This window comes from Oncorhynchus tshawytscha, linkage group LG23 (genome assembly GCF_018296145.1).
Source record: "Oncorhynchus tshawytscha isolate Ot180627B linkage group LG23, Otsh_v2.0, whole genome shotgun sequence".
Classification (NCBI taxonomy): domain Eukaryota; kingdom Metazoa; phylum Chordata; class Actinopteri; order Salmoniformes; family Salmonidae; genus Oncorhynchus; species Oncorhynchus tshawytscha.
In genome coordinates this window covers 23,579,020-23,651,108 of record NC_056451.1, presented here as the reverse complement: position 1 = coordinate 23,651,108, position 72,089 = coordinate 23,579,020, and the positions used below count along the sequence as shown (strand labels likewise).

The window sequence follows — 72,089 nt, the reverse complement described above, 5'->3', positions numbered from 1 at the left end:
TTAAGAGGTGTGTGTGTGTCTGTTTGTGTGTGTGTGTGTTTGTGTTGTTTGTCTACATGCACCTCAGTTTGCTGGCCTGCCTGTTTGTTCATAGTTCATTATGCACCATTATATATTATATGTAATGTGTAATGAACACAATTTGTTCTGCTCAGTTGGTAATTTGTATGGATTGTATTAACTCTCTCTGCTCTTTGGATGTTCTCCAACCTCTATCCATCTCTACAACTCCCCTCATTATCTCCAAATCATTTCTATTCATTAACACTTTCATTGCCATCCCCCCATTTCTACCTTTCTATCCCCTCATTCGGTTCTCCTCTCCTCCTACCAACTCTTTTACTCCACCTCCGCCCTGTTTCTGCTTTCCTTCTCTTTTTCCCCCCTCTATCTCTCTCCCTTTGCCTTCCCTCTATTCCCCCTGTCTGTCTACTTTGCTTTTGTGACCCCCTATCTCTCCCTATGCTCCCCTTCCCGTCGTCTCTCTCCTCTGTCCTCTCAGGTGTCTGTCTGTCAGGAGATGCTCACCGAGTTCCGAAACGCTGTCTCCTGTAAGAAGAGTTCCCGTTCCCGTCGTCGCCGCCCCCTGGGCAACTCTGTGGCCCTCCGCCACCCCACCCGCATCGCCCTGGGGGCCCAGCGGCCACTCCGCCTCGTACGGGAGATGCGCCTCAGCAACGGCAAGCTCTACAGCGGCTCGGGACCCCTGACTGGTGGAGCAGGGGGGCCAGGAGGGGGTGTAGGGGCTGGTGGAGGTCCCTCAGACATGGGCCCCGGGCCTCAGCGACTCCTGGAGGACCCTCTGGGGGCCAACACCACCCCTCCTCACCCGCCCCAGCCACAGGCCGCCATGGCGCTCCCTCGCAGCTGCACGCACGTCAGGATCTGCCACGAGTGCAGGAGGATCCAGAGCCTGAGGTCAGGGATGGGGTCCACGAGGATCCCCCCCTCATCTGCACCCTTGCCCCGCCTGCCCCCTCCTCCTCCCCCCTCCTCCTCCAACACAGACAGCGAGGGGGGAGGTGGGTCCAGCCCCCGGCGGCTCCCCCACAGCACCCCTGCACCCTGCCTACCTATACCACCCCCACAGAGCAGCATCGACACAGACCTTCTGGGGAAGCAGGACTAAGACTGACGATCTAGGAGGGGCTGGAGGGTATATCGGGGCAAGTTAACGGTGACTTAACTGATGTTTTGAGCTGCTCAGTGACACTATTCTCTGACCCTCTGTACATTGGCCTCCAGGAGGGAACTACAGGGAGAGGAGGGAGAAAGAGAGAGAGAGAATTAGAGGGCTCAAAGACATTCTGAGACGTGTGATGAAGCAATGGAAAGGATATATTTGCACAGATACCAAAAGACACACCCATACAGAAGGAGAAAGATGGAGAGACTTCCTTTGCTCTCCAGTGCGCTGCCCAGCTGTTTCTGATGTTAGCCCAGTCTGTTCACAGAACCATGCTCCACTATGTTCTGGCTTTGTGATTTACTTGAAGATGGCTGCTCGGTTCTTATCTTGACTTACCAGTGGATCAATCAGGACTGAGCTACACTGGAAAAAGCAGCCAGGTAACGCACATCATTTGATGCCAGACCTACTGGTTTCTCTGTTGGTCTCTCTCTGTTCTCTCCGCTCTCTATCTCCATCTCTCTCTCTCTTTCCCTTTCCATGGTACCACAGACTCTCATCTAGAGCGTCCAGCTCTTCCTCTCTGGACGGTGACCACTGGAGGAGGAGTCCACATCGATCCTGGAGGACCTTTAATCTATGTAACATACAACAACAGAAGACTTTAAAACTGACTCAGAGAATTATATGATTTTCCAGATTTTTTTGTTGTTGTCTTTGTCGTTTGGTTATCATTGTTCTAAGTGGAAGTTACAGAAAAATAAAGACTATATATGTGACTAATGTGGTGGATCACGACACACTATGAAGAAAGGACTCCCCTGAGGTTTACTGTGTGGAGGAGGTGTTTTGTCCCTCTGTGGACCCCGTAGCTGCTTTTGAAATGACATTGAAGAAAGCAGATTTGGCTGGAAATGAGTTGCAACAAAGTCAGATATGCATAATATAATTGCTGTGTGTGTGTGTGTGTGTGTGTGTGTGTGTGTGTGTGTGTGTGTGTGTGTGTGTGTGTGTGTGTGTGTGTGTGTGTGTGTGTGTGTGTGTGTGTGTGTGCGCACACAGAGGTCTGTCCTTACAGTAAGTGAGAGAAACAAATGATCATACCATTTCAGTGTAAGTATATGATAATCAGAGGCTTTGCGATGTGAAATGACTTGTTATCCTGGAGAATACTTGCCAAGCCTTTTCTCCTCTTTACCTCTGTTCATAGCACAGAGAGAGAGGAAGAGGAGAGAGGAAGAGGAGAGAGATAAAAAGGAGAGAGCAATGGAGAGAGGAAGAAGAGAGAGATGAAGAGGAGCGGGAGAAAGAGAACAAATAGGAATGCAACAGTGAGGAACAGAGAGATAAAGGAGGACTGTATCAGAATGACAAATCCCTAATTGAACTTCTTCCATCATGAGATCTCTCCTGATCTGGTAATTCTGGGAAGCATCTTGCTGGGGGCTTGGCTCTGCTGCCGGGAGGCTGGGACTAAAGCTTCCCTGCTCTACATCACGTTGAACTGGCTGTCTGCAGCACAGACGCCTGCCAGAGCTCCACACAGAGCTCCACACCACCCTGAGCCCTCTCATTACAGCCTGTGGAGCTTTAGATCTGGTAATTATTCCCCTTTAATAACTAATAGCCACACAATGACTACGGAGGAGACTGAGGTCATGGTTTAATGTTATAAAAGTATGACTGGGAATAATGTTAGGGTTCAAGCCTCTCTGAGGATTTCTGCTGCCTCTCTCACATATACACCACAGATCATCTCACACACACACACACACACACACACACACACACACACACACACACACACACACACACACACACACACACACACACACACACACACACACACACACACACACACACACACACACACACACACACACACACACACACACACACACACACACACACACACACACACACATCTCTGTGTTCTTCTATTGAACCCACAGTGCAGCAGTGAGCCAGATACACACAGCTGCATAGGTCACCACATTGTCTGTGATCTCCCTCTAGTCTCAACTCAATGCTGTGAAACCACTGGATGGCTTTGTTCCAATACACTTCATTGGCCACCTTTCCTCATCTCCTTTCCTACACAACAATTGATCTTACAGGGATAGACAGGTGAAAGCACTGGTGCATCTCTAACCGGTCCTTTCACCTATCAGTGGTGAAGAAGGAAAGGAGATAAGAAAATGAAGACCTTTGAGTATTGGAACGCACAACAATGCCAGGGGGAGGGAAGGAGGGGTAGCCAAAGTGAATCAGAGGGCTGTCTGTGAGGGGAGAGAGTTTACTCAACAACAAAACACATTGTTTTTGTTTACTTTTCTGTTCTCTCTGTTATTTTTTCATATTTCTATACTAGTGCTAAATGGATTATTAAAAGAATGAAGTTGAATATTATGGATACAGTTGTATTAATATTATTGCTGTTACGTAACTAGGAGTGGTGGGTGTGGAGTCAGGCGCAGAGAGTAGAGGTTTAAGGAAAACCATATTTATTCCGGTGAGAAAAGGTCATGCCAAAACAACAGGCAAATAAATGACCGGCCCAAAACAGGACACACACAGTCCGGAAAAATACAAACAATTACCATCCACAAAACAGAACAGAGAAACAAGGCGGGCACAACAGGCTTAAATAGCCCTAAACCAAACCCCAAACGAGAAACAGGTGAAACCAATAAGACATAACCAACAGTAAAGGAAAAGGGAATCGGTGGCAGCAAGTAGACCGGTGATGACGACCGCCGAGCGTCGCCCGAGCAGGAAGGGGAGCCACCTTTGGTGGAAGTCGTGACAGTACCCCCCTCCGACGCGCGGCTCCTGCAGCGCGCCGACACCGACCTCAAGGGCGACCCGGAGGGCATGGCGCAGGTCGATCCGGATGGAGGCGATGGAAATCCCTCAGCAGTGATGGATCCAAGATGTCCCCCACCGGTACCCAGCACCTCTACTCCGGACTGTACCCCTCCCAGTCCACGAGGTACTGTATGCCCCTCACCTGGCGTATGCCAATCACCTGTCCAGAAGGTACTGTGTACGCTGGGGACCCCTCGATATCCAGAGGGGGCGGAGGGACCTCCGGCACCTCACCTTCCTGCAGGGGACTAGCTACTACCGGCCTGAGGAGAGACACATGAAACGAGGGGTTCATACAATAGTAAGAAGGGAGCTGTAACCTATAACACACCTCGCTTATCCTCCTCAGGATTTTAAATGGCACCACACACTGCGGCCCCAGCTTCCGGCAGGGCAGGCGTAGGGGCAGGTTTCGGGTCGAGAGTCAGACCCTGTCCCCCGGCGTGAACACAGGGGCCTCACTGCAGTGGAGGTCAGCGCTCCTCTTCTGCCGCCCACCAGCTTGTTTGAGTGATTCCTGCATGGCCCTCCAGGTCTCCTTTGAGCGCTGCACCCACTCCTCCACTGCAGGAGCTCTGGCTCTGATGCAATGGTGCCAGGATCAGCTGGTAGGCCAACACGCACTGAAAAGGCGACATGTTTGTGGAGGAGTGGCGGAGTGAGTTCTGAGCCACCTCCTCCCATGGGACGTACCACGCCCATTCTCCTGGCCAGTCCTGGCAATACTACCACACAAACCTACCCACATCCTGGTTCACTCTCTCCACCTGCCCATTATTCTCGGGGTGATAACCTGAGGTCAGGCTGACCGAGACCCCCAGAAGCTCCATAAACGCCCTTCAAACTCGACACGTGTACTTGGGACCCCGATCAGAAACTATGTCATCAGGCACCCCGTAGTGCCGGAAGACATGGGTAAACAGGGCCTCCGCAGTCTGTAGGGCCATAGGGAGCAACAGGAGGAGATGGCAGGACTTTTAAAACTGATCCACAACAACCAGGATCGTAGTGTTCCCCTGAGACGGGGGAAGATCATTGAGAAAATCCTCTCAATACTGGATGACCCGAAGAGGGTAGCGTATGAGCCCACCGAATCAATTGATCACAAACACCAAGCGGCACGTACTGAAGACCCGCTGGACACTGTGGAGGTCCAGGTTCCAATCGTAACGCCCGCTCGATGTCCGCGTCCACCTCCCATACCACCGGTGCCACCAGACATGAAGCTGAAAGGATGGGAGTAGGATCGATGGACCGATCCTCGGTGTCATAGAGACGGGACAGCGAGTTGGCCTTCGTGTTAAGGGACCCTGGCTATAGGAGATAGTGAACCTAAATCTGGTGAAAAACATGGCCCACCTTGCCTGACGAGGATTCAGTCTCCTCGCTGCCCGGATATACTCCAGATTACGGTGGTCAGTCCAGATGACGAAAGGGTGCTTAGCCCCCTCAAGCCAATGTCTCTACACCTTCAGAGCTTTTACCACAGCTAACAAGTCCCGGTCCCCCAGATCATAGTTTCACTCCATCGGACCGAGCTTCTTCGAAAAGAAAGCACAGGGGCGGAGCTTCGGTGGCGTGGCGGAGCTTCGGTGGCGTGCCCGAGCGCTGTGATAGCACGGCTCCAACCCCAGCCTCAGACGCGTCCACCTCCACTATGAACACCAAAGAGGGGTCCGGATGGGCCAGCACGGGAGCATCGGTAAACAGCGCCTTCAGACCATTGAAAGCTCTGTCCGCCTCTGCTGACCACCGTAAACGCGCCGGCCCCCCTCTCAGCAGTGAGGTAATGGGAGCTGCCACCCGGGATAAACCTCCGGTAGTAATTGGCTAACCCTAAAAACCTCTGCTTACCGTGGTCGGAATTGGCCAGTTACGCACGGCCTTATTGCGGTCACACTACATCACCACCCCCGAGGTGGCAATGCGATAACCCAGGAAGGAAACGGCTTGTTTGGAGAACACACATTTCTCAGCCTTGATGTACAGGTCATGCTCCAGCAGTCGCCCAAGTACCTTGCGCACCAGAGACACATGCGCGGTACGTGTGGCGGAATAAATCTATATATCATCGATATACACCACCACACCCTGCCCGTGCAGGTCCCTGAGAATCTTGTCTACAAAGGATTGAAAGACAGCTGGAGCATTCTTTAACCCATACGGCATTACGAGGTACTCATAATGGCCAGATATGGTACTAAATGCGGTTTTCCCCTCAACTCCCTCCCGGATACGCACCAGATTATATGCGCTCCTGAGGTCCAGTTTAGTGAAAAACCTTGCTCCGTGAAATGATTCTACCGCTGTAGCGATGAGAGGTAGCGGATAACTAAACCCCACTGTGATAGAATTGAGACCTCAATAATCAATGCACGGACGCAGACCTCCCTCCTTTTTTTTCACAAAAAAGAAACTTGAGGAGACGGGTGACGTGTAGAGCTGGATGTACCCCTGTCCCAGAGATTCAGTGACATATGTCTCCATAGCCACTCTCTCCTCCTGTGACAATGGGTACACGTGACTCCTGGGAAGTGCTGTGTTTACCTGGAGATTTATCGCGCAATCCCCTTGTCGATGAGGTGGTAATTTCTTCTTACAGAAGAGGGAATATGCACAGTGGAAACCTGGTCTGGACTCTCCACCGTTGTGGCACCAATGGAAACTCCTATACACCTACCTGAACACTCCTCTGACCACCCCTGGAGAGCCCCCTGTTTCCAAGAAATCATAGGATTGTGACTAGCCAGCCAGGGAACCCCCAGCACCACTGGAAACGCAGGTAAATAAATAAGGAATAGACTAATCCACTCCTCATGATCCCCCTGCGTTACCATGTCCAGTGGAACCGTGGCCTCCCTGACCAGCCCTGACCCTAACGGTCGGCTATCTAAGGAGTGCAAGAGGAAGGGTGGATCTATCGGCACCAGCGGAATCCCTAACCTACGAGCGAGTCCGCAATCCATAAAGTTCCCAGCTGCGCCTGAATCGACTAGCACCTTATGCTGGAGAGAGGGAGAAAACTCAGGGAAAGAGATTAGTAAAAACATGTGACCAACAGGGAGCTCTGGGTGAGTTTGGTGCTGACTCACCTGGGGTGACCGAGAAGTGCTCTGCCTGCCCTTTCGACTCCCAGACGAGCTCCTCCGGCACCGGTCGGCAGTGTGTCCTCAGCTGGTGAAGGAGGAGCCTCCTCCTCCGGTTCCCCTCGATGTGACCCCCCCTACTCCATAGGTATTGGAGCGGGAGGGCCGGGAGGTGGAACTAACAGGGCCCGTTCTGAACAACCCCAGGCAGCCAGCAGGTTGTCCAGTCGGATCGGCATGTCTATGAGCTCTCAGAGGGAGTCCTGACAAGCTAGCTCCCTGTGGACATCCTCCCGGAGGCTACACCAGTAGTGGTCCATCAGGGCCCTGTCATTCCACCCCGCTCCAGCGGCCAAGGTCCGAAACTCCAGCGCACCAAGCCCTGCGCGCTCCTCGTCTCCTGCCTAAGGTGGAACAGCCGTTCACCCGCCACTCGGCCCTCTGGAGGGTGGTCGAACACGGCCCGGAACCGGCAGGTGAACTCTGGGTAGTGGTCCCTGTGGAGTCTGGGCTATTCCAAACCGTGTTGGCCCATTCCAGGGCTCTGCCCGTTGATAGAGGTGAGAGGTGACAGGTACGTCCTCTCCATAGCAACCACCTGGTGTTAAAGCCTATAGACACACTAACTTGTTTGGAATAAAAAAAATATTCAAACTGTCCAAGCTGGCATGATGTATTGTTTCTTCCTGCAGTGTTAAAGTGTGTGTCTGTGCGCGCGTGCATGTGTACGTGGGCACTTGTGTAATTTGTCTGTGTGTGCACGAGTGTGTCTGACAATTTGTCTTGTATTGTATGTTTCTCAGTTTCAGGCTGAGCACCTAATTATTTTTGTGGTATCCATCTTAGCTGGGTCTTTCCACTGATAGTGTATTTTGGGTAGTTTAATAACTATTGATTTCACTACATTTTAACATTCTGTCATAAAGAGCACATGTTCAACTTCATAACAAACATGTTTTATCTCCAGAGGTTAAAAGAAGAAAAATGACCATTAAAGGTTACAATTATAGTAACAGGGTTGAATGTAACAGGTTTGACGATTTCATCTTAATCCAGCCAAGTTTGCTGTGTGCAACAGGGAGGGGAAACTGAATGTAAGTTTATCAAAACATTTGAACTTGTTTTGAAATGTGTATTTATTTACAGTATGATGAGAGTTTATAAGTCCAATGTAAATAGCATGTGCAGGAGAGGTAAGATTTTTTTTTTGAGAGGCTTGTAGGCACCTCCCTCTTTCAAATATTTATAAAAGATAACATACAAAAAAGTATCTAACATTTTTAAGACAGATTAGTGGTAAAATGACCGACATCTGTTCAATTACTTGAATTCCATTTAGTTACTTCTCTAGAGGGAAATCAAATCACTCACGAGAGAAATCAAGTCAAGATCTATGTGGGACGCTGGGTTGAAGGGAGTTGTAGTTTTCAGCAAATATTCACCCTTATTCAGCGCAGAAACTTGGTAATTAACTACAATGACCCTAATCCATTGCACCTGTTGTTTCCAGCTCAAACAAAGACTGTTGTCACTAGTTGCCACTGCCACAAAGTTATAAACCATACCTATTTCTACAATTTCTCTTCATAAAATGTGATTTTAAACCTAACCTTAACCACACTGCAAACCTTATGCCTAACCCTCACTTTATGACCAAAAAGCTCATTTTTGTTTTCATGAATTTGCACAATATAGCCAATTTTGACTTTGTTGCTGTGCTATCTCATGGAAACTCACAGAGACTTATACAGTTTTAATTAACTAGGCAAGTCAGGTAAGAACAAATTCTTATTTACAATGACGGCCTACCACCGGCCAAACCCGGACAACGATGGGCCGCCCTATGGGACTCCCAATCACCTCCAGATGTGACACAGCTTGGATTTATACCAGGGGTAGTACTAGTGACACCTCTTGCACTGAGATGCAGTGCCTTAGACCGCTGTGCCACTCGGGAGCCGTTAGATACACACCGATCACATGAGAGAGGAATGTACACAACACAATGACTAGAGGGATAGAGAAAGTTGGAGAAAGTATGCTTTATCTAATTTGAAGAACTAGTAAAATGATTTCAGCTCTGGAGCTGCTACTGCTTGAGCAGAAATGAGATGACTTTAAGGAATGAAAAACAATATAGTCATCAAATAAATACTAAGTAATATACACAACTGAAATATTTTATTATTTCATAGTAATTTTCATTGTAATGTTTCATGAACTGAAATAAAAGAGGCCAGAAATGTTCCATTCGCGCAAAAAGCATATTTATTTAAACTTTTTGAACCAATTTGTTTATATTCCTGTTAGTGAGCATTTCTCCTTACCAAGATAATCCATTTACCTGGCAGGTGTGGCATATCAATGTTGATTAAACAGTATAGTCATTACACAGGTGCACCTGATGCAGTTCTGTCACACAACACAATAGCACAGATGTCTCAAGTTTTGAGGGAGCGTGAAATTGGCATGCTGACTGCAGGAATGTCCACCAGAGCTGTTGCCAGAGAATTTAATGTTAATTTCTCTACCATAAGCTGCCTCCAATGTTGTTTTATAGAATTTGGCAGTACGTCCAACCGGCCTCACAACAGCAAACCACGTGTAACCACTTCAGCCCAGGACCACCACATCCAGATACATTTTGAATTTGGCGTTTACCATCATATCCCATAGAAACACTGAAACACATATTGAATAACATACAGTATTAATAGTTGGCAAAAAGACAGTCAAAAAACTAATAACGAGGAATAAAGTTTTGAAGTGTCTGTCCTATATCCAGACCCCATGACTTTTTCCACAGTTTGTTACATTACAGCCTTATTCTAAACTCGATTAATTACTGATTCCCCTCCTCAATCTACATACAATACCCCATAATGACAACGCAAAAACAGGTTTTTAGAAATGTTTGCATATATATATATATATATATATATATATATATTATGTATTTATATAAGTATTCAGAACCTTTGCTATGAGACTCGAAATTGAGCTCAGGACAGGTGCATCCTGATTCCATTGATCATCCCTGAGATGTTTCTATAACTTGATTGATAAATTCAATTGATTGGACTTGATTTGGAAAGGCACACACCTGTCTACATACAATTGAAGTCTGAAGATAACATACACTTAGGTTGGAGTCAATAAAACTCATTTTTCAACCACTCAAACTCAAACACACAAACTTCTTGTTTAACAAACTATAGTTTTGGCAAGTCGGTTAGGACATCTACTTTGTGCATGACACAAGTAATTTTTCCAACAATTGTTTACAGACAGGTTATTTGACTTATAACTCACTTCCAGTGGGCCAGAAGTTTACATGCACTAAGTTGACTGTGCCTTTAAACAGCTTGGAAAATTCCAGAAAATTATGTCATTTGAGTCAATTGGAGGTGTACCTGTGGATGTATTTCAAGGCCTACCTTCAAACTCAGTGCCTCTTTGCTTGACATCATGGGAAAATCAAAAGAAATAAGTCAAGACCTCAGGAAAAAACATTGTAGACCTCCACAAGCCTGGTTCATCCTTGGGAGAAATTTCCAAACGCCTGAAGGTACCACTTTAATCTGTACAAACAATAGTACGCAAGTATAAACACCATGGGACCACGCAGCCGTCATACCACTCAGGAAGGAGACGTGTTCTGTCTCCTAGATATGAACGTACTTTGGTGCGAAAAGTGCAAATCAATCCTAGAACAACAGCAAAGGACCTTGTGAAAATGCTGGAGGAATCAGGTACAAAAGTATCTATATCCACAGTAAAACAAGTCCTATATCGACATAACCTGAAAGGCCGCTCAGCAAGGAAGAAACCACTGCTCCAAAACCGCCATTAAAAAAGCCAGACTACGGTTTGCAACTGCACATGGGGACAAAGATCGTACTTTTTGGAGAAATGTCCTCTGGTCTGATGAAACAAAAATAGAAATGTTTGGCCTCCATGACCATCATTTTGTTTGGAGGAAAAAGGGGGAGGCTTGCAAGCCGAAGAACACAATCCCAACCGTGAAGCACGAGGGGGCAGCATCATGTTGTGGGGGTGCTTTGCTGCAGGAAGGACTAGTGCACTTCACAAAATAGATGGCATCATGAGGGAGGACAATTATGTGGATATAATGAAGCAACATGTCAAGACATCAGTCAGGATTTAAAGCTTGGTCGCAAATGGGTCTTCCAAATGGACAATGACCCCAAGCATACTTCCAAAGTTGTGGCAAAATGGCTTAAGTACAACAAAGTCAAGGTATTGGAGTGCCCCTCACAAAGCCCTGACCACAATCCTATAGAACATTTGTGCGCAGAACTGAAAGAGCGTGTGAGAGCAAGGGGTCCTACAAACCTGACTCAGTTACACCAGCTCTGTCAGGAGGAATGGGCCGAAATTCACCCAACTTATTGTGGGAAGCTTGTGGAAGGCTACCCAAAACAATTTAAAGGCAATGCTACCAAATACACATTGAGTGTATGTAAACTTCTGACCCACTGGAAATGTGATGAAAGAAATAAAAGCTGAAATAAATCATTCTCTCTACTATTATTCTGTTTCACATTCTTAAAATAAAGTGGTGATCCTATCTGACATAAGACAGGGAATTTTTACTCGGATTAAATGTCTGGAATTGTGAAAATCTGAGTTTAAATGTATTTGGCTAAGGTGTATGTAAACTTCCGACTTCAACTGTAAGTCCACTACAGTTGACACTGCATGTCAGAGCAAAAACCAAGCAATGAGCTCAAAGGAATTGTTCGAAATAGCTCTGAGATAAGAATGTGTCGAGGTACAGATCTGGGGAAGGGTAGCAAAACAAATCTGCAGCATTGAAGGTCACCAAGAACACAGTGGCCTCCAACAATCTTACATGGAAGAAGTTTGGAACCACCAAGACTATTCCTAGAGCTGGCTGCCCGGCCACACTGAGCAATCTGGGAAGAAGGGCCTTGGTCAGGGAGGTGACCAAGAACTCGATGGTCATTCTGACAGAGCTCCAGAGTTCCTCTGTGGCCATGGGAGAACCTTCCAGAAGGACAACCATCTCTGCACTGCACTGCACCAATCAGGCCTTTATGGTAGAGGGGCCAGACAGAAGACACTCCTCAGTTAAAGGCACATGACAGCCCACTTGGAGTTTGCCAAAAGGTACCTAAAGGACTCTCAGACCATAAGAAACAAGATTCTCTGGTCTGATGAAACCAAGATTGAACTCTTTGACCTGAATGCCAAGCGTCATATCTGGAGGAAACCTGGCACCATCATTAAAGTGAAGAATGGCGGTGGCAGCATCATGCTGTGGGGATGTTTTTCAGCGATAGAGACTGGGAGACTCGTCAGGATCGAGGAAAAGATGAACGGAGCTAAGTACAGAGAGATCCTTGATGAAAACCTGCTCCAGAGTGCTCAGAACCTCAGACTGGGGTCAAGGTTCACCTTCCAACAGGACAAAGACCCTAAGCACACAGCCAAGGCAACGCAGGAGTGTCTTCGGGATAAGTCTCTGAATGTTCTTGATTGGCCTAGCCAGAGCTCGGACTTGAGCCCGATCGAACATCTTTGGAGAGACCTGAAAATAGCTGTGCATCAACGCTCCCCATCCAACCTGACAGAGCTTATATTAAGAGGATCTGCAGAGAAGAATGGGAGAAATTCCCCAAATACAGGTGTGCCAAGCTTGTAGGTTCATACCATAGAAGTCTAGAGGCTGTCATCGCTGCCAAAGGTGCTTCAACAAAGTACTGATTAATAAAGGGTCTGAATACTTATGAAAATGTGATATTTCCATTTTTGCAAACATTTAAAAAAAAAAACTGTTTTTGCTTTCTCATTATAGGGTATTGTGTGTAGATTGATGAGAAGGGAAAAAAAACAATTTAATCAATGTTAGAATAAGGACTTAACAAAAAGTTAAGGGGTCTGAACATTTTCCGAATATTAGAAAGCTCAGTATTTGTTTGTTTTTGTTGACACCCCTTATTTTTGGTGGGCACAAAACTACCTCCATACTTCCACACATTCGTATGGGTCCTGTGACACGTGTGGTTGTCGTAGCAAAACAGAGAACACCATCGTGTTTGTGAGAGTCTCCCTTTCCATAGAGGGGTCATAATAGTTTTGTAGGCCTAACCGTTTGGACGCTACAGATGTTTCGTAAGAAGACCAATTTTCGGGATGTCTCATGGTCTGACAAACACCACTGTAACTCCAAATAACACTGTAACTAAGGCACCTTCGATCGCAGATGCAGAAAGCCAGCATAGGCAGATGCAGAAAGCCAACATAGGCAGATGCAGAAAGCCAGCATAGGCAGATGCAGAAAGCCAGCATAGGCAGATGCAGAAAGCCAGCATAGGCAGATGCAGAAAGCCAGCATAGGCGGATGTGGTGGATTGAGACGCAGCCTGATGGATTTTTAAGGGATTTTTTTAATTATGTTTCTTGGATTGACACACGGGTGCATCAACAGACTCTTAAGGATAAAGTAGTGAGACTACTTTCTGGAGGACAATGCCATGCTGACTCACATGCGTTAACAATTTGTGGGTTGGGCTAAGGCTTCAGAGGGTGTGAACTATGCTGAATCGGTGTAAACAAAGAAGAGCCCTCTAGGAGGTGTGAAAATCTCATAAAAATCAAAGGGAATTTTCTCTTACTTGTCTCCAATGTGGGACAACAAGTTTATCACCTTTTAAAGCAAAATAACTTTCCCATGTTTTCTCCAACTACAGTGTACAATATTATACTATTTTGAAGCTCAGTCCGTACTTTTATAAAACATTTAAAATAAGCAAATCACGTTTGACATACACTGAGTGTACAAAACATTAAGGACAACTTCTTAATATTGAGTTGCACCCTCCCATTTTACCCTCAGAACAGCCTCAATTCGTCGGGGCATGGACTCCACAAGGTGTCGAAAGCATTCCACAGGGATGCTGGCCCATGTTGACTCCAATGATTCCCACAGTTGTGTCAAGTTAGCTGGATGTCCTTTGGGTGGTGAACCATTCTTGATACACACGGGAAACTGTTGAGCGTGAAAAACCCAGCAGCATTGCAGTTCTTTATGCCAACGGTGTGCACCTGGCACCTACAGCCATACTCCATTCAAAGGCACTTAAATCTTGTGTATTTCCCATTCATCCTCTGAATGGCACACATACACAATCCATGTTTCAATTGTTTCATGGCTTAAACATCTTTATTTAACCTGTCTCCTCCCCATCATCTACACTGATTGAAGTGGATTTAATTAACAAGTGACATCAATAAGGGATCATAGCTTTAACCTCAATTCACTTGGTCATTGGAGGAGCTGTTGTCTTTAATGTTTTGTACACTCAGTGTAAGCCTCAATAGAGAAATCTGGACACAAATGTTCACAGACAAAATGTAACGATCAGTAACAATCATCATTCATTGTGATGTGACAACAGTATTCAAAAGGCACTCGCACATCTGAGCAATCTTTTTTGCAGGTGGATGGCAACAATTGAACAAGATGAAGGAAAAAGGAAACCGCACACTGCTCTTGATAGTATCACCGATATTTAATAAGCTTACGTATCGGCCACACGGCCTTTGTCAGAGCTCTTGTGATTCCAAAAAATGTGCACCCTTATGTAGACCTGGCCCCACCCACATCCATTCTACACATCGAAGGGGGTTGGAGGCAAAGGGAAAACAAATAAGTGCTACCAAATATAACAATATGCATTTCATAAATATTACAAAAGTGCATAAATAAGGCGTATCGCACATGTCTGTAAAATCTCAATGAGGACATAGTAAGTTTTCATTAGTCATAGGGTACATTGTTCGTAATACGTCAGAATAATCTACAAGAGACACATATTTCATGTTCAAATTCACAACATAACAAGCATTTCATCATTAAGACCTTTAGGAAATAATGTCTGGAGGGTGAAAATCCCAAAACATTCTCTTTTACTCAGAGTATTATTAATATCTCCCCTGTCTGATATCTTAACTTATTCTATGCCACAAAATCTAAAGGTAGAAATGTCATGCTTCAGGTCATTGAAATGTACAGCGACTGGATAATCCCTGTCGTTTCTCCTGATTGAACTTTTATGTTCACTAATTCTCTGTTTGAGAGAGCGGGTGGTTTTACCGAGATAACAAAAGCTCTGACGAAGGCCGTGTGGCCGATACGTAAGCTTATTAAATATCGGTGATACTATCAAGGGTGATGTGACAACAGTAAAAACACAACGCAGAATTTGGTATTTCTAAGATTTTTAAAAATATTGTATACTGTAGGTGTTGAATGATAAAATTCTGACATAAATCATTCTTAATATGCTAGCCCTACTCTGGGCAGACTTGAGAGAGGATAATGTCTATCATGTTCTTGATGATGATAGGAGGTGGGTGGAGGGCATGGGGGAGGTGGTGGGCAAGGGTCATCTCCCAGGCGTCTATCAGTACAACATCCAGACCCTTGAACATAGCCCTGAGCACCCCGTCCAGCTGCACTGAGAACCAGTCACTATTGTACAGGCTCACTTTCGGGTCCAGGGCCTGGAGGTTGGCCGAGCGCAACACCACCAGGGTCCCCGAAGCTCGGTCCAGAAGCCGCACCACCGCCCGCCGAATGTGGCGTAGTCGGCGAATGTATACCTGCACAGGGAAGGTGCTGAAATGGGACCATATGCTGATGAACACCACAGTATTTGACCCACCAGTTAGGCCATCCAGCTCATTAGCTACATAGCGCATCTCACTGGCGATGACAGTGTTGAAGCGGATTGGAGGACCGTGACAGCGGTATTTCAGCAGGATGTTGTGGGTGCTGTCCACTGCCATGAAGGGCCCCACATTCTTAGGACTGTAAAGGTTGAACTCCTTCAGGTCTGTCACAAAGAGGAAGGGAGAGTTGGGAGTTGGACAAACAGAGGAGAGCGTTAGAAAGCACAGTAGAGAGTGAAAGATGCCGCAAGACTCACCTGGTACTAAGGTGTTGAGGTACTCGAACCACTGTCTGACAGTAGAGTCTCCGTACATGTACACCACCTTGCCCTTCAGACACTGAGTGGCAGATGAGATGTTAAACTGGCGCATCACACCACCACCCAGAGCTCGCCATGACCCTTGGAAGTAATACCCGGAAGGAGTGATCCTGGTAGACTCTGTCTTCATGCTGCTTCTCTCCACGTCTGCTTTGTCTGAAAGAGAAAAGCAAGCATCTTGCACCAGCTAGCATCATCACTTTACAGGCAATAGAAGTGCTAGGGCTTTCCCACCTTACATTACTGTAGATACAGTAGTTGGCTCGAATACTGTCCTGCACACCCAGAAACTCTCCAGAGTTGAAGTAAACAGCCACACAGCAGAGCAGAGCAGTTAGTAGGCTGGTTAACTAGTGTTAAAAAGATATACACACAGTTGTACTGTGGTATCTCCTTGCTTGCCTACCTTTTTTTTCAGGCAGCACAATGACACTGTCAGACCCTGAAGGATGAATGGGAACTTTGATATTTACACCACTGAGAAAAAGTGGAGAAAGAATCATATTTCAATGTTAAATAAACTCAATGCAGCAAGCAATCTGATACATTGGAAACAAAGTCTGAGAAAACATTTCACACACTTTTAAACTCATTCACTTACATACTGTAAAACTCACTAACCTTTGAAAGAGCAAAGCCTCCTTGTTCACGAGCAGATGGTTCACATAGGGTCCCCTGGCGTGGTTGATCCGTGTGTCACAGCTCAGCTGCTTGGGCTTGTAGCAGTACCAGGGCTCCCCTGTGTGGGGGTCTGTGTAATTGCACAGCAGCTCCTGGTTTGTCGGCAGACACAGGTTACATACAGTTGTCTGGGACAGTTTTCCAGAGCGGAACAGACTCTGAAAGGGAATCCGGTCAGGCCGTTCCTCTCGTATCCGTCGTAGAACATGAATTGCCTCACTAGGATGGACCAGTGTCACCTCCACCTGTGCAGACCCCTGCCATAGTAACGGGAAAATGGCAGAGTAGGTCCCATTCCTGTGGTCCAGCACCTGTCCTGCAACGCCTGCCCCCAATGTGGAGGAATGCAGCCGGGCCAGCAAGAAGTCTCCACCATAGCTCTTGGGACGCCCCTGGAAGTCATGCATATGGACCAGAGCCTCCAACTGGTTCCCCACGTGCCACTCTCTCCTGCCCCCTGCTGGCAGGATCACAAAAAGGCTGTGTGCAGGGTCACTGGTCTGGTTCAGGGACATATTCACAGAATGGGGCTGAGGCTGTGGCCAGGCGATGGACTCTAGGAGGTCATGCTCCTCCAGAGCCTCCTCCGGTGAGGGCTCCTGGCTACAGTAGCTCTGGTTGTGGTCCAGAGGAGAAGGGCCCTCTGGGAGCAAAGCTGAGTGGATGTTGCTTTGATGCTGGTAGAACATTGACACTGCTTGGCAGTTGAGCTTCTGCTGAGTAAAGAGGAGAGGTCACTAACAGGCATGCTACACTGGACACTAACTTTTGTAGAGTGTGTGACGCTTCCATTAATTTGAATGAAACCTGGACATAAGCAGCATAGCTCTGTGAGAGGCTTGCGCTGTTCAGTGTAAAATGACTCTCTGGTACTATTTTCAAGAATTTGATGCATGACTCACACCCAAGAACACTTGATAAAGTTGGCTTGCATTCTGCTGATGCTGGCAAAATCTATGCATCAAGTGTAGCATCTAAAAACCTACAGTTTTCGTGACGCCCTAGCTGCTCTTAGCAACGTGGGTGTATTTACATACACTAGCTTTGCTTTCAATTGTATTGGGTTGTACAAAAACATTAAATCCATTTCCATTTCAACTTACTGTGCCGATGGGCAGGACTGTTGGTTATTATGAAGGCTGACTTTGAGAAAAAATATCTAAAGGATCGTATTACAGATTTTCCAAATATGTGTCTGTTGTCAACCGACTTCCTCTGCTTACCTCAGGTCAAAATAAAAGTCCTTCACGTGTGCCATATGTGGACAGAGAGGAAGTGGGACTACAACAGACCCACATTTGGAAAGTCTGTTTAATAATACGATTCGTCAAGAAATTTTGTCTCAAATTCCAAACTTCATAATGACCAACATTCCTGGCACCCAGCACAATAAGTTGAAATGGAATTGTATTTAACTTAAGGCAACGCAGAGGACTGTTTTTGTGCCACCCAATATAATTAAAAGCAACACTAGTGTATGTAAATACACCCACGTTGATAAGAGCAGCTAGAGACACCCCAGTGTAGCTCCCATGATGAGGGGGAGAGGGTGATAGAAGCAATGTGAGATTGGTTCGTATTAGGCCAGATGGATTTACCCTACCTCCAGAATGTTAATGTTGCTGAACAGGAAGAAGAGGCCTGACAGGGCCAGCAGGAAGAAGATACATATATATCTGGACAGGCTCCTCCACATGGTGTCCATTCTCTGTCAGTCAGCCTGATATTGACACAAAGAAGCTGGTAAGGGACAGATAATAATTGTATTTAATTCTGTTGAGCCATTTTCTTTGACCAAGTTAAATTGTAAAAAAAAGTTTTAAAATGTTACATTTTCTTTCTTATACCTCTCAGATATAGGACAGAAACAAAGACCTTTCTTCTGAAACTCGTCAGTCTATTCTTGTTCTGAGAAATGTGAACAACTCCCTTCACAGAGCAGTGCAAACAAGCTCTCATCAGAATAGAAAGAGGAGTGGGAGGTTTCAACCTTATCCTAAAATGTATTAAATTGTTTTTTTTCCTCATCAATCTACACACAATACCCCATAATGACAAAACAAAAACAAGTTTAGACATTTTTGCAAATGTATAAAAAAAAATGAAATATCATATTTACAGAAGTGCTCAGACCCTTTACTTTGTACTTTCTTGAAGAACCTTTGGCAGCGATTACAGCCTTGAGTCTTCTTGGGTATAATGCTACAAGCGTGGCACACCTGTATTTGGGGAGTTTCTCCCATTTTTCTCTGCAGGTCCTCTCAAGTTCTGTCAGGTTGGATGGGGAGAGTCGTAGCACAGCTATTTTCAGATCTCTCTAGAGATGTTTGATCAGGTTCAAGTCTAGGCTCTGCCTGTGCCACTCAAGGGTATTCATTGACTTGTCCCGAAGACACTCCTGCGTTGGCCTGGCTGTGTGCTTAGGGTCGTTGTCCTGTTGGAAGGTGAACCTTTGCCCCAGTCTGAGGTCCTGAGCGCTCTGGAGCAGGTTTTCATCAAGGATCTATCTGTTCATCTTTCCCTCGATCCTGACTAGTCTCCCAGTCCCTGCCGCTAACAAACATCCCCACAGCATGATGATGCAACCAAGATGCTTCACCATAAGGATGGTGTCAGGTTTCCTCCAGACGTGATGCTTGGCATTCAGGCAAAATAGTTCAATCTTGGTTTCATCAGACCAGAGAATCTTGTTTCTCATGGTCTGAGATTCCTTTAGGTGCCTTTTGGCAAATTGCAAGTGGACTGTCATGTGCCTTTAACTGAGGAGTGACTTCCATCTGGCCACTCTACCGTAAAGGCCTGATTAATGTAATGTCTTATTATCAACATAATGTTAAAACTTTCACTGCTATGCGGATGACACACAGCTGTACATTTCAATGAAACATGGAGAAGCCCCAAAATTGCCCTTGCTAGAAGCATGTGTTTCAGACATAAGGAAGTGGATGGCTGCAAACGTTTTACTTTTAAACTCGGACAAAACAGAGATGCTTGTTCTAGGTCCCAAGAAACAAAGAGATCTTCTGTTGAATCTGACAATTAATCTTAATGGTTGTACAGTCGTCTCAAATAAAACTGTGAAGGACCTCGGCGTTACTCTGGACCCTGATCTCTCTTTTGAAGAACATATCAAGACCATTTCAAGGACAGCTTTTTTCCATCTACGTAACATTGCAAAAATCAGAAACTTTGTCCAAAAATGATGCAGAAAAATTAATCCATGCTTTTGTCACTTCTAGGTTAGACTGCTGCAATGCTCTACTTTCCGGCTACCCGGATAAAGCACTAAATAAACTTCAGTTAGTACGAAATACGGCTGCTCGAATTCTGACTAGAACCAAAAAATTTGATCATATTACTCCAGTGCTAGCCTCTCTACACTGGCTTCCTGTCAAAGCAAGGGCTGATTTCAAGGTTTTACTGCTAACCTACAAAGCATTACATGGGCTTGCTCCTACCTATCTGTCTGATTTGGTCCTGCCGTACATACCTACACGTACGCTACGGTCACAAGACGCAGGCCTCCTAATTGTCCCTAGAATTTCTAAGCAAACAGCTGGAGGCAGGGCTTTCTCCTATAGAGCTCCATTTTTTATGGAACGGTCTGCCTACCCATGTCAGAGACGCAAACTCGGTCTCAACCTTTAAGTCCTTACTGAAGACTTATCTCTTCAGTGGGTCATATGATTGAGTGTAGTCTGGCCCAGGAGTGGGAGGGTGAACGGAAAGGCTCTGGAGCAACGAACCGCCCTTGCTGTCTCTGCCTGGCCAGTTCCCCTCTTCCCACTGGGATTCTCCTCCTCTAACCCTATTACAGGGGCTGAGTCACTGGCTTACTGGGGCTCTCTCTTGCCGTCCCCGGAAGGGGTGCGTCACCTGAGTGGGTTGATTCACTGATGTGGTCATCCTGTCTGGGATGGCGCCCCCGCTTGGGTTGTGCCATGGCGGAGTTCTTTGTGGGCTATACTCAGCCTTGTCTCAGGATGGTAAGTTGGTGGTTGAAGATATCCCTCTAGTGGTGTGGGGGCTGTGCTTTGGCAAAGTGGGTGGGGTTATATCCTTCCTGTTTGGCCCTGTCTGGGCGTGTCCTCGGATGGGGCCACAGTGTCTCCTGACCCCTCCTGTCTCAGCCTCCAGTATTTATGCTGCAGTAGTTAATGTGTCGGGGGGCTAGGGTCAGTTTGTTATATCTGGAGTACCTCTCCTGTCCTATTCGGTGTCCTGTGTGAATCTAAGTGTGCGTTCTCTAATTCTCTCTTCCTTTCTCTCTCTCGGAGGACCTGAGCCCTAGGACCATGCCCCAGGACTACCTGACATGATGACTCCTTGCTGTCCCCAGTCCACCTGACCGTGCTGCTGCTCCAGTTTCAACTCTTCTGCCTTATTATTATACGACCATGCTGGTCATTTATGAACATTTGAACATCTTGGCCATGTTCTGTTATAATCTCCACCCGGCACAGCCAGAAGAGGACTGGCCACCCCACATAGCCTGGTTCCTCTCTAGGTTTCTTCCTAGGTTTTGGCCTTTCTAGGGAGTTTTTCCTAGCCACTGTGCTTCTACACCTGCATTGCTTGCTGTTTGGGGTTTTAGGCTGGGTTTCTGTACAGCACTTTGAGATATCAGCTGATGTACGAAGGGCTATATAAATACATTTGATTTGATTTGATTTGATTGGTGGAGTGCTGCAGAGATGGTTGTCCTTCTGGAAGGTTCTCCCATAACCACAGAGGAACTCTGGAGCTCTGTCAGAATGACCATCAGGTTCTTGGTCACATCCTTGACCAAAGTTCAGTTTGGCCAGGCAGCCAGCTCCAATTTTGGTGGTTCCAAACTTCTTCCATTTAAGACTGATGGAGGCCACTGTCTACTTGACAGGAATGTGCCTCAACACAATCCTGTATCGGAGCTCAACAAACAATTCCTTTGACCTCATGGCTAGGTTTTTGGCTCTGACATGCCCTGTCAACTGTGGGACTTATATAGACAGGTGTGTGCCTTTAAAAATCATGTCCAATCACATGAATTTACAACAGGTTGACTCCAATCAAGTTGTAGAAACATTTCAAGGATGATCAATGGAAAGGAGGCACCTGAGCTCAATTTTGAGTCTCACATAAAGGGTCTGAATACTTATATAAGGTATTTCTGTTTTGTATGTTTAAAACATTTGCAAACATTTCTAAAAACCTCTTTTCACATGATGGGTTATTGTGTGTAGATTGATGAATAAAAAGAATGAGAGAAAGAGAGGGATAGAGGTGTCATGTCTGTGAGGTCTTTCTCTTCCAAATCCATATTGTGATGCAAATCTTTCCCCATTCAATACAATACATTCACTGAGGCAAACTCTGTGACCCATCTTTTCCCATTTAATGTAATGACAAACATCAACCCCGTGACACACATCTTTTTCCATCGACTGCAATGTACTGAGAAAAACGTTAACCCTGTGACACTCATCTTTTCCTATTGACTGCAATGTATTGCGAAAAACAGTGACATTTATGTTTTTTCAAAACAGTTTCAGAATGCCGCCATCAAGCTGATAATGGGCTGTCTCAGTCCACTGCATCCGCCCTTGTCATCCTTACACATCTGCTGTGGAAGATGGGAGAGCTACAGCAGTGTTTGTCAGACCAAGTATCTAAAATAACCTAAAATCGGTCTTCTCACGACAACGTCTGAATCGTGCGAACCGAAATCCATACTCGCACGAACACAATGGTGTTCTCTTGTTTTGCTCTATGACCACCACAAGCGTCACAGGACTTGTCTGAAGCCAGGACCGCAGATCTGCCAACGTCTGTCTGTAGCGTCCAAGCTGTTTGGGCTACACACTAATATTTGTATTTTTTATTTTATTTAACCTTTATTTGACTAGGCAAGTCAGTTAAGAACAAATTCTTATTTACAATGATGGCCTACCCCAGCCAAACCCTGGGCCGGATGATGCTGGGCCAATTGTGCGCCACCCTATTGGACTCCCAATCACAGTCGGTTGTGATACAGCCTGGAATCTAACCAGGGTCTGTAGTGACTCCTCTAGCACTGAGATGCAGTGCCTTAGACCGCTGCCCACTCGGTTGCCCTCCATCGAAAGTCGAGACTCTCACGAACATGTCTGTTTTTCTCTAGGATGCCCACAAGCCTCACAATTCTCCTCTGAAGGTAGCCTGGTACACCCTGATCTGTTTCACCCGTCTTTGTGCTTGTCTCCACCCCCCACCAGGTGTCTCCCATCTCTCCTTATAATCTCCTGTGTAATTATACCTGTGTTCTCTGTTTGTCTGTTGCCAGTTCGTTTTATTTGTCAAGCCTACCAGCGTTTTCCCCCTTGCTCCTGTTTTTTATTCCTGTTTACTAGTTTTCCATTCTGCCTGCCCTGACCCTGAGCCTGCCTGCCGTCCTGTACCTTGTCCCACCACACTGGATTACTGACTTCTGCCTGCCGTTGACCTGTCGTTTTGCCTGCCCCCTGTTCTAGTAATAAACTTTTGTTACTTTGACACTGTCTGCATCTGGGTCTTCCCTAAAACAGTACGAACTGGGCATGACCGACACAGCAGACTCAGACCAGCTCCACAATGCTGTCTCCCTGCCACCATTGGACGACACAAGGAGTTACTGCAATGTCTTAATGGAGGGACTCCATACCCTGGCAGAACGCCATGCCCAGGTATTCGAGACTTTGCTGGAGAAATTCTGCGGATTCCTCACTGGGCAGCGGGTCACAGCTGTAATCTCCCAGCCTACCCCAGTGTCCCAAGAACCCCTCTTACCTCCTCCGGAGCGCTACACTGGATATTCTGGAACCTGCCGGGCTTTTCTCTCCCAGTGCTCTCTCATTTTCAAGCTGCAGCCTTCTTCGTTCCCCTCGGACCGCTCAAAGATAGCGTCCATCATAACGCTGATGTCCGGGAGGGCACTCACCTGGGCTACGGCGGTGCAGGAGCAACTGTCCTTCGTCTTTCTCAATCTAGATTAGTTTGTGGCAGAAATTGTGAAGGTGTTTGATTCTCCGTTGTCCGGGAGAGAGGCTGCTTGTAAGCTGCTCCAGCTACGTCAAGACTCCCATAGTGTGGCAGACTACACAGTGGATTTTTGCACGTTGGCAGCTGAGTGTTTCTGGAACCCGGAAGCATTGTTGGACATGTTCCTTCACAGATTATCGGAGGTGGTCAAAGATGAGCTTGCAGCCCGGGAGCTGCCCATTGACCTGGACTCCCTCATAGCCTTAATCGTCCAGATTGATGGGCGGCTTCGAGATCGTAGGAAGGAGAGGGAATTTGTGCCCGGTTGCCTGCATTCACCCTCGATTCCCACCTCGCCTCCAAAGAATCCTGGAGACAGCTGACGTCTACAAGTCTGAGAGAACCCGACGTCACCCTTGGGAATCACCAAGGGCTGCCGACTCCTTCAATCTAGCTCTGGGCAGGGCTAGATTGACTCCGGCTGAGCCTTTACGCCAACTCCACACCCAGAGCTGTCTTTATTGTGGAGCTATGGGTCAGTTCCTGGATGGGAGACCAGATGCTGCTGGAAGTGGTGTTGGAGGGCCAGTAGGAGGCACTCTTTCTTCTGGTCTAAAAAAATATCCCAATGCCCCGGGGCAGTGTTTGGGGACACTGCCCTGTGTAGGGTTCCGTCTTTTGCATGGGGCGTTAAAACGGGTGTCCTGACTCTCTGAGGTCATTAAAGATCCCATGGCACTTATCGTAAGAGTAGGGGTGTTAACCCCGGTGTCCTGGCTAAATTCCAAATCTGGCCCTAAAACCATCACGGTCACCTAATAATTCCCCGTTTACAATTGGCTCATTCATCCCCCTCCTCTCCCCTGTAACTATTCCCCAGGTCGTTGCTGCAAATGAGAATGTGTTCTCAGTCAACTTACCTGGTAAAATAACAAATAAATAAAATGGGACATTTTGTAGCTACCTGCCCATTAAAAAACCAGGCTCATCAAGAAGGGGCGAGTACTCTGGTGGGCCTTATTCCTCTCCCCTTACTCGCACCCCTTTCCATGCCATCCTGCTGTAGGGGAACCAGTCAAAATCTTTCCATGTACTCATAAATTCTAGGGCCGATGTGAGTTTTTGGGACACTACCCTGGCATCCGAAATGGACCTCCCACTCAGTCTCTCTCCATTCCCATGGACGTTAGAGCGCTGGACAGGCGCTCTATAGAACGGGTCACTGACTATACCATTCTCATCAACCTACGAGTGTCAGGGAACCACAGCGAGGCAATCCAATTTATGCTGATTAAGACGCATCAGGTTCCCGAGGTATTGGGATTCTCTTGGCTCGAGCGGCACAATCCAAATCATAGACTGGACTGCTGGTGCTATTATGGGCTGGAGCCCGTTCTGCACGCTCATTGGTTCGTCGGGCCCGCCTGTCGTCCGGGTTCCAAACCCAGTCTAACGGCCAGTTAGAGCGAGCCAACCAAGACTTGGAAACGACTCTTCGCTGCCTGGTCTCCACCAACCCCACCACCTGGAGCCAGCAACTAGAGTGGGTCGAATACGCCCGCGACACCCTTCCTTGCTCTGCCATGGGTCTCTCACCCTTTGAGTGTTCCCTGGGCTATCAGCCCCCACTCTTCCCGGAGCAAGAGCAAGAGGTTGGCATACCTTCAGCCCAAGTGTTTGTCCACCGCTGTCATCGTACCTGGAAGAGAGCCCGATCGGCCCTTCTTAAGACCACCTCCAGGTATCGATGACAAGTGGACTGCCACCGGACCCCGACTCCCCTGCTATCGATGAAAGTGGAATGCCACCGGACCCCGGCTCCCCAGTATCATCTCGGGCAGAAGGTATGGCTGTCCTGCAAACTTTCTCCCCGGTTCATCCCCCCAGTTCATCTGCCATTTCCCCATCTCCAAGGTCATTAGCCCCTCTGCTGTTCATCTTCTGTTGTTCCGTACCCTCCGTATACATCCCACTTTTCATGTGTCAAAAATCAAACCCATGTCTCACAACCCTTTGTGTACATACCCCAACCAGAAGCCATGGATTACAGGCAACATTCACACTGAGCTAAAGGGTAGAGCGGCCGCTTTCAAGGAGTGGGACTCTAACCCAGAAGCTTATAAGAAATCCTGCTATACCCTCCGATGAACCATCAACCAGGCAAAGCGTCAATACAGGACTAAGATTGAATCGTACTACACCGGCTTCGATGCTCGTCGGATGTGGAAGGAATTGCAAAATATTACGGACGACAAAGAGAAGCACAGCCAAGAGCTGCCCAGTGACACAAGAATACCAAACGAGCTAAATAACTTCTATGCTCGCTTCGAGGCAAGTAATACTGAAACATGCATGAGAGCATCAGCTGTTCTGGACCACTGTGTGATCACGCTCTCCGCAGCTGATGTAAGACCTTTAAACAGGTCAACATTCACAAGGCCACAGGGCCAGACATATTACCAGGAGGTGTACTCCGAGCATGCGCTGACCAACTGGCAAGTTTCTTCACTGACATTTTCAACCTCTCCCTGTCTGAGTCTATAATACCAAAATGTCCCTGTGCCCAACAATACTGAGGTAACCTGCCTAAATGACTATCGACCCGTAGCACTAACGTCTGTAGCCATGAATTGCTTTGAAAGGCTGGTCATGGCTCACATCAACACCATTATCCCAGAAACACTAGACCCAGTCCAATTTGCATACGACCCCAACAGATCCACAGATGATGCCGTCTCTATTGCACTCTCTATGTGAGAATGCTATTCATTGACTACAGCTCAGCATTCAACACCATAGTTCCCTCAAAGCTCATCAATAAGCTAAGGACCCTGGGACTTAACACCTCCCTCTGCAACTGGATCCTGGACTTCCTGACGGGCCGCTCCCAGGTGGTAAGGGTAGGTAACAACACATCCGCCATGCTGATCCTCAACACGGGGGCCCCTCAGGGGTGCACGCTCAGTCCCCTCCTGTACTCCCTGTTCACTCATGACTGCACGGCCAGGCACGACTCCAACATCATCATTAAGTTTGCAGATGACAGTGGTAGGCCTGATCACCGACAACAAGGAGACAGCCTATGGGGAGGTCAGAGACCTGACCGTGTGGTGCCAGGACAACAACTTCTCCCTCGAGATGATTGTGGACTAAAGGAAAAGGAGGACTGATCACGCCCCCATTCTCACCGACGGGGCTGTAGTGGAGCTGGTTGAGAGCTTGAGAGCCAAGTTCCTTGGTGTCCACATCACCAACAAACTAACATGGTTCAAGCACACCAAGACAGCCATGAAGAAGGCAAGACAAAACCTATTCACCATCAGGACGCTGAAAAGATTTGGCATGGGTCCTCAGATCCTCAAAAGGTTTTACAGCTGCACCATCGAGAGCACTGGTTGCGTCACTGCCTGGTATGGCAACTGCTTGGCCTCCGACCGCAAGACACAATCTAAGATGGCGTAGCAGTCAGACGTCTTTGTCCTCGTCTTGTCCCGTGTATATATCCTTTACATCGTTTTTCTTTGCATATCTTTTTTTATATTTTTCCTAAACCTCAACTTCAATATACTCTCCTGCAACCCACTTCACCCAATGTGGTGTGATCTGCTATTTTCTAAAGTATTTTTCTTTACTTTCGAACCAGAATCCCCCAACAGAGGCTAGCCAGCTAACTAGCTACTAGCTAGTAGTCAGCCAACCACTACTAGCGGTCATCAGCTAACCTCTAGCTCGGAAATCTCTCGCCAGTTTGAACAATGCGATTCAAACCAGAGCATACCGGACTTATTTTTTCTCCATATCTCTGGATTCCTACCACAAGCTCTGAACCTTTTCACCTGGATCATCGCAGCTAGCTAGCTGCAATCCGAGTTGCTACTCTTGGCTAACGTCTCTGTCCCGAAGTAAGCACCAATTAGCCTGGAGCTAGCCCATGCTAGGCCCATCTTCCGGCTGGCTGAAGAGGTCCATCAGCCACTCCTTGGGCTACAATACCTATTTTGCCAATTGGCCTGGACCCCTTTTACTACACGAAGCCCTGCTAATCCATCACTACTGGACTACCCATATAATCTGCCCGAGGGTACTTTTTGCAACAGGCTCCTCCGTCGCGACGTCCCCTGAATATCCATCTGCTAGCTGCGGCCCGCTAGCTGTCTAGAGCATATTGGACTGTTAGATGAATAGGTCCATCGGCCAATTTCTTGGGCCACTATACCTATTTTGCCAATTGGATTGGGCACCTTTACTACATGGAACCCTACTAATCCATCACGGCTGGTCTGCCAACGGAACTGCACGAGGAGGCTACAACAGACTTCTTCCGTCACAAAGTACCTCTAAGTCCCTTCTGCTAGCTTGCTAGCCCATGCCCGCTAGCTGTCTGCATCACCTTGTCTCCAGCCAGCTTAACAACTCACTGGACCCCTATGATCACTCGGCTACGCATGCCTCACCCTAATGTCAATATGCCTTGTCCATTGCTGTTCTGGTTAGTGATTATTGTCTTATTTCACTGTAGAGCCTCTAGCCCTGCTCAATATGCCTTAGCTAACCCTTCAGTTCCACCTCCCACACATGCGGTGACATCCCCTGGTTTAAATTATGTTTCTAGAGACAATATCTCTCTCAATGTCACTCTGTTTAGATTTACCTCCACTGTATTCACATTCTACTATACCTTTGTCTGTACATTATGCCTTGAATCTATTCTATCGAGCCCAGAAACCTGCTCCTTTTACTTGAACTAGACGACCAGTTCTGATAGCCTTTAGCCGTACCCTTCTCCTACTCCTCCTCTGTTCCTCTGGTGATGTAGAGGTTAATCCAGTCCCAGCAGTGCCTAGCTCCACTCCCATTCCCCAGGCGCTCTCATTTGTTGACTTCTGTAACCGTAAAAGTCTTGCTTTAATGCATGTTAACATTAAAAGAGTCCTCACCAAGTTTGTTATATTCACTGCCTTAGCACACTCTGACAACCCGGATGTCCTAGCCGTGTCTGAATCGTGGCTTAGGAAGACCACCAAAAACCCTGAAATTTCCAACATTACCATAACAATTTTCGACAAGATAGAACTGCCAAAGGGGGCAGAGTGGCAATCTACTGCAGAGATAGCCTGCAGAGTTCTGTCATACTATCCAGGTCTGTGCCCAAACAATCCGAGCTTCTACTTCTAAAAATCCACCTTTCCAGAAACAAGTCTCTCACCGTTGCCGCTTGCTATAGACCACCTTCTGCCCCCAGCTGTGTCCTGGACACCATATGTGAATTGATTGCCCACCATCTATCTTCAGAGCTTGTGCTGCTAGGTGACCTAAACTGTGACATGCTTAACACCCTGGCCACCCTACAATCTAAGCTTGATGCCCTCAATCTCACACAAATTGTCAATGAACCTACCAGGTACAACCCCAAATCCGTAAACACGGGCACCCTCATAGATATCATCTTAACCAACTTGCCCTCCAAATACACCTCTGCTGTCTTCAACCAAGATCTCAGCGATCACTGCCTCATTGCCTGCATCCGTAATGGGTTTGCGGTCAAATGGCCACCCCTATTCACTGTCAAATGCTCCCTAAAACGAGCAGGCTTTTGTAATCAGCGAGCAGGCCTTTTTAATCGACCTGGCCCAGGTATCCTAGAAGGATATTGACCTAATCCCATCAGTATTGGATGCCTGGTTATTCTTTAAAAGTGCCTTCCTCTCCAATTTAAATAAGGATGCCCCATTCAAAACATTTAGAACCAGGAACAGATATAGCCCTTGGTTCACTCCAAACCTGACTGCCCTTGACCAGCACAAAAACATCCTGTGGCATACTGCATTAGCATCAAATAGCCCCCGTGATATGCAACTTTTCAGGGAAGTTAGGAACCAATATACACAAGCAGTTAGCAAAGCTAAGGCTAGATTTTTCAACCAGAAATGTGCATCCTGTAGCACAAACTCAAAAAGGTTGTAGGACCCTGTAAAGTCCATGGAGAATAAGAGCACCTCCTCCCAGCTGCCCACTGCACTGAGGCTAGGAAACACTGTCATAAATCCACGATAATTGAACATTTCAATAAGCATTTTTCTATGGCTGGCCATGCTTTCCACCTGGCTACCCCTAGCCCGGTCAACTGGCTTGCACCACCCACAGCAACTTGCCCAAGCCTCCCCCATTTCTCCTTCACCCAAATCCAGATAGCTGATGTTCTGAAAGTGCTGCAAAATCTGGACCCCTACAAATCAGCCGGGCTAGACAATCTGGACCCTCTCTTTCTAAAATGATCTGCTGAAATTTTTGCAACCCCTACTAGCCTGTTCGACCTCTCTTTCGTATCATCTGAGATCCCCAAAGATTGGAAAGCTGCCACAGTCATCCCCCTCTTCAAAGAGGTTTTTCTAAGGTCTTCGAAAGCCAAGTTAACAGATCACCAACCATTTCGAATCCCACCATACCTTCTCCTCTATGCAATCTGGCTTCCGAGCTGGTCATGGGTGCACCTCAGCCACGCGCAAGGTCCTAAACGATATCATAACCGCCATCGATAAGAGACATTACTGTGCAGCCGCATTCATCGACCTGGCTAAGGCTTTCGGCTCTGTCAATCACAATATTCTTATTGGCAGACTCAACAGCTTTGGTTTCTTAAATGATTGTCTCACCTTGTTCACCAACTACTTCTCTGATAGAGTTCAGTGTGTCAAATCGGAGGGCCTGTTGTCCGGACCTCTGGCAGTCTCTATGGGGGTGCCACAGGGTTCAAATCTCGGGCCAACTCTCTTCTCTGTATACATCAATGATGTCGTTCTTGCTGCTGGTGATTCTCTGATCCACCTCTATGCAGACGACACCATTCTGTATACTTTTGCCCCTGAATGTTTTAAAGGAGTTTTGGATATGAGTGATGGACATATGGCTTACATATTTCAATCTGAGGATTCTACTGTTAAGATTTTCACAGACAGCGGACCCAAACCCCTTTATCATGCAAAACCCGGGAGTTTTTCTCCTGTGCTGCGTATGAGAGAATGGCTTAAGATAAGTGCTCTGTCAAATTGAACAGGCCCTGAGTGGTACAAACATGCCTGGCTTTGCATTGGAAGAGGTTGTGTGCGGGTGCAGTGATTTGAAAGCCATAAGGATCTCTTCAATGACGTATAGCCCTGACACCAAAGTGACAATTTTAGCATATGAACAATTTGATAGTACAAATGCGACGAAGTCTGTCAGTTCATATGTATTTTCCAAAGCCTGCAAGGATGTAAACGTTTTTATGCCAGTGTTTAGCTTTAAATGGATTGATTACCCTATATTCATAACCCTGATGAATAAGCTGGACATGATTACGGCGCTGGCCACTTCTATCCTTAAGACATACCCAGGGTCTACCTGCACAATTGTATATTATAAACATTAATAAAGGTTATTTCAAGTTTAGTACTGTCTGGTAATGATATATACATTTGGGCAAAAAAGTATTTAGTCAGCCACCAATTGTGCAAGTTCTCCCACTTAAAAAGATGAGAGAGGCCTGTAATGTTCATCATAGGAACACTTCAACTATGACAGACAAAATGACAAACAAAATCCAGAAAATCACATTGTAGGATTTTTAATGAATTTATTTGCAAATATTGGTGGAAAATAAGTATTTGGTCACCTACAAACAAGCAAGATTTCTGGCTCTCACAGACCTGTAACTTCTTCTTTTAAGAGGCTCCTCTGTCCTCCACTTGTTACCTGTATTAATGGCACCTGTTTGAACTTGTTATCAGTATAAAAGACACCTGTCCACAACCTCAAACAGTCACACTCCAAACTCCACTATGGCCAAGACCAAAGAGCTGTCAAAGGACACCAGAAACAAAATTGTAGACCTGCACCAGGCTGGGAAGACTGAATCTGCAATAGGTAAGTAGCTTGGCTTGAAGAAATCAACCATGGGAGCAATTATTAGGAAATGGAAGACATACAAGAGCACTGATAATCTCCCTCGATCTGGGGCTCCACGCAAGATCTCACCCCGTGGGGTCAAAATGATCACAAGAACGGTGAGCAAAAATTCCAGAACCACACGGGGGGACCTAGTGAATGACCTGCAGAGCTGGGACCAAAGTAACAAAGCCTACCATCAGTAACACACTACGCCGCCAGGGACTCAAATCCTGCAGTGCCAGACGTGTCCCCCTGCTTAAGCCAGTACATGTCCAGGCCCGTCTGAAGTTAGCTAGAGAGCATTTGGATGATCCAGAAGAAGATTGGGAGAATGTCATATGGTCAGATGAAACCAAAATAGAACTTTTTGGGAAAAACTCAACTCGTCGTGTTTGGAGGACAAAGAATGCTGAGTTGCATCCAAAGAACACCATACCTACTGTGAAGCATGGGGGTGGAAACATCATGCTTTGGGGCTGTTTTTTCTGCAAAGGGACTAGGGCAACTGATCCTTGTAAAGGAAAGAATGAATGGGGCCATGTATCGTGAGATTTTGAGTGAAAACCTCCTTCCATCAGCAAGGGCATTGAAGATGAAACGTGGCTGGGTCTTTCAGCATGACAATGATTCCAAACACACTGCCCGGGCAACGAAGGAGTGGCTTCGTAAGAAGCATTTCAAGGACCTGGAGTGGACTAGCCAGTCTCCAGATCTCAACCCCATAGAAAATCTTTGGAGGGAGTTGAAAGTCCGTGTTGCCCAGAAACAGCCCCAAAACATCATTGCTCTAGAGGATATCTGCATGGAGGAATGGGCCAAAAAAACAGCAACACTGTGTGAAAACCTTGTGAAGACTTACAGAAAACGTTTGACCTCTGTCATTGCCAACAAATACCAAGTACCAAGTATATATATATATATATATATATATATATATATATATATATATATATATATATATATATATATATATATATATATATATATATATATATACCAAAAGCGCAACTCCAGACATGGCCAGCAGCCCAGAACAGCTAAAAGATCACCTGTGAATCCATCCTAATGGAGCTTTCTGAAGGTGAGTTAGTGAAAATAATATATTAGATTTGAAGGCTAGGTATTTTCAGGGAATGGTATGGATATTATTGATATTATTGTAATATTAAACAGGAGTTATATGTTTTTTTTAAACCGGTAATATGTCAAATTCCATATTCTTATAATTAAAAATATGTATATATATAGTATAAATACATGTTAATATTATCTAACGTTTGTAGGGTATTCGTCCTTTAAGCAGTTGCTCCGGGGAATAAATTATCTGGAACAGCCTTCGTTAGAAGGGGGTTCAGAGGAGCAAAACGCATGCAGCCAGTCCCCATCACACTATTGTCAACGTAAGTCCAATAATAAATCCATAAGAATATTTATACATTAAAAACAGAAACTGTGCACCCTTTATTAAAAGCTATTTTTGTGTTTACAGCTGACAGACCGCCAAGAAGGGTCACGGCTGCATTATGTACTCTGAACGACTACGGCGGAGAAGATGACATACAATGGGGAGAACAAGTATTTGCATGTAGAGGTCTGTAATTTTTATCATAGGTACACTTCAACAGTGAGAAACGGAATCTAAAACAAAATCCAGAAAATCACATTGTATGATTTTTAAGTAATTCATTTGCATTTTATTGAATTTTTCTTTTAGATTCCGTCTCTCACTGTTGAAGTGTACCTATCATAAACATTACAGATCTCTACATGCTTTGTAAGTGGGAAAACCTGCAAAATCGGCAGTGTATCAAATACTCGTTCTCCCCACTGTAGATGCTATTCTGTAGGAACGTTATTTCAAACCCACCTAGAACCAAGGATTTAAACGCCCCATCAAATCCCCCGGGAACCTCCACCCGCTCGCTCCATATTCCAGACCCAAACAAGCAACGTACAACTCGGGTGCAAGTACATTGCGCAGAATCACCCCAGACCGAAAAGTGTTACTGGGGCGGAAACTTCCTGCTTCAAGAAACGGAGGTCAATGGACACGGTATGAAGCCATTATACACTGCTCAAAAAAATAAAGGGAACACTTAAACAACGCAATGTAACTCCAAGTCAATCACACGTCTGTGAAATCAAACTGTCCACTTAGGAAGCAACACTGATTGACAATAAATTTCACACAGACCCCTTCTCAGTTCCTATGCTTCCTGGCTGATGTTTTGGTGCTTTCACTCTAGTGGTAGCATGAGACGGAGTCTACAACCCACACAAGTGGCTCAGGTAGTGCAGCTCATCCAGGATGACACATCAATGCGAGCTGTGGCAAGAAGGGTTGCGGTGTCTGTCAGCGTAGTGTCCAGAGCATGGAGGCGCTACCAGGAGACAGGCCAGTACATCAGGAGACATGGAGGAGGCCATAGGAGGGCAACAACCCAGCAGCAGGACCTCTACCTCCGCCTTTTTGCAAGGAGGTGCAGGAGGAGCACTGTCAGAGCCCTGCAAAATGACCTCCAGCAGGCCACAAATGTGCATGTTTCTGCTCAAACGGTCAGAAACAGACTCCGTGAGGGTGGTATGAGGGCCCGACGTCCACAGGTGGGGGTTGTGCTTACAGCCCAACACCGTGCAGGACGTTTGGCATTTGCCAGAGAACACCAAGATTGGCATATATGCCACTGGCGCCCTGTGCTCTTCACAGATGAAAGCAGGTTCACACTGAGCACATGTGACAGACTTGACAGAGTCTGGAGACGACGTGGAGAACGTTCTGCTGCCTGCAACATCCTACAGCATGACCGGTTTGGTGGTGGGTCAGACATGGTGTGGGGTGGCATTTCTTTGGGGGGGCCGCACAGCCCTCCATGTGCTCGCCAGAGGTAGCCTGACTGCCATTAGGTACCGAGATGAGATCCTCAGACCCCTGGTGAGAAAATATGCTGGTGCGGTTGGCCCTGGGTTCCTCCTAATGCAAGACAATGCAAGACCTCTTTTGGCTGGAGTGTGTCAGCAGTTCCTGCAAGAGGAAGGCATTGATGCTATGGACTGGCCCGCCCATTCCCCAGACCTGAATCCAATTGAGCACATCTGGGACATCATGTCTCGCTCCATCCACCAACGTCACGTTGCACCACAGACTGTCCAGGAGTTGGCGGATGCTTTAGTCCAGGTCTGGGAGGAGATCCCTCGGGAGACCATCCGCCACCTCATCAGGAGCATGCCCAGGCGTTGTAGGGAGGTCATACAGGCACGTGGAGGCCACACACACTACTGAGCCTCATTTTGACTTGTTTTAAGGATATTACATCAAAGTTGGATCAGCCTGTAGTGTGGCGTTCCACTTTAATTTCCAAATCCAGACCTCCATGGGACTCCAAATCCAGACCTCCATGGGTTGATAAATTTGATTTCCATTGATAATTTTTGTGTGATTTTGTTGTCAGCACATTCAACTATGTAAAGAAAAAAGTATTTAATAAGAATATTTCATTCATTCAGATCTAGGATGTGTTATTTTAGTGTTCCCTTTATTTCTTTGAGCAGTGTATATATATATATATATATATATATATTATTAGTTATACATATTTGATTATTTATACATTTTTATGATTGAATATGTTAAAACAATGACAAATAATGTTTTTTCAGACTCCAACGACACATGCCCGGCAGAATCTGGAATGGTTGGTGAAAAAAGTCAAGAGCCCTCGGTTTCCGCGATTCGTCAGAACAGTCCTCTCAAAAAAGCTGAGGTAATTTAATTATGTATTGTTAATATATAGTATTATATCTGGAATGTATTTGACATTTTGTATCTAACATATTTTATGTTTAATAATCTATTTTGTATGTATTATTTTCTTTCAGACTCCTCCCCGGCGTATAACGGCACAGAAGACCCTACACACCTAGAGCACGCGGACCGGACATTCACAGTAAAACACAGAAACTGGAGGATTTCACCGTTTTAAATGACATTTCCGAGGTAGACGACTTGCTATTATGTGAAGCAGCCAGCCTTCTTGATTCAGCCAATTTCTTGGTGGAAACACCCGAACCTGAAATAGAACAAGCTAGGTTTTTCACAGCCTTTTCCAGGGCTCCAAAATCCCGAAAGGTTTTGCTCCACAAACAAATGGGGGCTTTACTCGAGCGACAATACAGTCAGGATCTATCCTTCTGGCATAGAACAATGCCACGTTTGTTAAACAGCAATCCGATTAAAAACCGCAAATACAGGTGCCACAAACATTTATGTAACATGTATCCTTCCAGAATACCACAAGAACACACATCATCAATCATCAAAATGGCTGAGCCAACAGACATAATTGAGACAGTTGAACCCCTGTTGTCCCAGATACCCCCCGAACTCCTAGCTATAATTAACCAATGAATGAGGCGGGGGTAACAGACATAATACCGATAGATGAAACCATATTATCCCAGATTCCCGCCAAACTCATAAAAGTAATTAATCGTATGAATGAGTCAGGGACGACCAATGAAAACCTGTTATGCCAGATCCTGGACGCCCTCATATCTTTAATTAACCAGATGAATGAGCGCCTAAGATCTTCTACACTGGACCCCCCCACAAACCCCGCCATTAACACCCATGTCCGAAGAGTCTGAAACGCAATACAATGTTTTTGAGGAATTGGAAAATTGTCTAATAAATCAGGAGGGCGATGGTATCGATAGAAGTGTCCGGGTTGTGTACCGAAATAAATTCAGCAATACAGAGATTTGACAGTTTTTCAATTTCACATGAATGAATCAGAATCTTGACTATGCGGTGTTTTATGTAATGATATTGGATACTCTGAACGACCTGTTAGACAGGGCAAGAGATTATGGCGAACCTCGTGATGTCTTACAGTTGGAAATTTGTGGAGATAGCCTGAAAAACACTGTATCTCTTATTTTACCCAATGGTGAAGCAGACCTTGAACCATTTATAGCCCTGCTGGAACGACTTGTTCAGTAAAATTGATCCGTCATAGCCGATAGGACCCTCGAGCTTGTAGTGCAAAAAACTTTTGGTGTCTGGTACCAAGAGTACCAAGAGTTTCAAAACAAATTGGAATCTTTACAGGCTACTTACGGTTTAAAAGGGAATATGATGTGGGAGCATGAGTGGACCACACTCAAAAAGTCTGATCCTCATTTTCGAGCCTTCCTTTCCAGCTTTGACACCCCAGAACCCTTGGAACCATGACAGGCCTTGTATGGAGGCCGTACCAATGCTTTGACATTGAGGTATGTAGCGCAACCCGACGAGACAATAGGATATGTAGATTTTACATCCCTTTATCCTCATGTAATGAGTTCCTCATGCTATCCTATGGGGCATCCTGAAATTATTCACCGCGACTTTGACTTAGCCCAAAACTATTTTGGTCTAATCAAAGCAACTGTCTACCCTCCTAGGGGTTTGTTTATACCAGTGTTGCCTTACAAGGGACCTCAAGGAAAACTTTTCTTTCCCCTTTGTTGCACCTGCAGTGAAAACAACAGCCAGGAAAACCCTTGTGATCACTCAGATCAAGAAAGAGCCCTGACAGGTGTATGGGTCACAGTTGAATTCTCTAAGGCTCTAGAGATGTGGTATCGTGTGGCCAAAATCTTTGAAGTGTGGAACTTTTCCAGGAAATCAGACACTCTTTTTAAAGAGTACATCAACACCTTCTTGAGATGCAAGCAAATGGCTTCAGGCTATCCTGCATCGGTCACAGATCAAAGAGCAAAGACAAGTACATTCAAGACTATCACGACAGAGAAGGCATACTTCTTGACCCTGACAGAATAGAGGTCAACAAAACCAAAAGAAATGTGTCGAAATTGTACTTAAACTCTCTTTGGGGGAAGCTTTCGCAGAGATGCAATATGCTAACAACGTCGATGATTAAAGACCCTGAAGAATTTTTGTCATTTGTTTTATCGGACCAATACGAAATTTCCCATATTTCATTCTTGAGTCAAGACATTGCCCTGGTGCAATGGAGACGTACCAAGAAGTGAGTTCTACCCCCGGGTAATGTAAATGTGGTTCTTGCAGCATTTACCACGGCCTATGGCCGACTTGAAATGTACACCCTCATGGAGCAGCTTCAGAGGCGGGTTCTTTACCACGACACAGACTCTGTGGTCTATGTAAGCAAAAAGGGTGATTGGAACACCCCACTTAGCAACTATTTGGGTGGTTTAACGAGTGAACTTGAAGATATCGACCATATCACAGAATGGTCCTCCTGTGGTCCCAAAAGCTATGCTTTTAGGACTAAAGACAATCACGTTGTGTTGAAAGCCAAAGGCGTGACTCAAAACTATGAAAATGTCCCGTGTGTCGAGGGGTTCATAAACGACCAGAATAGTGACTTGGAGATTTTGAGCTCCTACAAAAAAATTGTTAGGGATAAAAAAGCGCTTCCATCTAAGGAATGCCCCACTTACTAAAAGATTCAGGGTAGTCTATGACAAGAGACTGCTTTTGCCTGACGGGGCCACATTGCCCTTTGGCTACTGACTTATGCTACAAGCCCCAGTGTGTCTTAAAGCTTAAGATATAATGGCTGCTGTAGAATGTTTTGACCCCCGGTTGCAACTACCGGACCTGTAATTCCTTCTCATAAAAAGATCCCTCTATAAGCTCCCCGTCATAATCTTTTAACTTGTAGACAGGGGGTATGCGCGGTAGACATTCGGTAACGGTGAACACCTCATCGCTGTAACCTTGTTCATATTTTTTTGGCGAAAACACCCCTCAACTTGGATATACGCACCAAGTCCCCCACTATGAATTTAAAATCCATTTTTTTCTTACGGCGAAGGGGGAACAGACCATATAGATTTTTAAAGACTTGAAAAGAGTTTTCAGAAGAGACCTTGGAGGGCTTCATCCGTATACTCTTATGGTAGCTGTTGTTGTACCCCTTTACTAAATCTTGAACTATATCGATATATCTATGCGTGTTGTGAGCTGTAAAATAGCGCCACATCCGCTCCTTCAGAGTTCTGTTAAAGCATTCAACTACTGATGCTTTCAAATCTGAGCCAGTAGCAAAATGTACTATATTGTGCTTCTTCATAAGTTTCTGAAAAGTCTTATTAAAAAATTATTTTCCGCCATCAGTCTGCACTTTCTTGGGGACTCCTCCTTCCTTCAAGATATAGTCAAAGGCCCGGGTCACCTCTGCCCCGCTCTTATTTTTTAAGACCCTTACACATGCTATTTTAGAGAAAATATCTATAACCGTTAGCATGTAGCGATTTCCATCATTTTTATCTGCAAGGGCCTGCATGTCACATAGATCCGCCTGAAATTGGGACAAGGAATGAGTAGAAAAAACTATATTTCTTGGAAATTGTTTTCGTACAGGTTTATGTAGAGTATTAAGCGTCCTGCTCTGCTAACCACTCATTCAGTTGAGCAGCACTTAACCGGCTACCTGTTTCTTCGGCTATAGCTCTCTGTAAACGCTCCTTACCCCCATAAGACCCTGGGTTAGAGGGGGTATAATAAATGTTTTTCAACGTCTGCTCCGCCATCCTTCTTGCCTCTCTGAGGTACAATAACGTTAATGAACCCCTTTCAAATAACTAAAACATTTCATTTTCATTTCAATTTTTTTTTTTGCAAACATCAAGTATTAAGTATACAGACAATTCAGGATTCGTTGCAGGATACTTGTACCCGTTTCTCAACGATCCAAGCATGCAACACCTTGTATATTTGGTTTAGATTTACAGGCTTGTGTCGCTGAATTTTTAAAACACACACATCCGCTATATAAGTATATAAACAACAAATATGATACATGGCACAATTAAATGGTGTTTCAAACAAATAAAGTAAAATCTTAGACAAAGTTGTTTCTAGTTCTTCAGAATCATCCACAAGAAGGGATACCATTTGTGTCCATTGTAGACTCTCACCCGTATGTCGTACATGATTCATGATTTGCTCCATTTTTAGCACACGCTCTACATTAGTCCAGGATTTGTGGGTTGTGTAGAACGATACATTGTTCACTTTATTTTCAATAATTTGATGCATAACATTTGTATGTTCTCTCAAAATAAAACATGTATTTATTCTCTCTAACATCGTATGCATATCGTATGCATATCGTCGTCCACCAGAGTGTGTTGGATTTCTTTGAGTTTCTCGTGGATGTAGATCGCCTCCTTCAGTTCATGTAGGAAAGCCCCGGTTACCCCGTAAACTCTGGGAATAGACGGCACAAGACCCAAAGACTCCAGGGCTCTGACCAGCGAAGGTATAAACCTGCAGGACCACAGTCTTTTCACCAGCTCTTCAAAATGGTTGAAGAAGTAGTATCTTGGGGGCTCGTATAGGCATGGATGATGGCGCTGGCTAGGGTGATTGATCTCACAACCGATGCATTTTTCTCTTATATACTCTCCGATCACCACGTCTAAAAGTGTGGCTACAGAGGCCTTGTTGGTGTCCACAAACATAGTACTGACCACCCCATCAAACACATCCTCAGGCTGTGTACATGTAGGAGGTGTCGGGGTCTTGCCTGGGGAGAGTAGAATGGTGGGCTGCGTGGCATAGAGTCCTTAGGGTCTGGCCCCCATGACGATTCGGAGTCCTGGTATGTTGTATGAATATCCATGGTATATGCTGAAATGAAGAACTGGAGGCTTTATGGGCACTCCTTTTAATGTTGCACCAGTCCTTTGCGTATCAGGGCGAGGTTAACGCAGCCGCGTACTTAGTTTTCTTCGGGGGCTGACCCTTCTGAGGATGTACCTTCTTGGGGTTCCTGTGAATCATAATCCTCAGGATTTGTATATATTATATGCTTCCTTAGCTGAACAATGCTCTGCCGCTTTTGGCTCTGTACAAAAAGAGCGTCCGACAACTCTAACATTTTCAATTCCATTAGATCCCAACTTTTAAAAGGAATAAGCATGCGCAACATAAAATCTCCAGTCAGGCCACCATCACGAATGTTTTGGTTGCGGGTTTCCTCGTTGCTGATATAGAACTCCACACATCCACATGGAAGTCCATTCTTTCTTTGTATTTTCACCCTGTGAAATACTCTTCCTGAGGAGTCAGGGTCACGTCCTGACCTTAGTTATCTTTGTTTTCTTTATTATTTTGGTTAGGTCAGGGTGTGACAAGGGTGGTTTGTTTAGTTTTTGTATTGTCTAGGGGTTTTTGTATGTCTAAGGGTTTCCCTAGTCTAGGTGTTTATATGTCTATGGTTGCCGAGATTGGTTCTCAATCAGACGCAGCTGTTTATCGTTGTCTCTGATTGGGGACCATATTTAGGTAGCCATATTCCTTGGGTATTTTGTGGGTTGTTATTCTATGTTTAGTTGCCTGTTCTGCACTAGTCATATTGCTTCATGGTTCGTTTTGTTATTTTGTATAGTTTTGTTCAGTGTTGCATTCGTTTAATAAATTAGAATGTACGCTTATCACGCTGCGCCTTGGTCTCCTCCTTATGACGACCCTGACACAGGGGTACCTTTCCAACGGGTCTGGTAGCCCATGAACACACTATACCCCTTTGTGATAACTCTCAGTTCGGGACACACAACCTTGCGAAAAACCGGCCATTCTTCAAGCCCGTAGTCCACTCCTAAAGTCTGGTCTGTATATTCTTCTCCTTCAGCTATATAGAGTTTAGAGTTTCACTCTACAGGCCTGGTAATCAAACTGATACCCCCATTGCTGTCCATTAGACATCCTCACTTGATCTTTCATGTGAATGTGAGGGCAGTTCCTTTCCTGCAGTCGAATGACAAAATCGCCCTCTAGTGGCCTCATGAGTAGAATATTCTTCATTTCAAATCCGGTGTTTCTACGTCAAACGGTTTTGTTATATTTCAGTCTTCTGTGATGTAAATAAAGTCTAATATTGGGATGCAAACTCAAAACTGAATACATTTCAAGTCTACAGTATATCTGACATGGTGCAGGTGTCTAATTTATTTTATGCCCACAACCCTGTGTGAGGTGTATAATTTTGTTTCAAAGTAGGTTTGTGTAAGACGACCAAGAAACCCTCTACATGACCCTGATTTAGCCCAGGTTTTAAGAGGGTCTCGAATAAGAGCCATAGATTCCCCCTGTACATTAAACACACACACACACAATATTGGATCTTTAGTTAGACATATCCTGGCTTTTTGTCAAAGTTTTCTGGCCAGACGAAATAATGCATCATCGTCATTATTATGGATCTATCTAAGTAAATTCCATTAGAAAAAAAGCTAGTGTAGGCCTGTCATTCCATGTGGAATGTTTGACGTGACAGAGTTGAAATCACCAGGTAGGCCAAAACTCCATCCCACCAAAACAGGCAGAATTTCCATGCAGTCTTTTCTAACAGCTCTTACACTAAATCGGCATTATCATTATTTTCACAATTTTGCAGTATTGTTACATCCTCATAGTGTGGGAATATATATAAAACACAGAAAAATCACGTTTTTACTGCACAGGGCCAATCTGTTTTTTCTTACCCAGGTGTTAGGCTTTAAGGTATCCGGATAGCACTAACTCCAAAATAACTAATTACCAGATTTCTGTCCGGACTATTTCCTCTGGTGGAAGAATTCAATTGTATGAATAGACTTATCAAAATAAAGTTTCATGAAAATGTGTCATTCATTGTCATTATAATATGTTGGTAAATTCTATATAAAAGCAATAAGGCATGCGAGGCGGTGTTGTACTGTACCTCTGCTTTCACCTCGAGTGCCTTATTGCTTAATTAAATAGTTGTGGCTAACGGCATACAATTTTATAAACCTAGTTATAATGAGTGTTATAGAATACTGTTCATCCTTTTGTCATACGCTCTAATGCCACCTGTTAATAACAACTGCTATTCAGTGGTGTAAAGTACTTAAGTAAAAATATTTTACTACTTAGTAGTAAAAGTACTACTAAGTACTACTTAGTAGTTTTTGTGGGTATCTGTACTTTACTATTTATATATATTTTTGACTACTTTTGCTTTTACTTCACTACATTATTTAAGAAAATATTCTACTTTTTACTCCATACATTTACCTTGACACCCAAAAGTCCTCTTTACATTTTGAATGCTTAGCAGGACAGGAAAATGGTCCAATTCACACACTTATCAACAGAACATCTCTGGTCATCCCTACTGCCTCTGATTTGGTGGACTCATTAAACACACAGGCTTAATTTGTAAATAATGTCTGAATGTTGGAGGTTGCCCCTGGCTATCCGTAAATGTAAAAAACAAACAAGAAAATGGTGCCATCTGGTTGGCTTAATGATACATAAGCATGTTTTAAACAAAACACTTTGACTTTTACTCAAGTAGAATTTTTACTGGGAGATTTTTTTACTTTTACTTGAGTCACTTTCTATTAAGGTATCTTTACCTTTACTCAAGTATGATAATTGGGTACTTTTTCCACCACTGCTGCTATTACACAGGCTGCATGACAACTTATTTCATATGTTGTTACATGCTGGTCTGCATACCAGATGTTATAACAAGGTGTTATGTAATTTACCAACCTCTGTGCCACATTATTACATTGAATGGAATGATGGGTGTCGTAACCATGTCATATGCCCTTATAGAGTGTTCACAGACACCGGCTTAAGTAAAGTGATGAATTTGAGACGTTATAAAATAGCTAAGAATTTGATTATATACCACAGGATGAGTTGAAAGGATCATGTAAGGCCTAGGTGGGTGCAACTTGGCATGATGGTAAAGGCTCATGGGCCATACTCTTTCATGCAATGCCATGTGAATTGGCCACATGGTGGCGCTATAACACGGGATTGAAGATGCAAACTTTGAAACATCATGCCCCCTGTTTGAGCTAGAGTCCAGAAATTCAGTACAGGGATCCCTCCCCTTACAAGGAAAACATATGTCTCAAGGACACAAGGTCCTCCATCATGTATTTTACGTCATTTAAAAATAATAATATATTTTTTTAAACGCTTCTTCTCTTAGTCCAGTAGATAAGCTAGAACATTTTTTTGATTTGGTATAGAAGTGTGAAAATAGGCGCTGAACAAAACCTGATAGAGTGCCATTTTAGCTAAGCCTTGGTCAGTATGCTGAAAATGCACTCTTTTACATTTTGTGTAATGGCTTCCCCTGTGTTGGGTCTACACAACCTCTAAATAGCTTAAAATGTTTGTATTGGTTTGAGGAACACATTTAATTAACAACTGAATCCATATTGTCTTTGTTTTTACCTTGATGATTGCAACAATGATAAACATGTATTTTACATTGCTGTACAAATTGGTATTTCCTTACTTTGAAAGTGATGTATTAAATACAAAGTTACCTTTTACACTGTAAAAAAGTTATGTTCCCTGAAGTCTACTGATTACAATGATATATAATATATGTAACTGGAGTTTCCAGCTGAACAAAAAGGAGAGCAGTCAGGGATAACTTCAATAAAAATATTTTCTGTTTAATTATAAGTTGCAACAGGGAGATACCTCCAACACAGAAGCAGAGAAAATGTTGAATAGGCTCTTTTCTGAGAAGGCCCTAAGATATTAATGAACAAAAAGGTGAACAATTATCAGTGTGTCCTCGGCGAAGTCTGGCAGCAAACTTTAACCATAACATTCAACACTGGCAGACATTTGATACTGGCAGTTAAACAGGACAAAGGTAGGAAGGTCAGTACTTAGTTATAACAGTATATACTTAAATGCAAGAAAATAATGAATCTAATAAATTACAATTACAACATGATATTATAAAATGCCACTTAAGAAATGTGTCAAGAAACCTACCCTGTACACATCACTCCAAGTAAATTATGATTGTGGACTTCAGGAAACAGAATAGGGAGCACCCCACTATCTACATCGACGGGACCAGAGTGGAGAAGGTGGAAAGCTTCAAGTTCCTTGGGTTACACATCACTGACGAACTGAAATGGTCCACCCACACAGACAGTGTCTCTTCAACCTCAGGAGGCTGAAGAAAATTGGCTTGGCACCTAAAATCCTCACAAACTATTACAGATGCACAATTGAGAGCATCCTATCGGGCTGTATCATCGCTTGGTACGGCAACTGCACCGCCGCAACAATAGGGCTCTCCAGAGGGTGGCGCGGCCTGCCCAACGCATTACCGTGGGCAAACTACCTGCCCTCCAAGACACCTACAGCACCCGATGTCACAGGAAGGCCAAAAAGATAATACAGCAACCACTGCCTGTTCATCTCACTATCATTCAGAATGTGAGTTCAGTACAGGTGCATCAAAGTTGGGACCGAGAGACGGAAAAACAGCTTTTAACTCAAGGCCATCAGACTGTTAAATAGCCATCACTAGCACTTAGAGGCTACTGCCTATATTCATAGACATGGAATCACTGGCCACTTAAATAATGTTTACATATCTTGCATTACTCATCTTATATGTATATATACTGTATTCTATACTATTCTACTCTCTTCGTCTATGCTGCTCTGACATTGCTTGTCCATATATTTATATATTCTTAATTACATTCCTTTACTTAGATTTGTGTGTATTGGGTATATGTTATAAAATGGTTAGATATTACTGCAATGTCGGAGCTAGAACCACAAGCATTTTGCTAAACCCACAATATCTGCTAAACACGTGTTTATGACCAATACAATGTTATTTGATTTGAAACCCATAGGAATGCATCATGTCCAGAAGGGAGATAGGTAACCCATTTTAACAAAATGTGTTCATGATGACACCACAAAACTTGCACAAAATCCAGGATATGTCTAACTAAAGATGCCCAATATTGTGTGTGTCATGTACTGGGGGAACACTATGGCTCTTTAAGGGCTATTTGAGGGGAATTAGAGACCCTCGTAATCAGACTGACAGAAGGAACTGCCCTTACGTTCACATGTACCTATTACACAGGCTAGGGTGTGTGTGTGTGTGTCTGTGTGTGTCTGTGTGTGTGTGTGTGCAGGTGCATAACTTACAGGTGGGACAAGGGGTCTTGACCCCCCCAATATTAGAGACAGGTCAATTTGACCCCCTCAATAATATACCATGATGAATTTGATTGATTGGAAATAATTTTCCTACCATAAAGTGCCAGGCAGCTACTGGTTTTCTGTGGCTTTACATTAAGTTATATGACTGCTACTTATTACACCATAATACCAAAATAACAATAACAGAAACTCAACCATCCCAACACACTGCCGTCTAACTTCGCCCCTTGACGAAAAACAAGTCTATGTGAGTGTATGCAATGGTGGTGGAATCCATGTATTCACATGTTGTGTGTGTGTCTGTTTTGTGCTTTGAGGATGTCTCTGCCCACATGTGGTCTAAGTACGCCACAGCTGTTTGATACATTCTTTATATCCCCCCCATGTTCCTGCCACGGTTTTTGAGTGTATGTGTATGTGTATGTGTGTACAAGGAAACAACAACACTGACCAATAAACATTTAATTGTAACATCAACTATTTAGTTATTTAGGTTTATTTTTTATAGCTGCCATTGCTACTGTAGCCTGCAGATCTACATTTCTTCACAGCTGTCACAAATCCTCTTGTGCCCCAGAAACCTTTTATTTTGTTGTAAAATTCTATTTGCTTCCATTTTGTTTCAATATATTTATGTTATGTTTAAGATATTATTAACACAACAAAATACATTTTGTGAAATATTAGCTTTTGTCTGAAGCTGAAATAGACAGGAAATTGAAACGCTAATTTGACCTATGCACTAACAAGACTTTTCAGCGTACGAAGGTTTGACACATGCTGGAGTACTGTAGTTTTATTGCAACAAGATCTCCTAGTTTCACTTACATATTCGACGTATTATGGAAGCATTAATTCCACATGGTTACACGGTTAAAACAGAAACAACTCAAAGGGTTAAGCTTAGGTATTCATGCCGAGTGGTTTAAGTTAGGGATATGGTTTGGGATAAGCTTAAAACAAAATCATTAAAAACAATGCACTGTTTCCATCAAGTATCATCAAGTATTCTCATGGCTTGCAAGAGCATTATGAACTGTCGTAGCGCAGTGGTCAGAGCAGCATGCTTTAGTCTGGTCAGCGCGCTTAGCCTCTGAGCATCATTAGTTGCATGAGTGCTCGGCAAGAGTTAAACCATTTGTGAGCGCCGAAGGTTCTCAGGGCCGTTTCAAATGTCCAAAGTCTATTTCTAGTGATCAGCCTGCTTTATTGATCTAATGTACTTCAACAACAGAATTACTCACTTTGGACAAAATGAAAATGTTAACCATAATCAGAGACTAAAAAGTGTTGGTTTACAATTACATTGTTTATGCTCTATTCTTACAATTAAAGTCACTCAAATGACACAATGCAGTTACTATTGGGCAAAATACAATCCAAAACACAATCAAAACAAACTGCAAATGCATCCAACAAGTTTGTACAGTCAAAAGCTTGATGTAACTTTGGACTATACTATAAGTGTCAAATTACTATAAATGGGGGGACAAGATACATAGTGTTTTCATTTCTAAATGGTAAAAGAGATGTATTAAAATACCCTCAAAACACGGGGGGAGGAAACAGAGAGACCAGAAGACCATTATTTTTGGCACAAAGTTCATTAGGTTGATTATAATGCCAGCAGGGTGTAGGCCACTGCAATCAATGAGAAATGGCACTTAATCAATAACCCGTTAAGGAACAGACCAAAAATGAAAGATTGGCTCTTTGCATGTCATTTCTTTTCTATAATCCTTGATTCCACATTTACTGTGAAAATATCAATACAATGCAGCCTGTACCAACATATTAAATATGCTAATGTGGTTCCAGTTATAATTGATTAAGTTAGTTAGTTGTGCTGTAGTTGCTTACCGTTTATGTATTGTCCCTCTTTGTCTAGAATAAATTATTTACGAAGTTGATGTCCTGTCCACTGTTATTCGAGGCTGTCTGTCTGAAGAGCATTCATATGTCCTTTACACCCATAGAGGTAGATAGAGAGCGCATTCAGGGCTGTGTCAGTATTGACATTTTGTCCGGCAGTTATTGTCATGCAAATGTCTGCTGGTCTTACGGTAATTGACTGTTAATTAACAAACACGTTCAGCATCTCCAGGCCTCCATGCATACAAGCCACTGATGTGCACCTAAGGAACATCTACATTTAAAAATCTAATAAAAATATACACCATCACAATACATCCATTATTTATTTTAGGCAGGTCTTAAGAAAGATTATTATATGAAGAAAATGTATTTCAGAAGAACAGAATTATGAGTCAGTCTACTCCTGTATTCTGTTTTCTGTCCATGCATCCATACCATAGGCTGTAGGCTAGTTCAATTAGTAGACAAGATATGCTTATAAGTTCCATGCCATTATTTTATATTATATGATTTTATAGTAACAATGTAATTGAACTTAGCTGAATAAAATATAGCAGATTTTTATAACAGACTTTCTGGGGCAAGTGCACATATGAAGTGGCTATGTTGAGTGTAAAAGTTATCATTTGAAATATGTCCTATATGCTCGATTTTGTGTTATTTGGCTACTTTAGTTGTGAATTATACAAACCTTAGAATGTCTTAGAAATCAAAACATGTATGGGCTACATGATGCGACTATAGGATATTGATTTTAGAATGTCTCAAAAAAAGCTTGTGCTCTCTTCCTTGCCTCAGGCTGTTCTCTCATCAAGTGATCATATTATCACCCTGTCGTGGAAATTCTTACACAGGGACACTCGAAGTCTATCTCTAAGCTGAGACTTTGAAACTGAGATATCTTTAGTTTGTTCTCAAAACAAGGTCTGGGTGTACTGCCAATTTCTAGTTACTGATAAGAGGAGGATTTGTTCAGTCAACCACTTGCATGAACACAGAAATTGGTTTATAGAACAGCACATGAATTGAACAAAGAAATTAGTTACAAGAAAAGCACAAACCTTAAAATTCCCATTGTAACACTATTCTCAATTTAATATTGTCTTTACTAATATGTCAAATTTGTTTAGACTTAGAATGGCTCATTATCAGGAACAGGGGCAGTGGAAACAAGGGACTTGAATAGGGAATGGAGGCCACTTTCCCCTGGATAGGCTAATACGGTTTTATAGTGGATCCTGTGTTTAAATAGCAGCTGAGAAATAAATATAGTAGCAGCTGGGATCCTCCTCTTTTTAGTGACAACCATCAAAACTCTTCTTTCACACAGGATTGCATATATAAAAATGTCTGGGCTTATAAGAAAGCACTTGGCCTATTTCACTCCAGGCATCAACCACTGTTTGAGGAGCATGCAGCCACTTGCTGCACGACAGGTGATATTCCACCCAAACTCTGTATGCCATGGGCTCTCCAACCGTGTTTCTGCAGCTACCCAGTACTCTGTATGCCATGGGCTCTCCATCCCTGTTTCTGCAGCTACCCAGGGCTTCATTTGGGAAACCAAGTGAAATCTGTTCGGGAACATTGATACCAACATGGTTTCACAACGAAACATTAGTGTTTTATTAAACTGTTGACCACATCCCTCTCTGCGCCCTCGAGAATGGAACAAAGGAGAGAGAGGAGGAGATGAAAATGCTCGGTTGTGAGATTCTCAGATCAAATCAAACTTTATTTGCCACATGCGCTGAATGCAACAAGTGTAGATTTTACCGTGAAATGCTTACTTACAAGCCCTTAACCAACAGCGCAGTTCAAGAAGAAGAAAATATTTCCCAAGTATGCTAAAATAAAAAGTAATAATAAAAAGTAACACAATAAGAATAAAGAGGCTCTATACAGGGGGCACCGGTACCGAGTCAGTGTGCAGGGGTACAGGCTAGTTGAGGTAATCTGTACATGTACAGTTGAAGTCGGAAGTTTACATATGATGGCCACTCCAATACCTTGACTTTGTGTGCACCAGGCCCTCCTGCAGCAAATCACCCCCACAGCATGATGCTGCCACCTCCGTGCTTCATGGTTGGGATGGTGTTCTTTGGTTGCAAACCTCCCCCTTTGTGATGGCCACTCCAATACCTTGACTTTGTTGTCCTTAAGCCATTTTCCCACAACTTTGGAAGTATGCTTGGGGTCATTGTCCATTTGGAAGACCCATTTGCGACCAAGCTTTAACTTCCTGACTGATGTCTTGAGATGTTGCTTCAATATATCGACATAATTTTCCTCCCTCATGAAGCCATTTATTTTGTGAAGTGCACCAGTCCCTCCTGCAGCAAAGTACCCCCACAACATGATGCTGCCACCTCCGTGCTTCATGGTTGGGCTGGTGTTCTTCGGTTGCAAACCTCCCCCTTTTTCCTCCAAACAAAATGATGGTCATGGAGGCCAAACAGTTCTATTTTTGTTTCATCAGACCAGAGGACATTTCGCCAAAAAGTACAATCTTTGTCCCCATGTGCAGTTGCAAACCGTAGTCTAGCTTTTTTAATGGCGGTTATGGAGCAGTGGCTTCTTCCTTACTGAGTGGCCTTTCAAGTTGTCAATAAAGGACTTGTTTTACTGTGGATATAGATACTTTTGTACCTGTTTCCTCCAGCATCTTCACAATGTCCTTTGCTGTTGTTGTAGGATTGCACCTTTCGCACCAAAATACGTTCATCTCTAGGAGACAGAACGCGTCTTCTTCCTGAGTGGTGTGACGGCTGCGTGGTCCCAGGGTGTTTATACTTGCGTGCAATTGTTTGTACAGATGAACGTCGTACCTTCGGGTGTTTGGAAATTTCTCCCAAGGATGAACCAGACTTGTGGAGGTCTACAATTTCTTTCTGAGGTCTTGGCTGATTTCTTTCGATTTTTACATGATGTCAAGCAAAGAGGCACTGAGGTACATCTCCAATTGACTCAAATGAGGTAAACTAGCCTATCAGAAGCTTCTAAAGACATTACATTATTTTCTGGAATTTTCCAAGCTGTTTCAAGGCACACTCAACTTAGTGTATATAAACTTCTGACCCACTGGAATTGTGATACAGTGAAGTATAAGTTAAATAATCTGTCTGTAAACAATTGTTGGAAAAATTACTTGTGTCATGCACAAAGTAGATGTCCTAACCGACTTGCCAAAACTATAGTTTGTTAACAAGAAATGTGTGGAGTGGTTGAAGAACGAGTTTGAATGACTCCAACCTGCATAGGTAACAAACAAACATTGAGTAGCTTCAGTGTACAAGAGGGGGGTAATTGTATATTGCTGACGATCTTCTCCACTTTGGTGTCCTTGGCAGTCTCTAGGGCTGGCAGGGAGGTCAAAGGGTACACGGTGACAGGGTCCTGAACCAGTTGCACATTCCCTGGTTTCAACGGAAAGGGTTATTTTGTGTTTGTGTGTCTGAAAGCATGTCTTGTATCTTATGTTATCTGTTTCAGACTGAGCACCCATTTGTTTATGTGTTATCCCTCTCCTATGTCAAATCTTTGGAGAGTTTAGTGCATATTTTGCACTAAACATGATGATATAAAACAGAAAGATACTGACCGAGTACTTTCACACTTTCATTTGAGGCTTTTATTGAACAACAATAACCATAAACACAAACTCTTGCTCTATAACATTAAAGATCCTATCTCTATCTATGTTTTCTAACATGCTAGTCTACTATCCTTGGTACAATCATGGAGAGACGTGCAGCGTGAAGGTCTCACCATTGATTTTGCTGGAACGGTGAGCAATTGTGCTTTCCAATGGTATTAATATTACAGTTGACCTGGAAGTATAAAAAATGTTGGCCGCTAAAATAAGGTCAAATGTACGGAACACTGATGAACGGAGGTTCTCTAGCTACCGTTACTTACGTGCCCTTCCCAACAATGCAGAGAGAAGGGAAATAGAGAAATAGCAGAAAAGTAAAACACGTAATAAAAGTCATAATAAATACAAAATGAGCAACGATAACTTGGCTATATACACGGGTTACAAGTACAGAGTGGATGTGCAGGGGTACGATGTAGTTGAGGTAGCTACAGTATGTACATAGAACTAGTAATACAGTGACAGATAGTAAACAGTAGCAGCAGTGTATAAGTCAAAAAAGTTAGTGCAAAAAGGGTCAATGCAGATTGTTAATTAGTCTGTGTAGCTATTTGGTTTACTAACTATTTATCAGTCTTACAGCTTGGGGGTAAAAGCTGTTCATGGTCCCCTTGGTTTCAGACTTGGTGCATCGGTACCGCTTGCAGTGCGGTAGCAGAGAGAACAGTCTATGACTAGGGTGGCTGGAGTCTTTGGCAATTATTAGGGCCTTCATCTGACATCGCCTGGTATAGATGTCCCGGGTGGCAGGAAGCTTGGCTCCAGTGATGTACTGGGCTGTACGCACTACCCTCTGTAGCGCCTTGCAGTTGGAGGCCGAGCAGTTGCCATACCAGGCGGTGATGCAACCAGTCAGGATGCTCTCGATGGTGCAGCTGTAGAATTTTGAGGATCTGAGGACCCATACCCATGTCTCTTGAGGGGGAATAAGCGTTATCGTGCCCTCTTCATGACTGTCTTGGTGTGTTTGGACCATGATAGTTTGTTGGTGATGTGAAGCTTGAAGCTCTCATTTTGCTCCACTACAGCCCCGTTGAATCCATCCACCTTACAAGAATGAGGATTACATACCCTTACCACCTGGATTGGATCCAGTTGCAGAGGGAGGTGTTTAGTCCCATGGTCCTTAGCTTAGCGATGAGCATTGAGGGCATTATTGTGTTGAACGCTGAGCTGTAGTTTTGACAAGAGATGAAAATAATCTGCCCACTCCATCAAGCAATGGGGACAACAACACAGGGCATTCACGGGACCTCATGGAACCATGGACCGCACCTGCAGAAACTGGACAACGTGGGGGAAGCAGAAGAGATACCTATCATAGACTTCTCCCAGCTGACGCTTGACATACCACCTACGCCACCTCCAGTGGTAGAAACAACCAGCTGGTATGATTGAGTAGAATCAGCCAACAGTAATACGGAAGCAGCAATGTGAGAGTCAGTAGTGCATGACCTTAAATGGTAATAATAGGAAGCTTCCGTTTAACACACAGGCCTAAGGTTACGTAGAGCTACAGCACCAGTGGGAACTTCCCCTGTAAAAAAAGTATATAAAGAGAACAGAGATCATAAGACAACATGATCCTCACTGACATATGAGACAGACTTCATATGGAGAATCATCACAGGTAAATTTACTACTGCACTATACTCTTTTTGTTAGACTATAACAATATTTGAGAACTGGATTATTTTGCCTAAGTACATATTGGATCACTATCTGAATATACTTGGTGGAATTTAGTGACCCCGAGACTGAGTCTATGAAACACAGAGGTCTAAACACCTCTTGAATACAGACGAAGTGCAGTCACTCAGTGAGACATCAGGTACAGATGTGATTGGCAATACAAGGAAACAGCAAAGTACCAGTTACAATATATTGAGTCCATACACAGAGTTGGAAGTGTATAGAGATATTGGAATTCGGAATCTAGCGTCATAGCTGTGAGAATACCAATTACAGGAAAGTGACCAAGGGGCTGAGCATTTAAGGTAATTGAACTATTTTTGCTATTTAGTCAATATTGTTAGAAGTGTTAACGCATTTAAAGTCTTGCAATATTATCTGGCATAGCTTAAAGCATTAAGGATTGATTGAGCATTATTGTTGTATTGAGAAACTGTATAACCATTGAATTGTAATGATGTGTATAGGACAAAAAACAGAGTGACTAAATAAAAGCTTGAAACTTTGACAACTAGGCCAGATTAACGATCTGGAGAGCAAACGCCTTTGACACTCTCACTGAACAGAAAGTAAAGCAACGTCAGCACAAGAACTGTTCGCCGGGAGCTTCATGAAATTAGTTTCCATGGCCGAGCAGCCACACACAAGCCTAAGATCACCATGCACAATGCCACGTGTCGGCTGGAGTGGTGTAAAGCTTGCCGCCATTGGACTCTGGAGCAGTGGAAACGCGTTTTATGGCGTGATGAATCACGCTTCACCATCTGGCAGTCCGACGGACAAATCTGGGTTTGTCAGATGCCAAAAGTATGCTACCGGACCCAACTGTAAAGTTTGGTGGAGGAGGAATAATGATCTGAGGCTGTGTTTCATAGTTCGGGCTAGGCCCCTTAGTTCCAGTGAAGGGAAATCTTAACACTATAGCATACAATGACATTCTAGATGATTATGTGCTTCCAACTTGGGAAGGAATGTTCCAACATCTAGTGGACAGCCTTCCCAGAAGAGTGGAGGCTGGTATAGCAGCAAAGGGCGGACCAACTCCATATTAATGTCCATGCTCTGGGAATGAGATATTTGACGAGCAGGTGTCCACATACATTTGGGCCATGTATCTCCATGGGGCGGGTTGATATTTAATTAAATTTTTTAAAATTGTACCTTTATTTAACCAGGCAAGTCCGTTAAGAACAAATTCTTATTTTCAATGACGGCCTAGGAACAGTGGGTTAACTGCCTGTTCAGGGGCAGAACGACAGATTTTGTACCTTGTCAGCTCGGGGATTTGAACTTGCAACCTTTCGATTACTAGTCCAATGCAGTGTTAAAGCCTATAGAGTCACACACTCAATTGGAATAAAAAAACATTAAAACTGTACGCTCAAAACCACAGACCCAGTGCATGGGCGAGCGGTTTGCTTATGTCAACGTTGTGAACAGAGTGCCCCATGGTGGCTGTGGGGTTATTGTATGGGCAGGCATAAGTTATGGTTAACAAACACAACTGCATTTTATTGATGGCAATTTGAAGGCACATAAATAACGTGACGAGATCCTGAGGCCCATTTTTCTTTTTAATAAATCAAAGCAAATGTTATTTGTCACATACACATGGTTAGCAGATGTTAATGCGAGTGTAGCGAAATGCTTGTGCTTCTAGTTCCGACAATGCAGTAATAACCAACGAGTAATCTAACCTAACAATTTCACAACAGCTACTTTATACACACAAGTGTAAAGGGATGAAGAATATGTACAGAAAAATATATGAATGAGTGACGGTACAGAACGGCATAGGCAAGATGCAGTAGATGGTATCGAGTACAGTATATACATATGAGATTAGTAATGTAGGGTATGTAAACATATAAAAGTGGCATTTAAGGTACAGTATCTGTGACCAACATATGCATATCTGTTATCTGTATTCCCAGTCATGTGAAATCCATATATTATGGCCTAATGCATTTATTTAAATTGACTTGTTTCCTCATATGAACTGTAAAATCTTGGTAATTGTTGCATTTATGTTTTTGTTCAGTTTATATTAGATGTGTTACCATATTAACACAAGAGTTCTAGAACACACAATATTAAAGCTGATCTACCCCCCCCCCCCCTCAAAACTGAGGGACAAATGTAAATGAATCACATTAAATACTGTAAATAATCTTCAGAAATGACTATGTCAAAATAACAAAATAACTAGGTCTTCACAATTTATTTTATTTAACTAGGCAAGTCAGTTAAGAACAAATTCTTATTTACAATGACGGCCTAGGAACAGTGGGTTAACTTCCTTGTTCAGGGGCAGAACAACAGATTTTTACCTTGTCAGCTCAGGGATTCAATCCACCAACCTTTTAGTTACTGGCCAAATGTGCTAACCACTGAGCTACCTGCACAATGGTGAAAACTTGGGAAAAACTTAGAGTGTTTAGTAATAATCCATTTAGTATAAAGGGAAATAAACAAAAAAAGGTGGTCCTCCTGTTGGTGAGCAGATGTTTCACATAGTTTCCTCTGCTAGCGTGGTTGATCTGTGTGTCACAGCTCAGCAGCTTGGGCTTGTAGCAGTACCAGGGCTCCCCTGTGTGGGGGTCTGTGTAATTGCACAATGGCTCCTGGTTTGTCAGCAGACACAGGTTACGTACAGATGTTTGGGACAGTTTTCCAGAGCGGAACAGACAGAGAAAATCAAATTGGGCCGTTCTTCTCGTAACCGTCCTAGAACATGAACAGCCTCACTAGGATGGACCAGTGTCACCTCCACCTTTGCAGATCCCTGCCATAGTAACGGGAAAATGGCAGAGTAGGTCCCATTCCTGTGGTCCAACACCTGTACTGCAACGCCTGCCCCCAACTTGGAGGAGTGCAGAAGGGCCAGCAAGAAGTCTCCACCATAGCTCTTGGGATGCCCCTGGAAGTCATGCATATGGACCAGAACCTCCAACTGGTTCCCCATATGCCACTCTCTTCTGCCTCCTGCTGGCAGGATCACAAAATGGCTGTATGCTGGGTCACTGGTCTGGTTCAGGGACACATTCACAGAATGGGGCTGAGGCTGTGGCCAGGCGATGGACTCCAGGAGGTATTGCTCATCCAGTAGCTCTGGTTGCGGCGCAGAGGAGAAGGACCCGCTGTGATGAAAGCTGGGTGGATGCTGCTCTGGGGCTGGTAGAACGTTGACATCATTTGGCAGTTGTGCTTCTGCTGAGAAGAGTAGAGGTACAGGTGTGCAACACTGGAAGCATAAGTTTTATAGAAAGTGCTACGCTCAAATAAATGTCAATTATATCTGGACGTAAGCAGCATGTCTCCGTGAGAGGCTAGCGCTGGTCATTGTAAAATGACTCTATTTTTGTATTTTCAAGAATGACACATGGCTCACACCCGAGAACATTTGGTAAAGTGGCTTGCTCTCTGCTCACGCTGGCGTAAAAAAAATCTTTGTCCAGTGTAGCAGCTAAAAACCTACAGTTTTCGCTAAGCCCCAGTGTAGCTCCAATGTGAGGGGGAGAGGGTGGTAAAGAAGGTAAATTGTGATTGAAGCCATGTGAGAAATGAATCATGTTTAACCTGTAACTTATTTTGAGTGCAGATGGATTTACCCTACCTCCAGAATGTTGATATTGCTGAACAGGAAGAAGAACCATGACAGGGCCAGCAGGAAGAAGATACAGATATATTTGGACCAGCTTCTGTCAGTCCCCCTGATGTTAACACAAAGAAGCTGGTAACTATTTGCCCTATGAGTGTTTGCAAGTGTGCATAAATAGAGCAGAACTAGAAAATCTGCATTCATTTAGCATAGCAGGCTTCACAAAGATGACGCCGAAGAACATGGCTGACGTTTTACATTCTCCCAACCAATTGTGCAATTTTTTGTGTGTTTTATGTAACTTTTTTTTTTTTTTACTTACTGTGTACATAATGTTGCTGCTACCGTCTGTTACGACCAAAAATAACTTACCGCGAACAGGAAGAAACTTTTTCCTTTAAAAACATCTTAGTTCTAGGCCCCTTTTTTCTCAATTTCCACCTGTTGTTCCACCTGACTGTTGCTCAGGCCCTGAAGCCAGGATATGCATATAATTGGTACCATTGGAAATAGAACACTTTGACGTTTGTGGAAATGTTAAAATAATGTAGGAGAATATAACACAATAGATGCGGTAGGAGACAATCCAAAAGAATAAAAATAATAATAATTTATGTTTTGAGAGACCATGCTCTTACAATGGCAAGTATAAGGGCATACTCAATTCTAGCTCCCATGATGCAATTCCTATGGCATCCACAGGGTGCCAGCAGTCTATATTCAAGGTTTCAGGCTTGTAACAAATCAAAATCAAATCAAATGTATTTATATAGTCCTTCGTACATCAGCTGATATCTCAAAGTGCTGTACAGAAACCCAGCCTAAAACCCCAAACAGCAAGCAATGCAGGTGTAGAAGCACGGTGGCTAGGAAAAACTCCCTAGAAAGGCCAAAACCTAGGAAGAAACCTAGAGAGGAACCAGGCTATGTGGGGTGGCCAGTCCTCTTCTGGCTGTGCCGGGTGGAGATTATAACAGAACATGGCCAAGATGTTCAAATGTTCATAAATGACCAGCATGGTCGAATAATAATAAGGCAGAACAGTTGAAACTGGAGCAGCAGCACAGTCAGGTGGAAGTTGAAACTGGAGCAGCAGCATGGCCAGGTGGACTGGGGACAGCAAGGAGTCATCATGTCAGGTAGTCCTGGGGCATGGTCCTAGGGCTCAGGTCAGTGGGGCATGGCCAGGTGGACTGGGGACAGCAAGGAGTCATCATGTCAGGTAGTCCTGGGGCATGGTCCTAGGGCTCCCTCCGAGAGAGAGAAAGAAAGAGAGAAGGAGAGAATTAGAGAACGCACACTTAGATTCACACAGGACACCGAATAGGACAGGAGAAGTACTCCAGATATAACAAACTGACCCCAGCCCCCCGACACATAAACTACTGCAGCATAAATACTGGAGGCTGAGACAGGAGGGGTCAGGAGACACTGTGGCCCCATCCGTAACCTCCAAAACGAATAAGAAATATCAGTTTTAGTACAGGGACACAGTCTTGGAAATAATTGTGTTTGCATGCACGATGAAGACAGGACGCACCTGCTAAAAAAATGGTTTCCTCTTGACATACTTCTTTCCGTAACAAATATTATAGTTTGATTACATTTTAGGGTATCGGAGGAGTGAATAGAAATGTATTTTGACTTGTTGAAACAAAGTTTAAGGGTAGATATTCGGATTCTTTTCTCTGCATTGTCACGCCCTGGTCTTGGTATTTTGTGTTTTCTATATTTATTTGTTCAGGCCAGGGTGTGACATGGGTTTATTTTGTGTTGTGTTTATGTATGGGGTTTTTTCGTAGGTTTTGGGATTGTGGCTTAGTGGGGTGTTCTAGCAAAGTCTATGGTTGCCTGAGGCGGTTCTCAAGCAGAGGCAGGTGATTCTCGTTGTCTCTGATTGGGAACCATATTTAGGCAGCCATATTCTTTGAGTGTTTCGTGGGTGATTGTTCCTGTCTCAGTGTTTTGTATTCACCAGATAGGCTGTATAGGTTTTCACGTTCCGTTTGTTGTTTTGTATTGTTCGTGTTCATCTTTATTAAAGATGTATATTATTAACCACGCTGCATTTTGGTCCGACTCTCCTTCTACAGACGAACGGCGTAACAGAATCACCCACCACAACAGGACCAAGCAGCGTGGTGACAGGCAGCGGCAGCAGGAGCTACGAAGTTTAGAGTATACGACTTGGGAGGAAATAGACAGGTGGGCGGTCCACCCAGAGAGAGTGCCGGAGCCCGCCTGGGATTCGCTGGAGCAGTGCGAAGAGGGCTATAGAAGAATGGAGTTGAAGAGACAAGCACGGCGGCGCAGAAGGAAGCCCGAGAGTCAGCCCCAAAAATGTATTGGGGGGCTCAGGGAGAGTGTGGCAGAGGCAGGGTTCAGACCTGAGCCAACTCCCCCTGTTTATCGTGAGGAGCAGCGATCACAGGACTTCTGGACGTGGGAGGAGATATTGGACGGAAAAGGACCCTGGACACAGCCTGGAGAATATCGCCGTCCCAAGGAAGAACTGGAGGCTGCGGAGAGGCGCTGGTATGAGGAGGCAGCACGGCGACGCGGATGGAAGCCTGAGAGTCAGCCCCAAAAATGTATTGGGGGGCTCAGGGAGAGTGTGGCAGAGTCAGGGTTCAGACCTGAGCCAACTCCCCTGTTTATCGTGAGGAGCCAAGGAGGAGACCAGAACCAGAGCCGGTGTTGGAGGTGAGTGAAGCAGAGACTGTGAAGGAGTTAATGGAGAAAGTAGAGGAGAGAGTTATGAGGGAGTTGCTAGGTTGGTGCTTTAGGTACGATATTTGCCCGACGGAGCGTGTCGGGGATTTGATGGCACCTGGGTCAGCACTCCATACTCGTCCTGAGGTGTGTGTTAGTCGGCTGGTGGAGATTGTGCCAGCCTCACGCACTAGGCCTCCTGTGTACCTACCTAGACTTGCACATCCTGTGCCAGCCCTGCTCTCAGGCTCTCCAGTACACCTTCACGGTCCGGTCCATCCTGTGCCACCTTCACACACCAGTCCTCCGGTGGCAGCTCCCCGCACCAGGCTTCCTGTGCGTGTCCTCGGCCCAGTACCACCAGTGCCAGCACCACGCACCAGGCCTTCAGTGCGCCTCGCCTGTTCAGCGCTGCCAGAGCCTTTCTCCTCTCCAGTGCTGTCGGAGTCTCCCGCCTGTTTAGCGCTGTCGGAGTCTCCCGCCTGTTTAGCGCTGCCAGAGCCTTCCTCCTCTCCAGCGCTGCCGGAGTCTCCCGCCTTTTTAGCGCTATCAGAGCCTTCCTCCTCTCCAGCGCTGCCGGAGTCTCCTGCCTGTTTAGCGCTGCCAGAGCCTTCCTCCTCTCCAGCGCTGCCGGAGTCTCCTGCCTGTTCAGCGCAGCCAGAGCTGCCAGTCTGCATGGAGCAGCCAGAGCTGCCAGTCTGCATGGAGCAGCCAGAGCTGTCAGTCTGCATGGAGCAGCCAGAGCGGTCAGTCTGCATGGAGCAGCCAGAGCTGTCAGTCTGCATGGAGCAGCCAGTCTGCATGGAGCAGCCAGAGCTGCCAGTCTGCATGGAGCAGCCAGAGCTGCCAGTCTGCATGGAGCAGCCAGAGCTATCAGTCTGCATGGAGTAGCCAGAGCTACCAGTCTGCATGGAGCTGCCAGATCCGCCAGTCAGCCAGGATCTTCCAGATCCGCCAATCAGCCAGGATCCGCCAGTCAGCCAGGATCTGCCAGAACCACCAGCTAGCCAGGATCTGCCAGAGCCAACTACCTGCCTGAGCTTCCTCTCAGTACTGGGCTTCCTCTCAGTACTGGGCTTCCTCTCGGTACTAGGCATCCCCTCAGTGCTGAGCTTCCCCTCAGTCGCGAGCTTCCCCTCAGTCCCGAGCTGCCCCTCAATCCAGTAGGGTCCTTGGTGAGGGTTATTAGGCCTAGGTCGGCGGCGAGGGTCGCTAATTTAAGGACGCGTTACAAGGGGACTAAGACTTGGTTGGAGTGGGGTCCACGTCCCGAGCCGGAGCCGCCACCGTGGACAGACGCCCACCCGGACCGTCCCCTATGGGTTTAGGTGTGCGGCCGGGAGTCCGCACCTTGGGGGGGGTTTCTGTCACGCCCTGGTCTTAGTATTTTGTGTTTTCTATATTTATTTGGTCAGGCCAGGGTGTGACATGGGTTTATTTTGTGTTGTGTTTATGTATGGGGGTTTTTCGTAGGTTTTGGGATTGTGGCTTAGTGGGGTGTTCTAGCAAAGTCTATGGTTGCCTGAGGCGGTTCTCAATCAGAGGCAGGTGATTCTCGTTGTCTCTGATTGGGAACCATATTTAGGCAGCCATATTCTTTGAGTGTTTCGTGGGTGATTGTTCCTGTCTCAGTGTTTTGTATTCACCAGATAGGCTGTATAGGTTTTTACGTTCCGTTTGTTGTTTTGTATTGTTCGTGTTCATCTTTATTAAAGATGTATATTATTAACCACGCTGCATTTTGGTCCGACTCTCCTTCTACAGACGAACGCCGTAACATGCATGTTGAACAAGTAGATTACTCAAATCGATGGAGCCAACTAAACTGACTTTTTGGGATATGAAGAACGATTTTATCTAACAAAACACTATGTTATAGCTGGGACCCTTTGGATGGCAAATCAGAGGAAGATTTTCAAAAAGTAAGTGAATATTTAATCGCTATTTGTGAATTTATGAAACTTGTGCCGGTGGAAAAATATTTTGATGTGGGGAGCCGTCCTCAAACAATCGCATGGCATGTTTTCACTGTAATAACCTACTGTAATCAGACAGTGCAGTTAGATGAACAAGAATTTAAGCTTTCAACCAAATATGATAATTGTATGTACCTACATTTTTATTTTATTTAACCAGGTAGGCTAGTTGAGTACAAGTTCTCATTTACAACTGCCAAGATAAAGCAAAGCAGTGCAACACAAACAACAACACATGGAATAAACAAGCGTACAGTCAATAACACAATAGAAAAAAATAAAGTCTATATACAGTGTGTGCAAATGGCATGAGGAGCTAAGGCAATAAATAGGCCATAGTAACAAGTATATTGTGTATTGCTACCACTGTAAAGGTATTATCTAAGTGAGTTTCAGACATAGTCAGAATAGGAATGTCATCTGTACCAAGCAAGTTATTGACTTCATGGATCTTGTTTCTCAGGCTGCATATGTTAATATGGCAATTTTTTTCTGGGTTGCTTGATTGTTTTAAATGCTTTACTGGGAAGCTTATCAGAAGTAGACTTGATAGTGCAGGATGAGCTGCACAAAGTGGCCTTCCTACTAGGGCACACAGCCTCAGTGCTAACAGTGTAACTCTGGTTCATAGGCTCATGATTACTGCATCCAATAGCTATATAATTAACAAAGGTATTCAGGGAAATTAGGGGCATACATTAAGTTACTTACATTGTGTCTGCCAACACCCCAAGGATAATGTACATTTGATGCAACATTATGACGACTCATTGTTATAATGGTAGGGATTAAGTGAGCTGGTTTTGTGTCATTGATAAGTCATTGTTTCAACGCCTTGAAATGCAAGGACAGAGTCCAGGAGCTGATTTGGATGGACTCCTGTAGAGAATTCTGTTTCCAGAAGGTGTCAACATTATCTATAAAAGTGACTCCACCAGAGCTACAGTAATCTTTTAGCCAGATGTGTAATGCTAGAAGCCTGCTGAAGCTATCACACGATGGTACCGGACCAGAAATTATTGGACGTTTTTTGGAGTCTTTTAATACTAAAATTAGTTCTTTAAAAATCAATTATCAGATGTTCCGAGCTAGCCCTCCTGATGTCATTTGACCCCACATGGACTACAACAATGTCAGCTCCCAGCATCTGTTGTAGAGCAGTCGGAAGCAGCCTTATGTCCTCTACTCGTACTCCTGGCCATATATGTCTCAAGTTGAGGGAGAGTGCAATTGGCATGCTGACTGCAGTAACATCCACCAGAGTTGTTGCCAGAGCTTCTAATATGAATTTCTCTACCATAAGCCGCTTTAGAGAATTTTGGAGAATTTGGCAGTATGTCCAAGGCGCCTCACAACCGCAGACCATGTACAACCATGCCAGCCCAGGACCAAACTGTCTCATCTGCGTGTTCATTGTCCTCACCAGGGTACCGTGACAAGACTGCAGTTTGGCATTGTAACTGGCTTCAGTGTGCAAATGCTCACCATCGATGGCCAACAGTGAAGTGTGCTCTTCACAGATGAGTACTGGTTTCAACGGTTCCGGGCAGATGGCATACAGTGTGTATGGCGTCATGTGGGAGAGCGGTTTGCTATGTCAACGTTGTGAACAGAGTGCCCCATGGTGGCAGTGGGGTTATGGTATGGGCACGCATAAGATACAGACAACAAACACAATTGCATTTTATCGATCGTAATTTGAATGCATAGAGATACCGTGACAAGATCCAGAGGCCCATTGTCGTGTCATTCATCCACCGCCATCAACTCATGTTTCAGCATGAATAATGCACAGCCCCATGTTGCAAGGATCTGTACACAATTCCTGGAAGCTGAAAATGTCCCAAATCTTTCAGGACCTGCATACTCACCTGACATGTCACCCATTGAGCATGTTTGGGATGCTCTGGATCGACGTGTATGACAGCATGTCCCAGTTCCCGCCAATGCCCAGCAAATTCATACAGCCATTGAAGAGGAGTGGGAAAACATTCCACAGGCCACAATAAACAGCCTGATCCACTCTATACAGAAGAGATGTGTCACGTGTAATGAGCACAATGGGAGACAGAGTTGGTTTCAAGTGCATGGTGTAAATTTGTAAAGGACCAAAATGAGGAGCCAGGTAGCTGGGTCCAGGGGCAGGCAGAAGGTCATACACAGAGGATCCAGAAAGGCAACAGTATAGGCAGGGAAAAGGGTAGTAACGTTGTTCGGAAGATCAGGCAGGCAATAGGTTGATAACAGGAAATCCAATCTGCTAAAATACAGGCAGGGAATAGGCAAAAAGGCATCGTTAGTGAGGCAGGCAAAAACTATCTAACACAGGAGGATTCCATTACGGGAAACCCAGCCCTTTGACTGAAAGTGTGTCACAAAACAAACAATAGCTCACAATGACAGGGTGCAAAGAACTGAACTAAATAGGGTGTGATAATGACATACAGGTGTGTGAACAGGTGATCAGAATTCAGGTGATTAGGATCTGGAAAGTGAGCTGCGTTCAGGGGATCTATGTGTTTGAGAGTGTGAGTTGGAAGCAGACGCTACATCACGCTGCATGAGGCAAATGGTGGTCACACCAGATACTGACTGGTTTTCTGATCCACACCCCTACTTTTCTTTTCAAAGGTTTCTGTGACCAACAGATGCATATCTTTATTCCCAATCATGTTAAATCTATAGATTACAGCCTAATTTATTTATTTCAATTCACTGATTTTCTTATATGAACTGAAACTCAGTAAAATCTTTGTGTGTTGCATGTTATATTTCTATTTTTGTTCAGTGTATTTATAATAAAGGGAAATGTTACCAAAAACGTAACATTGTCTAACAAATGTGAGTAATTGGCTAATTGAGGGTGTGGCTGTCCAGATAAAGACTGAATAAAGTTACAACTAAACTAGAGCTTGTTTATTGGATTATTGTGGGGGTTGCTTCTCAGCCAAGGGAGTGGGTGAGAAGCATTGGATTCAATAAAAGCTGTAGTTTTGGTCCTCATCCTTGTGCCCTAACTTCATTCCAGATCATGGTCCACAGCAAGGCCCAATCCTGAATGGCGAATCACATTAATGAATGACGATGTTAGGAAAAGGTGTGTGTTTATCTGTGTGTTTATCTGCCATGCAGATCATTATCCAGTTACCGAATTCCTGTCCTCCATGTACAGTAAACCATAAATATCTGTATCACAATAACATTACAGGGCCATTACCTGAACCGATACAAAGGTCACTGCAATGTGGCTTATGCTAAATGGGGAACATCCTTGTCACCAGAACTTCCTTGTCACCTCAGCCTATTGTATAGCATCATACTGTGAGTGTACTAGAAGCACTCTCTAAAACTGGAACAGAACAAGGTATTCCAACAGCAATGCAAACTGCAGTAGCCATCTCTCTCACTCTGTTCATACTCACAGTAAAGCAGAAATCTTCTTTATCTCTTTAAACCTCGTTGTTACCTAGGCCATGCTTTACAGCTCTTTGAGTTGAACATTTACAGTCTAGTTACATTAAATGGTTTTCCTTCCCCCTTGTAATTGCACGTAGCCCTAACTGCACAATAACTGCACTCGTTGCTAATTTCATACAGCTACAGTTTCCTTTCATTGAAATTAAATTATTGTACTATAGATTACTGTGTACAGTAGAGTACAGTAATTACACACACGTTTTACACCTTAATCAAGTAAACATGGACACAACAAACCACTGGATGACCAGCCAAGAAGACTAGACACTACTGTACTCCACCTCTGATGAGACACTGGTCTTTGTACACCTCAGCCATCCAGCTATGTCTCATTGCTCAATGTAATATAGACCAGGTAACAGCACACTGAGACACAAGGACAAATTGTATCCCCTTAAATTGCACACACCACACCACTTCAGTGTGACTGACCTGCGTTTGAACCAAGGTCACGTGCTCAACAAGATCAAATCAAACTTTATTTGCCACATGCACCGAATACAACAAGTGTATACTTTACAGTGAAATGCTTACTTACAAGTCCTTAACCAACAGTGCAGTTCAAGAAGAAGAAAATATTTACCAAGTAGGCAAAAAATATATATATATATATATTTTACTAGGCAAGTCAGTTAAGAACAAATTCTTATTTTCAATGACAGCCTAGGAACAGTGTGTTGACTGCCTGTTCAGGGGCAGAATGACAGATTTTGTACCTTGTCAGCTCGAGGATTTGAACTTGCAACCTTTCGGTTACTAGTCCAATGCTCTAACCACTAGGCTACCCTGCCACCCCGAAATAAAAAGTAACACAATAAGAATAACAATAACAAGGCTATATACAGGGTGCACCGGTACTGAGTCAGTGTGCAGGGGTACAGGCTAGTTGAGGTAATCTGTACATGTAGGTGGGGGCGAAGTGACTATCCATAGGTAACAAACAAACAGCAAGTAGCAGCAGTATACAAGGGGGGTCAATGTAAATTGTCCTGGGGCAATTTTTATGAATTGTTCAGCAGTCTAATGGCTTGTGGGTAGAAACTGTTGAGGAGCCTTTTGGTCCTAGACTTGGAGCTCCGTAACCGATTGCCGTGCAGTAGCAGAGAAAAGTCTATAACTTGGGTGGCAGGAGTCTCTGACAATTTTATCGGCTTTCCTCTGACAGCCTAATATCTGGGTCCTGGATGGCAGGAAGCTTGACCCCAGTGATGTACTGGGCCATTCGCACTACCTCTGTAGTGCCTTAAAGTCAGATGCCGAGCAGTTGCCATACCAGGAGGTGATGCAACCGGTCAGGATGCTATCGATGGTGCAGCTGTAGAGCGTTTTGAGGATCTGCCAAATCTTTTCATTCTCCTGAGGGGGAAAATGTTTTGTCGTTCCCTCTTGACTGTCTTGGTATGTTTGGACCATGATAGTTCATTGGTGATGTGGACAACAAGGAACTTAACTCTCAATCCGCTACACTACAGCCAAGTCGATGTTAATGAGGGCCTGTTTGGCCCACCTCTTCCTGTAGTCCAGAGTTTAGTCCCAGAGTCCTTAGCTTAGTGATGAACTTCGTGGGCACTATGGTGTTGAACGCTGAGCTGTAGTCAATGAACAGCATTCTCACATAGGTGTTCCTTTTGTCCAGGTGAGAAGGGGCAGTGTGGAGTGCAATCATCTGTGGATCTGTTGGGGCAGTATCCGAATGGAGTGGGTCTAGGGTGCCCGGGAGGATGCTGTTGATGTGAGCCATGACCAGCCTTTCAAAGCACTTCATGGCTACCGACGTGAGTGCCAAGGGGCGGTAATCATTTAAGCAGGTTACCTTCGCTTCCTTGGGCATAGGGACTATGGTGGTCTGCTTGAAACATGAAGGTATTTCAGACTCGGTCAGTGAGACATTGAAAATGTCAGTGAAGACACTTGCCAGTTGGTCCGCGCATTGTTTGAGTATATCCTGGTAATCCGTCTGGGCCAGCGGCCAACGAATGTTGACCTGTTTAAATGTTTTGTTCACATCGGCTACCGAGAGCGTTATCACACAGACATCCAGAACAGCTGGTGTTCTCGTGCATGCTTCAGTGTTGCTTTCCTCAAAGCGAGCATAAAAGGCATTTAGCTGGTAGGCTCGCGTCACTGGGCAGCTCGCGGCTGCGTTTCACTTTGTAGTCCGTAATAGTTTAAGCCCTGCCACATCCGACGAGCGTCAGAGCCGGTGTAGTAGGATTCAATCTTAATCCTGTATTGACGATTTGCTTGTTTGATGGTTTGTCTGAGGGCATAGTTGGATTTCTTATAAGCATCCAGCTTAGTCTTCCACTCCTTTAAAGCAGCAGCTTTAGCTTGATGTGGATGTTTGCTGTAATCTATGGCTTCTGGTTGGGATATGAACGTACAGTCACTGTCGGGATGACGTCATCGATACACTTATTGATGAAGCTGATGACTGAGGTGATGTATTCCTTAATGACATTGGAAGATATTCCAGTCTGTGCTAGCAAAAGAGTCCTGTAGTGTAGCATCCGCGTCATCTGACCACTTCCGTACTGAGCGAGTCACTGGTACTTCCTGGTTTAGTTTTTGCTTGTAAGCAGGAATTAGGAGGATAGAATTGTGGTCAGATTTGCCAAATGGAGGGCGGGGGTGAGCTTTGTATGCATTTCTGTGTGTGGAGTGAAGGTGGTGTAGGATTTTTTCCCCCCTGGTTGCACATGTGACATGCTGGTAAAAATTGGGTAAAACTGATTTATGTTTGCCTGCTTTAAAGTCCCCGACCACTCGGAGCGCCGCTTCTGGATGAGCATTTTTGTCTTTGCTTATGGCCTTAGAGTTGGTTTGAGAGCGATTTTAGTGCCAGCTTCTCTTTGTGGTGGTAAATAGATGGCTACGAATAATACAGATGAGAACTCTCTTGGTAGATCGTGTGGTCGACAGTTTATCATAAGGTACTCTACCTCAGGCGAGCAATGCCTCAAGACTTCTTCAATATTAGACACACACACCAGCTGTTATTGACAAAAAGACACACACCCCCACCCCTCGTCTTACCAGAGGTAGCATCTATGTTCTACCGGTGCATGATTTTAAATATTGACTGGCTCTCATCAAGCTGACCACCCAAGAAAAAAATTCTAACTGTAACCAGTGCCTGCAACCTGGTTCAGGTTGTCAGTCAACCTACCAGTGTAGTTACAAACCGCACATGAAGGAAATTAGCAACATGTATTGATCACATCTTTACTAATGCTGCAGAAATGTGCTTTAAACCAGTATCCAAATCCATAGGATGTAGTGATCACAATATAGTAGCCATATCTAGGAAAACCAAAGTTCCAAAGGCTGAGCCTAATATAGTGTATAAGAGGACATACAATACGTTTTGTAGTGATTCATATGTTATGATAATGTAAAGAATATTTGCTGGTCTGTGGTGTGATGCTGCACTTGACACATTTATGAAATGGCTTATTCCAGTTACTAATAAGCACACACCCAATAAGAAAATGATTGTAAAAACTGTTGAATCCCCTTGGATTGGTGAGGAATTGAAAAATGGTATAGTTGAAAATAGTATAGTTGAGATGGATGAGGCAAAAGGTATGGCACATAAATCTGGCAGCCCAACTGATTGGCAAACATACTGCAAATTTGGAAATCATGTGGCTAAGCTAAATAAAAATTAAACTATACTATGAAACAAAGAAATGATATAAAGAATGATAGTAAAAAGCTTTGGAGCACTTTAAATTAAATTGAGGAAAAAAGCCAACTCGGCTCCTTCATTCATTGAATCAGATGGCTCATTTATCACAAAACCCACTGATATTGCCAACTACTTTAATTACTTTTTCATTGGCAAGATAGCCTGTCTGATAGGTGAACAATAGGTAAGCTAAGAAATAAAACAGTCTATCACCTTTTTTGCACTATTGGTTAGAGCCTGTAAGTAAGCATTTCACTGTAAGGTCTACACCTGTTGTATTCTGCGCACGTGACAAATAAACTTCAATTTGATTTGATTAACAACACTATCAACAAGGCAGGTCCTACGGGCCTTGGTTTTGTTGCACCTGGACTACTGTTCAGTTGTGTGGTCAGGTGCCACAAAGAGGGACTTGGGATAATTGCAGTTGGCTCAGAACAGGGCAGCACAGCTGGCCCTTTAAAAGTACATGGCGAGCTATCATTAATTACATGCATGTCAATCTCTCATGGCTCAAAGTGGAAGAGAGATTGACTTCATCATTACTTTTTTTGTAAGAGATGTTGACATGCTGAACGTACTGAGCTGTCTGTTTAAAATACTAGCACACAGCTCAGACACCCATGCATACCCCACAAGACATGCCACCAGAGGTCTCTTTACAGTCCCCAAGTCCAGAACAGACTATGGGAGGCGCACAGTACTACATAGAGCCATGACTACATGGAACTCTATTCCACATCAGGTGACTGACGCAAGCAGTAGAATCATATTTAAAAAGCAGGTATAAACACACCTTATGGAACAGCTGGGACTGGGAAGTAACACAAACGTAGGCACAGACACATGCATACACACACATGATAACATAAGCACTATAAACATGCACACATGGGTTTTTGTATTGTAGATATGTGATAGTAGAGTAGTGGCATGAGGGAACACAATGTGTTGTGAAAATTGTTATGAAATGCAATGTCATGTAATATTTTTAATTGTTTATAACTGCTTTAATTTTGTCGGATCCCAGTAGCAGCAGCAGCTAATGGGGATCCATAATAACTACAATTGCAAATGGCATTGTGTTGTGTGAAAAAACTGCACATTAGAGTGGCCTTTTATTGTCCCCAGCACAAGCTGCGTCCATGCACCCGGAGCGCCAAGACTAGGACCAAAAGGCTCCTTAACAGCTTCTACCCCCAAGCCATGATACTGTTTAACAATTAATAAAATGGCCACCTGGACTATTTACGTTGACCCTGCCCCCCCCTTTTTTATACTGCTGCTACTTGCTGTTTATTATCTATGCATATTCACTTTACCCCTACCTACTTGTACAAATTACCTCGACTAACCTGCATCCCTGCACATTGAATCGGTATCGGTACCCCCTGCATATAGCCTCGTTATTGTTACTTAATTGTGTTACTTTAAATTTTTTACTTTAGTTTATTTGGTAAATATTTTCTTACCTCTTTCTTGAACTGCTTTGTTGATTAAGGGCTTGTAAGTAATCATTTCAAGGTAAGTGTTATGTGTTGTATTTGACACGTGACAAATAAAGTTTGATTTGATTTGTAATGATCGTGCTGTTTAATCAGCTTCTTGATATGCCACACCTGCCAGATGGATGGATTATCGTGGCAATCGAGAAATGCTCACTAACAGCGATGTAAACAAATGTGCAAAAAATGTAGAGAAATAAGCTTTTTATCTGGAAAATTGGAAAATTGCTGGAATGTTTTATTTTAGCTCATGAAACATGGGACCAACACTTAACATGTTGCATTTGTTTTTTCTCTGTGTACAGGAATCTTTCATGACATGTACCATGGATGGCTTTGATTCATTTATATATACTATATAAATGTATATATATATATATATATATATATAATCATAATATTTGATATAAAGCCCAGGTAATATTGCAGTTTGACAGGCTAAAGTACATCTCTACATATTAAAACTAACGACAGGTTTGACTCTATACAACATCCTCTTGTCCAGAAGATTTCAAATCAAGATTGTCCTTCATCAGCAAAGAGGCTCTGGGGTTGACAAATCTACAGAAATATTTACAACAAAACATGTTTGACACAGAGTAACCAACACAAAATCATGGCCATTATTATACCAACAACAACAAATATGCTATTATTATAGAATTGTTTTTCATTATCAATAAATTGATGAAATATTATTACATAATGTCATACAATTCTGTATTCAATTGCATAAATGTAAGACTTAAAAAATAATATTTAAACATTAAAACATGTAAACATACTCATCATATTTATGACAGCATACATCACATTCTTCCTCACCCTTCTTATCCCTCTCTCTCCTTTCAGACATCTACAGTTGCAGCAGTCCCGCTGCCAGGACACTGGTCACCATCAAAGCAAACGACCAAATGGGGGCAGCAGAGGAGCCTGTAGAGGGGAACAAGTCATATCACCTGCTCTGGTATGAAGCTACGTCAGGTCAGTGCAGTGATCTCAGGGATAAACCTTATCCAGCAATTCCAATGAAATTACAGAGGAGTGTAAGGCACGAATAAACCCTTTGTATTTACACAAATTAGATTGACTGAAATATCAGGTTTGCAACTTATTATCCAGGCTCAGATTATAGAATACAAAGTAAAGGTACAATGCCAAGTCACAAAGTTCTAGCTTACTTTACACAATACACTTATTTTGCTAACTTATATGTGTTGTGTACTTAATCTTGGATACACTTCATTTTTCCAAGAATCCTAACTGCAACATCAAGCTATAACTAACCCCTCAGCTTGTGGACCACAGAGTCTTTCAGTCCGGTGATGTTATTGGTGGCAGTGCACGTGTAGTTCCCAATATGTAGCGCCTCCATCCTCTCTATGACGTACAGGGTGTTGTTAACACCTGTCTCTGTCCTGTTGAACATCCAGGTGAATGTAGCAGGAGGGATAGAGTCAGCCGAACAGCTCAGAGTTACCCTGTATCCTGTTGGTGCTGCTATTGGTCCATTTACTGAAATGTTCTGGGGTCCAACTGCAACATGGTCAAATAAAATAAGGATCAATGCAATAAACAAAATACTTATTCTGTGGGTCTATACACTGTTTAAAAGCAAAGGCAACATCCAGTGAGTTGATAATTGACACAAGGTTGCCAAAGCACAATCACTCCTGGAATTAGGATCTAGTAAGCAGTACTCACAGTTGACGGTCAGGTTGTGGGATGCTGTCCGGTTGCTGACAGGGTTGCTGACCAAACACTCATATTCTCCGTTGTCAATGTCCTGAACAGGACTGAGATAGACTGTCCTGTTGTCTGCAGAGAAGGTGATATTGTTGCTGGGACACAGAGGGAGGCCATCTTTGATCCACTGTATGGAGCTGATGTTGCCAGCAGCCTCACAGGTCAGGTTGGTGGAGCTTATGCCAGCTATCAGGGTGGCTGGGGAGCTATTGATGGTGGCCGCAGATAGCAACACTGTAAAGAGGTTAACAGCATGGGGAGAGTAAGACTGGTACAGTACATTTGAATAATCTGTCTTAATGTATACAATTTTTATATTCATAGCTGAAAAAAATGCCTTGGTGAGTCTAAGATACGGTGATGTGACTGTCAAGAATAGAACTCTGGCCCACCATAGACATCCAGAGTGGTAGCTCCTTGTAGCTCCAGAGCCCCGTCT

The 72,089-nt window shown here is 44.2% G+C and overlaps 3 protein-coding genes across 5 annotated transcripts in view; 1 reads left to right on the top strand and 2 right to left on the bottom strand.

Annotated features, from left to right (window-relative positions):
* LOC112235062 (glutamate receptor ionotropic, kainate 5-like) overlaps positions 1-1,908 on the top strand; it is a 23,636-nt gene extending 21,728 nt beyond the window's left edge. For 2 of the 3 annotated variants that reach the window (XM_042304951.1, XM_042304950.1), the window contains exon 19: positions 503-1,908. In XM_042304951.1, coding sequence (XP_042160885.1) covers positions 503-1,129 — 627 coding nt within the window. In that variant the 3' untranslated portion in view covers positions 1,130-1,908. The remainder of the gene's footprint in view (positions 1-502) is intronic. The other variant, XR_006079739.1, reaches the window with a different exon arrangement.
* Positions 1,909-15,100: 13,192 nt separating this feature from the next.
* LOC112235061 (NXPE family member 3) lies at positions 15,101-47,663 on the bottom strand. Its single transcript, XM_024403455.2, has 6 exons — positions 47,581-47,663; positions 18,409-18,525; positions 16,746-17,518; positions 16,531-16,601; positions 16,062-16,280; positions 15,101-15,968 (listed from the first exon to the last, which is right to left on the bottom strand). Exons 2-6 carry the CDS (start codon positions 18,508-18,510, stop codon positions 15,424-15,426), a joined length of 1,710 nt encoding a protein of 569 aa, XP_024259223.1. The 5' UTR covers positions 18,511-18,525; positions 47,581-47,663; the 3' UTR covers positions 15,101-15,423.
* A 23,097-nt stretch (positions 47,664-70,760) lies between these two features.
* The window catches only part of LOC121840562 (carcinoembryonic antigen-related cell adhesion molecule 1-like), a 20,783-nt gene continuing 19,454 nt past the window's right edge, over positions 70,761-72,089 (bottom strand). The window contains exons 3-6 of the mRNA XM_042304409.1: positions 72,043-72,089; positions 71,609-71,884; positions 71,192-71,440; positions 70,761-70,837 (exon numbers count right to left, since the gene is read on the bottom strand). The exon at positions 72,043-72,089 is cut by the window's right edge and continues 274 nt beyond it. Coding sequence (XP_042160343.1) covers positions 70,761-70,837; positions 71,192-71,440; positions 71,609-71,884; positions 72,043-72,089 — 649 coding nt within the window. The remainder of the gene's footprint in view (positions 70,838-71,191; positions 71,441-71,608; positions 71,885-72,042) is intronic.

Coding starts and splice junctions, on each gene's coding strand:
- LOC112235061 (XM_024403455.2), bottom strand. CDS start 18,510: ATGGACACCATGTGGAGGAGCCTGTCCAGATATATATGTATCTTCTTC. Junction 17,519..18,408: donor GCAACATTAACATTCTGGAG/GTAGGGTAAATC, acceptor TTTACTCAGCAG/AAGCTCAACTGCCAAGCAGT. Junction 16,281..16,530: donor TGTGCTGCCTGAAAAAAAAG/GTAGGCAAGCAA, acceptor TTTCTCTTTCAG/ACAAAGCAGACGTGGAGAGA.